This window comes from Psittacula echo, assembly GCF_963264785.1.
Source record: "Psittacula echo genome assembly, chromosome: 15".
Classification (NCBI taxonomy): domain Eukaryota; kingdom Metazoa; phylum Chordata; class Aves; order Psittaciformes; family Psittacidae; genus Psittacula; species Psittacula echo.
Window position 1 is genome coordinate 4,876,042 of NC_137751.1, and position 60,948 is coordinate 4,936,989.

General features: G+C 52.5%; 3 protein-coding genes across 4 annotated transcripts in view; all 3 read right to left on the minus strand.

Moving 5' to 3' along the window:
- The window catches only part of LOC308227583 (coiled-coil domain-containing protein 183-like), a gene marked incomplete at both ends in the record, with an annotated part of 13,595 nt that extends 10,642 nt beyond the window's left edge, over positions 1–2,953 (minus strand). Inside the window, one exon of the mRNA XM_080630267.1 lies at positions 2,613–2,953. Within this exon, the coding sequence (XP_080486393.1) occupies positions 2,613–2,953 (341 nt within the window). The remainder of the gene's footprint in view (positions 1–2,612) is intronic.
- Positions 2,954–20,848: 17,895 nt separating this feature from the next.
- CUEDC1 (CUE domain containing 1) lies at positions 20,849–41,065 on the minus strand. The gene is made up of 11 exons (XM_080629761.1): positions 40,615–41,065; positions 27,362–27,804; positions 26,667–26,794; positions 25,921–26,047; positions 24,610–24,793; positions 23,894–23,977; positions 23,147–23,236; positions 22,296–22,389; positions 22,059–22,117; positions 21,623–21,693; positions 20,849–21,455 (listed from the first exon to the last, which is right to left on the minus strand). The coding sequence occupies exons 2-10, from the start codon at positions 27,650–27,652 to the stop codon at positions 21,626–21,628; spliced, it is 1,125 nt and encodes a 374-aa protein (XP_080485887.1). The 5' UTR covers positions 27,653–27,804; positions 40,615–41,065; the 3' UTR covers positions 20,849–21,455; positions 21,623–21,625.
- A 5,699-nt stretch (positions 41,066–46,764) lies between these two features.
- VEZF1 (vascular endothelial zinc finger 1) lies at positions 46,765–59,912 on the minus strand. 2 transcript variants are annotated; one of them, XM_080629759.1, is made up of 7 exons: positions 59,635–59,912; positions 53,651–54,348; positions 52,866–52,929; positions 51,805–51,988; positions 50,134–50,352; positions 47,907–47,951; positions 46,765–47,532 (listed from the first exon to the last, which is right to left on the minus strand). In XM_080629759.1, the coding sequence occupies exons 1-7, from the start codon at positions 59,665–59,667 to the stop codon at positions 47,105–47,107; spliced, it is 1,671 nt and encodes a 556-aa protein (XP_080485885.1). In that variant the 5' UTR covers positions 59,668–59,912; the 3' UTR covers positions 46,765–47,104. The 2 variants fall into 2 exon arrangements, with proteins under 2 accessions (XP_080485885.1, XP_080485886.1); XM_080629760.1 differs by lacking the exon at positions 47,907–47,951 and having other exon boundaries at positions 59,635–59,911.
- Positions 59,913–60,948: the final 1,036 nt, after the last annotated feature.

Consider the following 60,948-nt stretch of genomic DNA (forward strand, 5'->3'; position numbering starts at 1 on the left):
AACCCAGGACAGTATCCACCCCTTATTCCATACCATTCACATCATGCTCAGATCTCACTTTTTTCAATATACCATCACTCTTATCTCATATATATACACATACATACACACACACAAAGAGAGAGAGAGATCATTCCTTACTGCATGGACCAATCCCTATAAAGCTACTGAGTCCATTCGGTCCATGATGGCAGGCTCCCATCTCCTGTAACTGTCTTTCAGAGAAGGAGAGGCTGTGTGCGGTGTTGGATTGCTGCTTGCTGATGATACTGCAGCACTTGTCAGGTTTCATCAAAGTTCATTCTTTGTTGGGATGATGATCGGAGGGAAGTCAGGGCCAATCACTGGTGACCTGAAGACATCTAATTGGTGGGCTATAAAAGTATTACATAGCAGGCAACAGCATACAATTGAGTTCATCGGCTGTTTTCCTCTAAAATCAAATCCCTTTGAGGCTTCTCCATTTTCCCGCATTACCCACCAGGTATATCCGGATCCCTGAGCAAAAGCAATCCCACGAGTGGGTTTGCCTTTACCTAAAGCAGGAATAACCCAGACTGTCTTCCCCAGCAGATTCTTCATGTGCACTACAGGAACTTTGTCTCCCTCTACAATATGTAAATGGTCTGGGCCAGCCCTGTTGGCAGATCCTCTGGTGTTGACCAACCAGATGGCCTTTGGCAAGTGTGTATCCCAGTGCTTAAAATTTTCCCCACCCATTGCTCTCAGTGTAGTTTTTAACAGCCCATTGTACCGTTTGATTTTCCCAGAGGCTGGTGCATGGTAAGGGATGCGATATACCCACTCAATGCCATGCTCTTTGGCCCAAGTGTCTATAAGGTTATTCTGGAAATGAGTCCCATTGTCTGATTCAATTCTCTCTGGGGTGCCATGTCGCCACAAAATCTGGTTCTCAAGGCCCAGGATAGTGTTCCGGGCAGTGGCATGGGGCACAGCGTATGTTCCCAGCCATCCGGTGGTTGCTTCCACCACGGTAAGCTCATGGCGCTTGCCGTGGCGGGTTGGTGGGAGTGTGATATAATCAATCTGCCAGGCCTCCCCATATTTATACTTCAGCCATCGTCCTCCATACCAAAGAGGCTTTAACCGTTGGGCTTGTTTAATTGCAGCACATGTTTCACACTCATGAATAACCTGGGCAATAGTGTCCATTGTTAAGTCCACCCCTCGATCACGGGCCCATCTGTATGTTGCATCTCTGCCCTGATGACCTGAAGTGTTATGGGCCCATCGGGCCAAAAATAATTCACCTTTATGTTGCCAATCTAAGTCCATCTGAGCCACTTCAATCTTAGCAGCTTCATCCACTTGTTGGTTGTTCTGGTGTTCCTCAGTGGCCCGACTCTTGGCTACATGGGCGTCTACATGGCGTACCTTCACCACCAGGTTCTGCACCCGGGCAGCGATATCTTGCCACAGTGCAGCAGCCCAGATGGGTTTACCTCTGCGTTGCCAGTTGCTCTGCTTCCATTGCTGCAACCACCCCCACAGGGCATTTGTCACCATCCGTGAGTCAGTATAGAGAGAAAGTACTGGCCACTTTTCTCGTTCAGCAATGCCCAGGGCCAGCTGGATGGCTTTCACCTCGGCAAACTGACTCGATTCACCTTCTCCTGCAGCAGTTTCTGCAACTTGTCGTTGAGGACTCCACACAGCTGCCTTCCATCTCCGATGCTTTCCCACAATACGGCAGGTCCCATCAGTAAACAAGGCATACTGCTTTTCACTTTCTGACAGTTTATTATATGGTGGGGCCTCTTCAGCACGCATCACCTCCTCCTCTGGTGACATTCCAAAATCTTTGCCCTCTGGCCAGTCCATGATGACTTCCAGAATGCCTGGACGACTGGGATTTCCTATTCGAGCTCGTTGTGTAATTAGTGCAGCCCATTTACTCCATGTAGCATCAGTTGCATGATGTGCAGAGGAGACCCTGCCTTTGAACATCCAGCCCAGCACGGGCAACCTGGGTGCCAGGAGGAGCTGTGCTTCAGTGCCAATCACCTCCGAAGCAGCTCGAACCCCTTCATAGGCTGCCAGTATCTCTTTTTCAGTTGGGGTATAGCTGGCCTCAGATCCTTTGTATCCCCGACTCCAAAAGCCAAGGGGTCGACCTCGAGTCTCCACTGGAGCTTTCTGCCAGAGGCTCCAGGTAGGACCATTCTGTCCAGCTGCGGTGTACAGTACATTTTTTATATCTGGCCCAGTTTGGACTGGTTCAAGGGCTACTGCATGAACTATCTCACGTTTAATTTGCTCAAAGGCTTGTTGTTGCTCAGGGCCCCATTTAAAATCGTTCTTCTTCCAGGTCACATGATAGAGAGGGCTAAAGGGCTTACAATCAAACTGTAATTTGGGATGTGCATTCTCCAGAACCTCTCTAATTGTCATCACATTGGTGACTTACATCTTGTTGACAGGGATTAGTCTTTATCACGGGAGCTGAAGTAAAATCAGCTCTTCCATTCCATCTGGGAACCTGCTCACCAGAGACTGAAGCCGCAGCTTTCATGGGATGATCATCCTTGACTCTTGTTCTCTTCAATTCATGCACCCATTCCTCCAAAGCTGAGGTAAGTTTTCTATCCCACCTCGTCATGTCTTCTCCGTGATCCCGCAGGTAAAACCATAGAGTGGCCCACGGTGTATACCTTCCATATCTTCTCTCTTGAGCAGTAGGACACCTTTTGTTAATATCTGAGACGTGTATAAGTGGGGAGCTGGATAAATCAGATAGATCGTCTCTCAATTGTCTGAGGTCCTGGGACAGTTTTTCCAAAGCTGAAATGATGTAAGGAGTGAGATTGTCTTCAAACTCTCGGAGTTCACGAATCATTTCATCCACTCTTGCTGGTTCTATGTCATTCCAGGTTACTGTTGCCAATGAGTGGGCATACGATGACGGTGCATTCTGTGTAAATTTCTGCCACATGGGTCGTGTACATTCAACTTCATCTGGATCTATGGGTACATCCCCATTATTTGGCTTGATGTGATAGATCGTCTCTACAATGGCTGATTCCCTCTGAGACTGAATGCCTTTCTCTAGAGTAGTCCATTTGGCCGAACGACTCATAACATCGTCCTTGCACGGAAACCTTTCTTTCTTTCACAGCTGCCAAGAGCTGCCTTCAAAGGCTGGGGCACTGTTTCTCTTTTGCAATTGCTTTGTCAGTTCTGCCTTCACTAGCAAGTGATCCTAGTTGCTTGGCTTCTGTACCTTCTAATTCGTGACCATCGGCCCCATTGTCCCAGCATCGGAGCTGGTGTAGCTGCTGTATTTGGAGCTATTTGTATTTGTATTTGGAGTAGCTGCGCTGCCATCAGATCCAGGGACATTATTTTCCCTTTGAAGCTGCTGGATAGTGTTGAACAGGGCTCTGTAAGCATAGGCCAAGCCCCAGCACATTGCCATGATTTGTCCCTCTCTGGTATGACCAGAATGACAACACACCTCATTTAAGTATTTTACTAATTTTTCTGGATTTTGCACTTGTTCAGTGGTGAAGTTCCAAAGCACTGGAGGGGTGCACTGGCCTAGGTACTTGCCCGTACTATCCTACACTCCCCGCCACTCGTGATTGCTCAGCCTCGGGGAAAAACTCTTGGTCCTCCTATATCATTGTCTAACCCCAGGCAAGGCCCAAACCCGACTCTGCTTACCTCTCGAGACCAGACAAAATGGTCATGGGTAAAACACACTCTGTATGCATGCCAACATGCTGATCCCCATCACAATCAGCAGGCAGGTCTCAAGGTTACCTAAAGACAATTCAAAACCTTTGTAACTCTCAAATGCTGCTGTAAACAGTCTGGTGGGGTGGCTGGGAAGGTAAAGGTATGTCTCCTTCACAGGTTGACCACCTGAGGAGGAAAAACAGATGTGTAATTGCTAAACACTTCTATCATATATTATATATCATACAAAGCATAGAGGTGGTGACAACATTGGGAACATAAGCCAGATCAGTTTCATGATCAATGGTTCTATTGTATTACAAGTCATTATCATAAAGTACAATGAAACAAGAACCTTAGGCCAAGGGCCCCAACCGATAAACACTAATGCAGCAAACACCAGCTGTAAGTAAGGTGTGACATGGTGAAACTCTGAGATCAAGAGCAACAACTTAGCCAATAAATCAGCATTGTGATGAGTGACTATTAATCCGAAACAATAAATGCTTATCACAAGTACGATTAGACACACTCTGGTAAGACCTGTTGTTATCTCAGCCCTTCGTGCCCCACGTTGGGCATCAAAAAGAACTGACGTGGTTTAAGCCCAGCCGTAAATCAGACCATGCAGTCTCTGTCTCATTCCCCCGCTTACCTCCCCCGGCTCCCGAAGGGAGGGGGAGGAGAATCCATCATCCTTATCTGCCAATTTACATTCCTTCGACAGATAAAGGTGCAGTGGTCACAGACTGCAAACGTCCAGCTAATGCCTATAGAGCTGAGAACCAACAGCAGAAACCTTCTACACTGCCTGAACAGTAACGAGGGAGCTCGGCAGCAGTGTCTTTAGCATGTCAGTGCACACCACCTTTCCTGCGTAAAGGGTAGAAGCAGGTATCTCAACGTGAGAACACACAGCTACTGCTTCTCCAGAGCAGGAGCAAGAGCAGAAAGAGGCTTCGGCATTCAGACGACAGCTCCATCCACTGCTCACACCGTGGAGGTGCAAGGGCAGAAAGCTGCTGCTGGGATTCACCTGCCCAGAGTGAGCTGTGCTCCAGTGTCAGCAACATGGCAATGGGCACTGCCTTTTCAAGTTCAATCTATCTTCCTACCCTGACTACTTAAGTTCCCTCGCCAGATCCTGGCGCAGTTCTCACAGACCGCAAACATCCAGATAATGCCTATAGAGCAGAGAAGCCACAACAGAAGCCTTCTGCTTGGCCTAAAGAGAAACCAGGGAGCTCTGCAGCAGAGTCACGGCATGTCAGTGCACACCAGCTTTCCTGCGTAAAAGGGCATAAGCACATAACTCAAAATGCGAACACACAGCTTCTGCTTCTCCAGAGCAGGAGCCAGGAGCAGAAAGCTGCTTTGGGCATTCAGCTGACAGTCCATCCACTGCTCCCACTTTGCAGGTGCGAGGGCAGAAAGTTGGTGCTGGGAATCATCTGCACAAAGTGCACAGTGCTCCACTGTCAGCAAGATGGCAATGTTCACTAACTTTTAAAGTTAAGTCCATTTTCTTACACTGCCTATTTACGTTCCCTCGCTAGATCCAGGCGCAATGCTCACAGACTGCAAACTTCCAGCTAAAGCGTATAGAGCACAGAAGCAAGAACAGAAGCCTTGTACTCGGCCTAAACAGCAACCCGGGTGCTCTGCAGCAGTGTCTTCATCATGTCAGTGCACACAAGCTTTCCTGCGTAAAAGGGTATAAGAAAGTATCTCAAAATGCGAGCACTCAGCTTCTGCTTCTCCAGAGCAGGAGCCAGAGAAGAAAGCTGCTACGGGCATTCAGCTGACAGCTCCATCCACTGCTCCCGCCGTGGAAGTGTGAAGGCAGAAAGCGGGTGCTGGGAATCACCTGCGCAGTGTGAGCTGTGCTCCAGTGTCAGCAACATGGCAATGTGCACTACCTTTTAATGTTAAGTCCATCTTCCTACAATGCCTATTTGATGTTCCCTCGCTAGATCCAGGCACAGTGTTCACAGACTGCAAATGTGTAGCTAATGCGTATAGAGCAGAGAACCAGAGGCAGAAAACTTCTACACTGCCTAAACAGGAACCAGGGAGCTCTGCAGCCGTGTCTTCAGCATGTCAGTGCACCCCAGCTTTCCTGCCTAAAGCAACAGAAGAAAGTATCTCAAAGTGTAAACATGGCTTCTGCTTCTCCAGAGCAGGAGCCAGAGCAGAAAGCTGCTTTGGGCATTCAGCTGAGAGCTTCACCCACTGCTCCAACCGTGGAGGTGCGAGGGCAGAAAACTGCTGCTGGGAATCACCTGCCCAGAGTGAGCTGTGCTCCAGTGTCAGCAACATGGCAATGTGCTCTACCTTTTTAATGTTTAGTCCACCTTCCATCCATTCCTCTTTGATGTTCCCTCTCCAGGCGCAGTGCTCACAGACTGCAAAAATTCAGCTAATGCGCATGGAGCAGAGATGCCGTAACAGAAGCTGTTGATCAGTGTCAGGGATGTGACTGGAGGATTAAAGGATTGGTTACAGAATTAAATACTTCCAGTGCAGACATGTTTCCTGGCCCTTGAGGATCAGTTTCTTAGATCTGGAGTATATCTTTGTGTATTGTAAAATGTTATTGTATGCAAATGCAATTAGTCATTCTTTAATTGTGTGACAATGGTAATGACTATGGAAATGATGAAAAGTCATGCTTGGCACGTATTTGATAAGTATATTCTTAATGCATACAGAAGATGTGGTAAGATTAAGCAACAGCTCTCTTGCTTTAGCCAGGTGCAGGACATCCTGTATCTCTTCAGATGGCTTCAATGAAACAAGAGACTGGCTCCAATGTGCCATTAGGGTGGAGAGGATTTCCTGGGACTTCCTCCTACCATGTAGTATTGATGTGTGATGCTTAAGCTGTTTCCCTGGAACAGATAAGACCCAGACTTGAGCAAGGAAGGTCAAAGTGAAATGAAAGCAACAGTGCTCATCTCAAGCTTTGTTCACAGTTCTGCAACAGGAGCATAAGTTGGAATTGGGACGGTTGTTAGGACCTTGCTCCTTTCCCATCTGAAAATCATGCCATGAGGAATAACATACCCCTACAGAATCCCAGAGAATGCCCGCAGCACCTCCAGAGCACCCCATGGACCAAGTCAGAGCTCATGCATCACAATGACCTTGAGGACATGGGGAACTCAGGGGTGGCTGATTCTGGAACTCCCCGTGTTCAGGTGTGTGAGGCCACAGAACCCTACGGAACCCTTCAGCGGAGGCACCGGGAGACGACAGCTGCCCCACGGAACACAAGCTACTGGTGGAGGAGGCAAAAGCAGCTCCTCTGCTGGTTCCCATCTTGGTGTCTTGGTGCCGGTGACGCCTGTGGACACAGGAGCGTGGAACGAGGTGGGTGGCAATGGCGATCTTGGGGTGCTTTAGGAGTTGCCAAGAACACGTCAAGTGACTTCCCCAGAGTGGTTGCTTTGGACTCAGTGTGCAGGCTGTGCTGGCTGCGGTCTGCGGCTGCTGAGGGAACATCCTGGGATCTGCCCTTATTTCTTGTGGGGAGGACAAGGGCCTGTGGGGATGGGACAAGGGGGAACAGCTTTAACCTGACAGAGAAGGGAGACTGAGATGAGATCTTCGAAGTTGTTCCCTGCGAGGGTGGTGGGAGACTGGCACAGATTGCCCAGAGTAGTTGTGGCTGCCCCATGGCTGGCCTTGTTCAAAATACAGTTGAAAATTACCTGCCTGTTTCCTTGGTACATGGTTGAGTTGCTTTGGAGATAAATCTGATTCTACAAATCTAACACCAAAAGGAATTGTTCACCTTCATGTGCAGTAGCCACACAGATCTCTTGCTGTGTCATCTGCACTTATCAGTTGTTGATGAAAGTATCCATGGGCTGGGAAAGAAAAGAGCACAGAAGGGAATTTTTAGTTAATTGTTCTTCCTGGTAAAACCTGTTGGGCTTTAGCATCTTACTGCATATTTTCCATGGTAATTGGAATGTATTTTTGCTATTAAAGGTAATATTTCATTCCCTCCTCCCCTGTGTTCTAGGAGAAACAGCAACAACGGTCTCCTTCAATTCATCCTTCTCACAGGGTGGTGTGGTCACCTCTTGTCTCTGTGCCTCCAAACAGAGTAGTGCTGAATTCAAGTTATAAACTGAGGGAAATGTATGGTTGGTTTACTCTGTTGTTACGAGTTTGTTAAATGTGTTTAAGTCCCATTATCTATATGAGGAGGTTTCTGCAATAACGTAACTTGTCCAGCTGATTTCCATGTTCTAATTTAGAGCAGAATGTTTAACAAGAAACAGAAAAGAATAGAAATGAGTGAAATTATGGTAGGATGTTTTTAAAGCTCCAGAATCATTTTTAAGGACACACAATGGTTCCAAGTGGAAATAGGATTTCATTTCATTTATTTCATTTAATTTTGTTTCATATTAGGAAAATATTCCTCACATTGAGGGTAGTGAGACACTGGCAGGCTCTTGCCCAGAGAAGCTGTGGCTGCCCCATCCCTGGCAGTGTTCAAGGCCAGGTTGGACACAGGGGCTTGGAGCAAGCTGCTCTAGTGGAAGGTGTCCCTGCCCGTGGCAGGGGTTGGAACTGGATGAGCTTTAAGGTCCCTTCCAACCCCAACTCAGTCTGGGATTCCATGATTCTCTGCTGTGCAAATATTGATCACTCTCCACTTCTTGTAGGTGGCCTTGACGCCCTGTTCCATTGCCCAGGTTGAGCTGTGACCCCTCGCATGCTCCACCTTCGGACCAAAGGCACTGAGGAAGAGCAGCCCGTGAGGGACCTCCCCAAGCCGGCTGGGCAGAGGCTGGACCCCCGCGGCGACTTCTGGAGCACCCCTGGGTTCCCAGTGGCCATGGGCAAGATGCTGCCACCAGCACAAAGCTGTGGTGGTCGCTGTGGAGAAGCCCATAGTGACGGGGCCCCCACGGTGAGCGTGGGCTATTTAAGGAGCCAGAGCCCTGCAGGAACCAGTGCAGAGGAGACCCCTCCCTCGGGAGGCTGCATCTCCCGTGGCTGCCCTGCGCATCCAGGTACGTGTTCCTTGACTTTGCAATCCTGTTTTAGTGTTGCCTTGAAACACATGGTGGGTGCGTGCTCTAAAGGGAGGAGAAGCTGTCAGGAGATGTGCTGGTGCCATCCCAGCTGTAGGAGCAGGGGATGGGTGAGGAGGAGGCGCTGGGCTTGTTCCTGTGCTTGGAGCTGAGCTCTGCCTGCAGAGGTGCTGGGGGTGAAGCAGGAGCTTTCTGTGTGCAGGAGCTGCTGGTGTCAGAGGTGCTGAGAGGGTGTCAGGGCAGGAGAACTTCTCCCTCCCTGTCAGAGCCCATGAGAGTGCGAGGGTCACCCCAGCTGCCATGACCTTCCTCTTATTTTCATTCCCCCCTGGGCAGAAGATTGAGCTCATCCCCAGCATCCTCACAGGCAAGATTTAGGGGGATGCCCCCAGCTGCACCCCCAAAACCTGGCAGGGTCCCCCCATATCTCCAGTTCCTGCCTCCCCAATGATCTGTGGGATGGTCTTTGGTGGCTGTAGCCCCTATTTGAGGGCTCCATTGGTCCCCGAAATTACTGTGCCCCCTGCAGAGCTTGGAGACATTCCCATGAACCTCCAAATCCTCCCAAACCTCCAGTTCCCTTCTGAACCCCAAATCCCCCCCTTTTACTGCCATGGGCCAGCAGAGGCACTGAATGTCAGGGTACCCTGGGACACATGTAACCCCTAGTTTTGGGACAGTGTTGGTTCCTCAAATCCCTGCACCACCTCGGAGAGTTTTGGGAATCTCCCCCCAACGCTCAAATCCCCTTTGAACCTCCAAACTCTTCCCCTCAACACCCTAGGGGAACGTTGCTCATGCAAGAGTGACTCAGGGTGCCCTGGGACCCAGGTCCCCCCCGTTTTCAGCACATGGGAGCTCCCCCAATATAATGTGCCTCCTACAGTGAGTTTTGGGGAACCCCCTCTGAACCTCAAAATGTTCCTTGAACCCCCAAATCCCCCTGAACACCCAAATTCCTCCCATTTATGGCCATGGGGCTCCTTAGGGCATCCAATGAGATTCAGCTGCTCTGGTATTGATGGACCCCCATTTTCGGGAGACAGGGAGTCCCCCAATCAACTGAGCCACCCCGAGGAGTGTTTGGGACCAGCCTGAATCCCCAAAATCCTCCCAGGAACCCCCAAAACCCCCCATACCCAAAGCCCACAGCTCCGAGGCCACCCCGGCTCAGCACAGTGACACAGACCTGATAAAAAAGGGGTGTCCCAAAAAGTCGGGTCGCCCCAGAGTCTCCCAAGATGCTCTGGGACCCCAAATCCACTGGCGGGACCCCAACATTGCTTTGGGTTTAGTAGTGAATTCAGGGGGCCAGAGAGTTCTGGACCCCCAAAAGGGGCTCCCAAATAAAGGGACACTCCAAAATCATGCTGCCCCCCTAAGGGCCCTGGAGGCACCCAAAGCAATCTTAGTACATCCCAAAATCCTGGGGTACCCCAAATCTCCCTGAAGCAGCACAAGAGCAGGCAGGATCCCCAAGTGGGGGGCCTGGGGAAGCCCAAAAGTCACTCACACCCTTCATTCACCCTGGGCCCCCACAGATGAACCCAAGGACCCAAAGTCCAGGAGAGGCCCCACCAAACACCCCGCCCCCAACTGGGGGTACCCCAAAAAAGCTGCTTCCCCCCTCCAATGCCACCCAGCCCCAAATTTTTCTTTGTTGCCCCCAAACCACACCCCATGGGGCACCCCAACTCTCCCCCTCTCTGGTATCAGGGAGTTGGGGGGGGGAAGCCCCAGAGTGGGGGTTGTCTAATTTGGGATGTCCCACCAAAAGACCAAGGAGGTCTGGTGGGGGATGAGCAGAAGCACCTGTGGCAGCGACTAGGAGCACTGGGAGGGACTGGGAAGGACTGAGAGGGACTGGTAGCACCTGCAGCAGGTAATGGGAGCACTGGGGGGAATCGGGAGTCGAGCACAGCTGCAAGCGGGACGACCTGCAGCAGGGACCGGGAGCACTGGGATATTGAAACCCCAGCAGTATCTGGGGCCATAGTGGCCTATATTGGTCTGTACTGGTGCAAACTGGTCCGTACTGCTCCATACTGGGATGTGTGAATTTGCAGATGACACCAAATCGGGTGGGAGCATTGATGTGCTGGAGGGTAGGAAGCTCTGCAGAGGGATCTGGACAGGCTGGATCCATAGGGAGTGGCCAATGGGATGAGGATCAGGAAGGAAAAGTGCTGGGTCCTGCACTTGGGCAGCAACAAACCCCTGCATCGCTCCAGGCCTGGGGAGGAGCAGCTGGAAACTGCTCATGGGAAAGGAGCTGATGGATCTGAACATGAGCAGCTTGTGCCCAGGCAGCCAGGAAGCCCCCAGCATCCTGGCCTGTATCAGAACCGGTGCGGCAGCAGGGCCAGGGCAGTGGTTGTGCCCCTGCGCTGGGCACTGGTGAGGCTGCACCTCGAATCCTGTGTTCAGTGCTGGGCCCCTCACTACAAGAGAGACATTGAGGGGCTGGAGCAGGGCCAGAGAAGGGCACCGGAGCTGGTGCAGGGCCTGGAGCACAGTGTGATGGGGAAGGGCTGAGGGACCTGGGGGGTTCAGTCTGGAGAAGAGAAGGCTCAGGGGGGACCTGATGGCTCCCTACAAGTGCCTGAGAGGAGGATGGAGCCAGGAGGGGCTGGGCTCTGCTCCCAAGGAACAAGGGATGGGACAAGAGGAACCGGCCTCAAGCTGCACCAGGGCAGGTTTAGATGGAGCTGAGGAACAATTCCTGCCCCAAAGGGTGCTCAGGCATTGGAACAGGCTGCCCAGGGCAGGGCTGCAGGCACCGTCCCTGCAAGGGTTCACAGCCCAGGGAGACGAGGCCTCAGTGCCATGGGTTAGTGGTGGCCTTGGCAGTGCTGGGGTAAGGGTTGGACTGGAAGATCTTAAAGGTCTTTTCCAACCTGGTTGATTCTATGATTCTTTGATCCTTTCTGCTGAGGCACTGGTGAACCAGGTATTTTCTGTTGGTGCTCCCTCGGTGAGGGGAGGTGCTTCTAAACCTGGTGAGGGTTTGAAAGGTTCTTGTAACACTGATGGCTCTGCATTTACAGGCATCTGCAGTAGTCTGGAAACTTCAGTCTGTCCTTCAGGTAATTTCAGTTCCTCTGCAACCCCTGGCAGGTAGGCATGCCATTTTCTGCCAGTGGGTTTGTGCAACTCCATCCTGAGGAGCAGCTCCCTCTGGGATACTGTCAAGTCAATCGAATGGATTGAATGAATGGATTGTACTGGTTGCTCTTGATCAATGTTCTCAGTTTGTTTTACTGCTGGGACTAAAGGCAAGAGTCCCTCTTCCCAATCAGAATATCTCAGTTCAGTGTCTTTTAAAGAGGCGACTTGAACATTAGAGTTCTTTTTGGTTCATCAGGGCCAGTTTGAATAGGTCACAGGAAGAGCCATGACCAGCAAAACCCCATTCTACTATGAGAGGGTGGTGGGGGTGTACAGGCCCAATTGACTGGTATAGTTTTAATTCCTGTATTAGGTATCTCCTGTTTCCTCATGCTCTGGATTCCATTCCCATGGTTTTCCCTTTCATAACAGTGAGTACAGTGGGTGAACAATGATAGAGAATCCAGATCTATGTTTCCTCCAGTATCCTGGAGGACCCATAAGCTGTTGTAATTCCTTCCTAGACTGGGGCATTTGCCCTTGTTCTGTTTTTCTGCAGGTGTCTGCAGGAACTACTGCACTATGCTATCCACCAAGTATCCCTGATTTGACTGGTTTCTGCTTGGTTTCTGACATTCTAGCCTGTCCTGGCCCGCCTATCCTGTCTAATGATGGGACAAGAGACAGGCTGCCCGCAGAAGTGGTTGTATCACCATCCCTGGAGGTATATAAAAGACATGTCCTAAGGGACATGGTTAATGTGTTGACTTGCCAGTGTTTGGTTAATGGTCGACTCAATATTCTTAAGGGTCTTTTCCAAACTAAATGGTTCCATGATTCTACAAAATCTTGTTGTTCAGACCAAACTCTGTCTCTCATCAGAGCAATGACACTGCAGGCAGGCAGTGTGTCTGCCAGCTGAGGGAGGGAACACCAGTGCTTGCTTCAGGCTGTTTCCCATGGGGTTCCCCTGGAGCCCCAGGGAGCCCTGGAGGGTGCCCAGCAGGGCAGAGGCAGAGCCACCTTGGGCTGGGCCTCTCCTGATGAGCTGGGCCGGGCTCCTGGGACGCAGACAGATGCTGGCAAGCGGGCAGTGCTGCAGAGAGACAGCTCTGGCCAGGAGCAGGGCTGGGGCACTGCCTGCAGGCACCAAGGGGAGACCTGTGAGCCTCAGAGAGCTTAAAGGCACTTGGCAGTGGAGGATGCTGAGAGCTCCCTGCAGGAGAAACCTTCCCAGCCCTGTGCATGGTAAGGCTCTGGGTGCAGGGCAATGCAGCCGCAGTTCCTGGAGGGATCTGCTCAAGCTGCTGCCTCGCACAGTCCATGGGATCTGTCAGGAGGACTCTCTTGGTTTCTCTGTGTAGATAAGGAGCAGGATGTGCTGCAGAGCAGGGCTTCTCTCTGCACCATGCGAGGGACAGGACAAGGCAGCTCCCTTGTCCCAGGGCTGGCTGCAGGCTGTGAATGTGGGTGTGCAGGCAGGGGTGCCCAGCGCTGTCCTTGCGAGCAGAGTCCCTGTGGCCCAGGGGCTGTGTGCAGGGGCATGGGCTCTGCCACCTGCCAGGGTCAGCACTCAGCCTGCCCGAGAGCTCCCCACGGTGCTAAAGGAGAAGCTGTGGGGGAAGGAAGTGTGAGGATGGAAGGCACAGATCCAGAGGTAGAGTACAAGCTGGATCATTTATTACAAGGGTTACACGATATTTATATGCTTCCAAGAAATTAGCCAAGCACATCTGTGTCTGCCTTGCGGTTACATTTATGACTGCAGGCAAAAGGTCTATCTGATTTTTCTCATCAACATCCTCTGTCCAGTTCCGACATCCTTATTCCTTGCCAGTTCCAACATCTCCCAAGTACCAGGCAGGGACGGGTCACTCTTAATTGCCTGCCGTAGTTCCTCCTTCCCATGGTCTCTGACAGTTTTGATGCATTCCAACCCCCACAGTTCCCCCTTCTTGTTTTATCAATGCAGTGTAGACATGACTTTCAAAAGCTTGGGATAACATTCGCTGCATACATTGTAACAAACAAGGTACAACACATATGATGGCAAAGAGAGCAAGCAAGTAGATCAATCGTCCTTTAACCAAAGTCAATAGCCACCCAGTTATACCTCCTGTATCATCTTCCCTTAACTTCATCATGCTGTCTTTCAACTTGCAGATACTTTCATGTATGGATTCTGAATGGTCTGATAAATTCATGCAACACATTCCTTCCAAAATTTCACACCCATGTCCATGCACTAAAAGGAGAAAATCGATTGCTGCCCTATTTTGCACAGTCGCATTTCTAATAGAGTCGACATCGGTGAGCAAAGCAGAGAGAGCAGATGCTGTAGCATTAGTTTGTTCAGCAAGCCAACATCCTAATTTATTCAATGTTGCTAAAGCTTGAACTCTAGCTACTTTGGGAGATAAAAATGAAGCAGCTATTATTTCACCCAGGTTCCAAAAATTTACTTTGTCATCACAGCTCAAATGAAAAGCATGCATTGACCTTCAAGAACACAATCCTCTTTTGTATATTATCATAGTGTTATTAGGGATAAACATGCCTAAGATACCTACTGCACATGGGCAGTTATATGGGACGGCACCCCCTGCCAGGCCCGATCCTGTGGCAACTAAGGCACAGACTCCGTTTCTGGCTACAAACAAAATCCCTTATTGAGTGAGCTTACAGGCTTTTATAGTATTCTGCCTAGCGGTTAGTAGGGGTTAGTTCCTTTGGTACTTTTCCATCACAAAACAATCTTATTGATCATGCACTCTTTCAGCCAATCACATTACTGTCCACGCGTTTTTGCTTGAGTAATTATTTCTAAACATAGTTCTTTGCCATCACTACTCATGACATCATCACTTCCACTTCCCCTTGACTATACATTCTTTATCTTGTCTTAAGCATCCTCCTGTTTCCAAATTTACAGTCCTCAGAAATTATCTTGATGCTCTTTCTTAGGTTCCACCCGATGTTCTTTCTCCGGTTCTTCCCGACTTGTCCTGTTCACTTCTTCCAAGGTTTGTGGCTGATAAGATTCCAGATGTCTGGGCTCTCATCCTGATCTACTGGTGTAGCTTCTTGTGCAGCATTCCCCACATCTCCCCCTTCTTTATGAACTAACAAAACATTGTTAATAGACTTAGCGATCAAATGATTTATACAAGCAATTAAACAAGGAACTGTGATTAAAATATATAAAAAGATTTTCACAGACGCTACTGCGATTTTAATAACATCTTCCAACCGTGCACTGATGCCCCATCCTGACAGCACACTTTCTAGCCAATTCCAGCTACTTTCCACTCGCAACTTCTGAACTTCCTCTTTTAGGTTTTGAATTGCATCATGGACAGACTCAGAGTGATCAGAGAGGTTCATGCAACACATCTCATCAAAGTCTTTACAACAATGTCCTTGAGCTAATAGCAAAAAAATCCATGGCAGCTCTATTTCGAAGGGTAGCATGTTTGACTGAATCGTTATCTGCTAACAGACCATTGCTGTGGGTGAAAAACCTTCGGGACAGAGGCTGGGTTTCTTCCCGCCTCTCACCGGGAGGAGTGGACCCCCCACCGCCCCGCAGCGCGCATCTTGGCGGTCGCAGCGCTGACCCGTGCCTGCCAGAGCACACAAAGGTGAGGGGCGGGTGAGTATCACAGCCCTCTGCCTGCGGGCAGACAATGCGGGGAGCTTGCCGGAGCCTACTGCTGCTGCCGCCGCGCAAGTGAGTGAGGTCGCAGCAGCAGGGAGGTGGAGGCAGCGCGCCCGTGTTCTGCAGCTCCTTATCCCACCGCTGCCACCAGGTGCAGCACCTTGGTCGGAGGGGAGCCGCCGCCGCAGCCTCTGCCTGGCTCCCGCGGAAGCGCTATTTTCCTCCCTGCCGTCCCGCCCGTGTTTCGCCTCATAACGGACGGGATGTGGAGCATTCAGTTTTTGGGGCAGGTTTACATCACCTTGAGTTTTCGCTTCTTTTTTAATGTTTTCCACATATCATGGGAGTCAGAGAGGTAGAGGTCGGGTTCTCTGTCAGGGTTGACTGGTCCAGGATCAAAAGGGTCATCTTTGCCTGGCTCATTTGCTGTCACAGACTGCCGGCAGATATCTTCCCACTGATCGATACATGCGGGAGGGTGCGTGAGCAGCGGTAAAGCTTGCGTCTCAGGACAGCCAATGCCAGGATCAGGCGGGAATAGATCTGGCTCAGTTTCTGGATCTACTGGCCCTGAATCGAGAGGATCCGGAGTGTTGTTTGTTGGGACAGGCTGATGGTGCCAATGCTTCCTGTGCTGCCCTATCAAGTGCCTCATAGACTGAGCACCATACGGCCAGCAATTTGGGTGCTGCCGTGTCATCCCTTGTGGCTGCATCCCAGAGGCAGCCCCCAGTCTTGTCCCATATTGCCTTCTGATAAATATTAGCTGATGTCACCTCAGGAGCATGGGTCAAGGCCCATATTAACAAATCTTTCAGTCTATCTTCATTCAGAGTAACCTCCTTCTTCTCTGGGAATTTTACTAGCACTCTGTACACCGACTTGTGCTCGGGGAATACTGAGTTTCCCATGTTCCTGTTCCCAGCTGCTTACCTCAGTCAGAGGTATCAGTTAATTGCTGCAGGAGGTCCTCCTGCTCCCCTCCATCTGCTGCACCACGGTTTGTACAAGCCCTATCTGAGGAGTTCATGGCCTGATCCTGCCCTGATCATGGCGCAGGAGGTGGCCAGCACAGAGCCCATCCTGTGTTCTTCACCTTGGTTTGTAAACCCAGCAGCTCCATCCCGGCTCCGTGCTCCCTGTGAGCCGCTTTCCCCCATCCCGACGGGAGGATGCGCGGCAGCGAGCGGTGCCTGGTCACTAGGTGCAGCCCTTTCCTTAGGAATGAGCTGAGCAGGGGAAACAGCGCATCCCTGCTCCCATCTCCCGGCCTCGGGAAGGGAAGAGAAGGAAGGGGGCAGTACATTCCCACCGCAGCTCCTCGGTGCCAGCGCGAAAACCTCCAGCGTTCACCCTCATCCCACCTCGGGGCTTCAGCCCTGGGCTTCTTAATACACGGGTTGGAAAGAGCCTTTCCCATAGAGCATCATTCAAAAGGCACTGCTGGGACCGCTCCAGGGCTGCATCCGAGCGGCTCAAAGGCCTCGGTCCTTCCAGCTCTTTGGAAAAGCCCTGGCAGGACGGCAGCAGCATCCAGGGCTCCTCCAGCATCCCGATGCTTTGGCATTTAAGGCAGGAATGCCTTGACTTTTCCCAGCATCTTCCTCCGCAGGGAATGTTTCCAAGCCACACGTGAGGATGGGGAGCTCTAGGCTGCTCCTGGACTGCTTGTGCAGGGAAAGAGACTCCGGCCTCATCCCTGCGAGTGAGGGGGATGCTCCACACGCACCCCAGCCCTGTCAGTGCCATCCGGAGCTGTCCATGAAGCGCCATGGTGGAGAAATAACCCACTCCTGCGAGCCATGGGCTGCACATGGCAGGGGGAGATGGAAGAGTGGAGCGGTTCCCATGGTTCTTGCCCCTCTGCGAAGATGCTGCCTTGCTAAGGGCAGGGAATGTGAAAGGAAGGAGAAGCCCAGCCCAGCATGGAGCAGGCAATTCCCCATGGGAGTGATGCTGGGACCAGCCCCTCCAGGAGCAATTCCATCCCATTGCAGAACTAATTCATTATAACAACGTGTTTCGTCCCATCAGGAGGCACTGAAGGAGCTGGGCTGCCCCTCGGCTTGTGCAAGAGCTGATGACACAGCTTATAGCAAACTCCCACGGCTCTGAGGGGCTCAATGCATTCAGAATGGAGCCACAGTGGTTTTCCCTTTCCGCTCTTCCCATGTGCATTGCTGGCCATGGGCAAGCTGAGAGCTTCCACAGGGACTTGCAGGTGTCAGGATGGATTCCTCATTCCAGCCTCTGACCCCAGCAAAGCCCTTGGCATCAGATCCCGGCTGAAACTCCAGCATGGGGACGGTGGAGGTGATACAGGAAGGAAAGGGATGCCCAGAGCATCCTCAGTTGTGCCAGGGCTTTACCTGAATCCTGGGCTCTCCATGAGCTCCCGGTGCTCTTCTTGCTCTCTCCCACTACAGGACCTGCTCCTGAATCAGGTGGAAGCCGGAACTGCTCCTGGATGGAGACAGGAGCTCACCAGTGATGGGTATCCCACAGCACTCCCTCCAGATAATCACTGGATGCGAACTCAGCACTGCCAGAAGCAGAAGGACACGAGCCAGGGCACCTGCAGCCATGAGAGGCAGAGCCAGAGCTGGGCTAGGGCTGGCATCTCCCTCCCCATCCCAACTCCTTTCTTTTCCCCCTGTAAAGAAACAGGAGCAGAAAAGCAAAACACACCCGAGCGTTTCAGAGTACAACGGGGCTTTATTTGTATGAATGACTATGAAACATCTGTAAGAAAAAGATCACGTATGGAAATCAACTCTAAAACAGCGACACTCACAAATTTCTCACCCATTTCTCTCTTTTGCTTAACCCATTTTGTATACAAATGATACAAACGTCACTGAGGATTGACCATCTTCATGCCAGAAACGCATTTTGGCTTCCAAGCCAGTTTTAGTGGCCTTTCTACTCGTTAGACCTGATTATTTCCTGTGTGAAGGACATAAAACCAATCACTCTTCACCCTCCATTCAAATGATGCTTTGTGCCTCCCCGATGCTTTGCAATGGCTACAAATGGAGTGACATCATTCAGAGAGGCTTTGCCTTGGGGACCGAAGGGTGGGTGAGTTGTTAGAGGGTGTTAGCAAAGACATCCCGGAGCCCCTGTGAGGCGCATGGGTTGGTGCTGGCACAGGACCCTTTGTGGTCAGACCCACTCAACACAAGGCTGGGGCTGGATGAGGCTTGGAGCAACCTGCTCTAGTGGAAGGTGCCTCTGCCCATGGCAGGGAATTAGGATGAGCTTTAAGGTCCCTTCCAACCCAAACCTATGGATCTACAGACACAAAACCTTTGGTGGCAGGGTAGATGGAGCTCAACCACGGGGCTTGCACCCACCACGTGCATGGCACCCATCCCATCCCCATGCTCCAGCTCCCTCTCCCTTCCTCTCCCTGTTCCCTCCCTAGGCTCCAGGTCCCAGGTACCACCGCAGGGAGCAGAGGATGGACACTGGGGATGTGCTCAGCCCCAAGCAAGAGCAGAGGCAGCCTCGGGGCTCCTCTCCATCACCAAACTCCAGCGGGGTTACAAAGCTGCAACGCATCCACTGACCCGGGACCCAGGAGAGGATTCACCACCAGGTTACAGCCAGGGCTTGGTCCCAGCAGCACTGACCTGTGACGTGATGTGAAACGTGGCTCTGCCCAGCGCCAGAGCTCACCGCGATCCTCCGCAGCCACAGCACCCATCCTGCACCAAGGATGGGGAGCACAGCAAACCCCATGGGCTCGGCAGCGCTGGAATCACCCAGGGATGCTGGAATTATTGGGATACAGGTGCTTTCCTCCCCACACAACAACCGCCACGTCTGGGAGAAGAGGAATTCCCTTCCCAGCAGAGCCTGGGCTCCTGCCCGACTGCCTGTTGGTGCTTCCTGCCTTCATGGAAAGTGCACTGGGAGTTAAGCCCTCGGTGGCTGAGAGGCGCTGCAACACGGACAAACGGAGCCGGTTCCAAGTTTGATTTTCTTCCAAATATGCAGAAAAGCTGCTTTGGATCAGGAGGGAGCAACAGCAGCCTCCTCTAGACCTCAGAGCCGGCGGAGGGGAGGGCAGGAGCCCCCCCTCTCCATCCACCAGTGTCAGGCTGGGAATAAAGTCCCATCCAGGGGCTAAAGAACCTTCTGTTCCCAGCTTCACACTCAGCCCCTGGCAGACAGAGCCAGGCAGGGACATGCCCCTCCAGACACCCATCTTTTGCCCTGCATGGTGCAGCTCCAGCACTGGGCAAGCTGGGAGCCTGCACATGTCAAGGCAAGGCCAGCGTGGCTTGGGATGGCTCTAACCTGCTGGCCAGGCTGCTGTGACTCAAGGGATGCTCCTCAATCCTTCCTGCCAAAGAAAAGGAGCAGGCTCCAACACTGGGATCGGCTCAGCGGGGTGCAACTTGAGCTGCTTTGCTTTTAGCAGCCCAAAGCTCACGGGCATCCTGTGGTGCTTCAGCCCAGCACATCCTGCTCTCACCCTCAGCACCCTGGGCTTGGGTCCAGGGACCAGGGAGAGGGTGAAGCACCCGCATCCCCACTGATCCCAGTGCATCGGCTGCACTGCTCACAGGGAATGGAATCTTGGCGTCCACTTCAAAGGCGTGCGGGCTGGGGGGGTTTAAAAGGAGCCTGTTGAGAGCCAGCGCCTGCAATGTGGACTTTTGTTACCAAACCCCACGGAGAGGCAGGGAAAACAGTTTCATGTGTGTTGGAGGGCCGGGTGCCTGCGTCTGCCGCCTTCGCAGCTCCCATCTCACAACAGTTGTGCTGCTTTGCAGGAGCCAGAAAGCAAAACAGGCACGTCTAGAGCCACCTCCTGCCTTCAGCAGTCAACAGATTCTGCCGATAAAGGAGAAGAAAATGTGCTGGCGGGAGCAATTCCTGCCTTTACGCTCGTCACTCATGACTTACACAGGGAAGGAATTTGTTTACATCATTATTTTTAGCCTGACAGCATCCCCGAAAGCTGCAATGATTCAGGCACCGCCTGCCAGCCCCACAGTGAAATCAGCCTGGGATGGGCTCAGGGAAGGATGCTCCTGCCACTGGGCCAGCCCCAGCCCCGCACCAAACCCAGCGGCACTCACAAGCCCTTGTGCAAACCCTCTGTGCCCAAACCACCACCGGCCTCAGCTTGGGCTCTGCGTCTTACCTACGGCAGGGGCATCCCTGGGGCCATGGGGTGCCCTGCCCGGCAGCCGGGATCACCACCAGCAGGATGCTCCCGAAGGGATGTGTCCAGCTTCGGCAGCAAGGGTGATACTGGTGCAAAGTCCAGCCCTTGGTGCTGCCCCACTGGCACAAAGCGTCTGTAACTTCAAGGCAGTTTTAGCAATGCCGAAGGCAAAGGTTTAATTCCAAGTAAAACACCTAGGAAAAGAAGGCCTTTCCTTTTAGAAGCAATTTATGTATCATCTGACTATCACCTGATCCGAATCTCTGCTTATGACTCCTAGCAAGAATAGACAACGGCTGTAGGTTCTCCCTCTCACATGTTCTGTGTTGGTTTCTTCCTGCGCACGCAATGTAAAGTCACACCAGATCACTACAGAGATATGGTCAGGAGCGCTCCGGCCAAGCAGATCCCACACTGAACGCATCCTCCTTAGTACAACTGATCCCATTCCTCCTGCGCCGCCGCTCGCACTGCTCCTCCCAAGGCTGAGCTCCGCTGGCTCCTCACAGCAGCTCCCAACCTGCTTGGATCCTCATTTTGATTCCTTTTTGGCTGATTTGCTACATAGAAGTTGCTTTCAAACCCAGGTCAGAAAACTGAGCCTCAGCGCTTGTACTTCCGAGGAGAACAGCAGCAGAGGGGGAGCAGCCAAAACTCTGCGTGATTTGTTGGGTGTCTTTTGTTCCTTTTCCAGCCATCTTCTCCTGAAGCTTTGGGCACGTTCTGTGCCAGCACTAAACCCCAGCGCTGGGATCTGCAGGGGAGGAGAAGGGCAGAGATGGAGAGATGCTCAGCCTTAGCTGCATGGGGCTGTCACCAGCCGCTTGTCCCCGTGTGGACACACTCTGGTCCCAACCCAGAGCAGCCAGGACAGATGGATGGATGGGACCATCCACATGCTCATCCCCAGGTGCCTCTCACCATTTACTGCCCTTCCTTCAGCGTCTCCTCCTCCTCCCGGAGCTGCTGCCTCCGCACTTGGAAGTCTTCATCTGAAAGGAAGAATGAGGATGGGGCTGTTGCCGTGCCAGGACACCACTCACTGCACTACCGTCCCAGCTCCGGCAATGAGGGACCTGGACTTCCTCACCCAGACAATTCCCAAGGGCTGGGACATTGGGACTGCCAGAACATGCCTGGAAACACTGAGAGGAGGCTTTAGCCCACAGGGGCAGATTTGCCAGGACTGTAACTCGACCCCAGGCTACACATCACACAGGAGAGCCACATGGGACCAGGGATGAGCCCGTAACACCGGCGGCCATGCTCCTGATGGGAATCTCCAGCAGAGCGATGACATGGGGCAGGAGCCAGCACAGCACACACAGCTCCGTGTGCCGCATCTGCCATTTCTTACCACATGAATGTCCCTCAACATCGTCGAGAAGATTTGCTGTGGAAGCCGCTGTCCCCATCCTGTGCCCTCTGCTAAGGAAAACCAGGACATGGCCGGGGTACCACAACTGCCCTTCCCAGCCCATGGCCCCGCCATGGGTAGACCACAGCCATAGGGAGTCCCCATGAACACCCAAGTGGGGGCACTCCAACAGCCCCACACACACACACCCCCAGCTCCCATTCCCTTGCAGGATACACTTGGTGCTTCAACAAGTGTTTTCTCTTCGACTTCCTCATCTTTGTCTTCTCGGAGAAGGCTCTGGCGAGTTCAAAGAGCTTCTTGCGCGTGGCTGGGGGGAAGCAGACATGTGAGGGTCTCACCAAAAACCCTGCCCAAAGCTGCCACTGGTGATGGGCAGGAGACAGCCAGGGCCAGTGGAGTGAGAGCAGCCTGCACCCCTACCCCCTATGGTGATGCTCTGGGTTCTCCCAGGTACTGCCAGGCTTGGAGAGCTGGGTCCTGTGCCCAACAGGGACACACTGGTCCTTGGGGGGGGGTGATGTTTTCACCCTTTCACTGGGATTTTCATGACCTTCCCTACCCACAACTGACCCGCAAACCCCAGTGTCTCAGCGGGCTCACACAAGCTGCCCGAAGACCTCGGTCTGTTTTGTGATGGGAGAAGGGGGCTGTGACTTGCTAAGAGGAAAGGATTGGAAAAGGAAGAGTTAAGCAACCCCTTGGCTTGCTTTTATAACATCCACACAAACCCCGCCCAGCAATTCCTCCTGCATCCTCAACTCATGCCATAAACCACACCAGGGGCAGATGGAAAGGGGAGAACTGGGGCATCAAGACCCAGGTCTCCCTCTCCCATCTGTGCAGCACGGGAACTCCCTGCCACTGGTGAGGGCCAGGAGGGGAGCACCACACGATGGGGATGCACCAGCCCAGGGCTGTAAAATGCAGTCGCAGATGGGGGACACACAGAGCAGGGAGCTCGGGTGATCACCCCTCAATGCTGCCGGCTCTTCTCCTGCTGCCCCATTCCCACCTCCCCTCCATCCCCGGCAGGATCCCGGGGCCAGCCCCCAAAACCCACTCACATTTCCCCATGTGTTTCAGCTTGTCTCTGAATAAGGCATCGTCAGACACGGCACCGCCGGCCTCGCTGGGCGCAGAGGGGGCTGCGTCACCTGGAAGGCAACCATCTGGTCACTGCAGTGTGTGTGCAGCGAGGGGGATCCGCAGGGATCACCGCTGTGACCCAATTCCAGCCTTGCCACGAGCGGAGCCGAGCGAGAGCAGGCAGGGTGAGGGCACTGGCACACCAGGGATGGCTCTGGAAGGGGACCCTTGGTGGATGTAACCCAAGACCACAGGTCCAGGTGCCTTCAAAGCACCATGTGCCTGGCCGGAGCAATGCCACACTGCACAGGGCCATCGATGGACACCAGCTCTGACGGTGACTCTGGATGGCTGCTCCACTCACTGAGGTTAATCAGGATTACCCAGGAACACTCATTACACCTCCCAGGCACAATCCCCCACTCCAGCCATGACCAGAGAGGGCTTTGACACCCCTGGGAACTGGATCCCAGCTCCCACCACAGGAATGGAGAGAGGCAGGATGCAGGAATGGACAGAGGCAGGATGCAGGAGCACCTCCACATAGGGAGGGCAGAATCAGCCACCACCCATCAGCTCCTCTCCCATGCAGGGGGATGACAGAAGGGAAGGATCAGCCATTTTCCCTCCCCACAGCCACTTCAGAGGGCAGAGGGCTGGGAACACCGGAGCTACGGGGCATCCCGCTGCTGAGAGGTGATGCTCAAATCCAACTTGGAGGTTACCTGGTAACACAGAGGAGCAGCTGAAGTCGTTGCTGACAGCAGCACCGGATGACTTGGACTTTTTTGACTCGTATTTCAATCGATCTGGAAAACAGAAAGCCCAGGGCCTGCTTGGTCAGAGCCCTAAGGCAGCGCACGCAGCTTGGATCTCCGCTCCCTTCTCCTCCATGGCTGTGGAGTGCCAGGCTGGTGGCGGTGCCAGGGAGGGGAAGGGCAGCTCTTTGCTCAGCAGCAGATGAGGAGGGCACAACAGCCAGGCTGGGCTTGGAGGGCATTTCCGAAGCTCCTTGCTATGGATCTTTACACACAGGGATACAAGGGGGAATGGCTTTAACCTGCCAGAGACTGAGATGAGCTCTTAGGCAGAAGCTCTTCCCTGTGAGGGTGCTGAGGCGCTGGCACAGGGTGCTCAGAGAAGCTGTGGCTGCCCCATCCCTGGCAGTGTTCAAGGCCAGGTTGGACACAGGCGCTTGGAGCAAGCTGCTCCAGTGGAAGGTGTCCCTGCCCGTGGCAGGGGTTGGAGCTGGATGAGCTTTAAGGTCCCTTCAACCCAAACCATTCCATGGTTCTATGATTTTACTGGGCTCTGCCAGAGAAGTGGGCAGAGGGAGGAGAGGGCAGTGGGCAGCTGAGCACCAGGAGCAGGCCACCAAGCCCCATCCTGCACTGGCTCTGCTTTGGCAGTAGCCACAATGGCGCATCAATGCCCTTCCCACCTCTCTCCAAGGCGAGGAGGAAATCCCGGTTTCTCTGGAGCTCCTTCATGAACTCTTCGTTCTGCAGGAAGAGCGCGATCCGCTCGTCCTCCAGGTACTGCTTCCAGCGCCGCTCCTGCTCCAGCGAGCCCTGGCCCCGTGGGGTGAGCTCCCGGGGCAGGGGCTGCCGGCAGCCGGGGGAGCCCTGCAGAGGCAAACAGGGCACAGGTTGGTCAATGGTGTTGGTCCCTGCAGCGCCTCTGGCTCGGCTTGGCCTTTTGCACTCTCCTATACCCAGCATCTCAGGGCATCATCCCCCCTGGCTGGGCTGCACTCAGGATGGTGCTGCTGCAAAGGGGACAAAGAGGGAGAGAGCCGGACATCCCACATGGGAACAGGGACCTCTCACTCTGAGACCAGCATGGAACTGGTGCCACCATTGCAGAGCACAGACCTGCAAAGATTTAGGACTAAACCCATAGGGTTAAGCCAAGACCGAATCTGGTGTGGAGGTGAGCAAGAAGGGTCTCAGCCACTACCTCTGCTTCTATTTCCCCCTATCTAAAAAGCAGAGACTGCAATTTCCCCCTGACAAACATCCCTGTGTGAAGCACCTCGTGCTCTTCCGCAGCTCCCAGGGCAGTCACACCTTGGGAGCAGCAGAGCTGCACTCCCCAGCTGCAACCTCATCCTCACCTACACTATTGATCTGATTTGTAGCTGCTCTCAGAGAGCCATAAAAAGCAAAGGCACACAATTACTGGAGAAAGAAAAGGGCAGCTGCTGCTCTCCTCCCCCTGAGCCCAAGTGAACCGGCATGTTCCTATTCCCAGAAAGGTAATATAGCCCATGAAGCCCAACTTGCAGGGCAATCATTTATGGAAACGTGGCAGGCTGCCTTTGGAGCCAAAAAGAGAGGGAGGAGCTGATGCATGGGGTAGGCAGGAGGCCTGCAGCCCCCCCAGCCTCTTGCTATGCCAGGAGGGTCCTGACCCCACTTGCAAAGGGGCCAAGGGACACCCTGGGGACGTGATGTGCCTGGAGCGGAGCTGGGTGCTGCCCGATGTGGGCAGAAAGGCACCCACAGCCCCAAGCCTCGTGGCTCTAAAACCACCACAAAGCACATGGGGATTCTGACTTCCCAAGGGCAACTCCTCTGCTTTGCACCTTGCTCACTTCAGTCTCTCCTTGAACAAGAAGATGTGCTCCAAGACTTCCAGTTTAATCCATACCCAGTACCCAGAGGGTTTCAGAGTGCTGAAGCTGCAGCTCAGCGTGGCTGGGGATGGTGCTCCATGCACACCATGGGCTGGAAGGGGCAGCAAACCTCACCTGGGTGCCAGCAGTCTGCTGGGGCAGGATGCGCAGGAAATCCTCAGGGAGGTTGCCCAGGAGCGGCGGGTTCCAATTCCTGTAGTGCCCAGACACTGGGGTGCTGCCAGGCCCTGGCACATCCGTCCTGTGGGACAAGCACAGACAGTGCCTTTGGCAAGGGAAAACCCTCAGCAGAGGGCACAGGGCACACAGCAGCTCCCTGCCCAGCTCCACCAGTGGTTCTGGGAACCAAGAGACCACAGCTCCCGTCCCAAACCAACAGCATCAGCTCTGGAGAGCAAAAGGCTTTTCTAGCGAGTCTGGAATCTTTGGGAGCTGCTCTTCCAGCCTCACCCCATCACTTCCCAGGCTGGATTCCCTTCTCCTGCCCAGAAACCATCCCTGTGGAGCCCCAGCACCGCACCAAGGTCTCTGGTGCCAAGAGCGTGACGTGCAGGGCCCCGGCTGCCGGCAGCTGGTGTTTCTGAGCCAGGCCAAGCACTCCCCACCCCAGTAGCTGATTTTTGCCATTCCACACGCTGCTGGAGCAGCTTCCAGGCCTCTCAGCTGTTCACTTCTTAGGGCCTCATGGGGATCCTTTAGCCAGCTGTGAGCTTCATTCATCTCCTTTGTCTCACCCGACCCTAACAGCCTCCTGCCACATTCCCCTTGCTGGGGGAGCTAACCCACAGCAAGTGCCCCCCCAGCACCAACACAGGGAGCAGAAGGCTGGGTGCAGCTGTGGTGTGGGACTGGGGGCTCACCTGGGTGGTGGGGTGGGAGGTGCACGGGGGTAGCGGCTGCCCAGCGCCTGGCTCTCATAGGCAGGGGGGGAGTAGACAGGAGGGGGCTCCTCATCCGAGCTGTCCGGCTCCAGGGTCCGCTCCAAGATCTGCAGGGAGAGGATGGGGTGAGGGTGAGCAGGGGAAATGCTCCCTGTTGGGTTGGACTCAATGCATGGCAGCAAAGCCACTGCAGAGAGGAAGGGGCAACCTCCTGGCACTGGACCCCCTGCATCAGGGGGGTTTTGGTGGTGTTTGGAGGTGCTGGTCTCAAGGGATGAGGCACCACATTTTGGGTGGGTTGGAACAAGATGATCTTAAGGTCCTTTCCAACCTTAACTATTCTGTGATTCTATTGAGCCTGTACCTGGGTTCACAACAACAGCCCCTTGACTGCAGCAGAAGGGTCTCTGTTGGGTTTTGGGGTGGGAGGGAGGGAGGACAGCAGTTTGGCTTGAGCCTCAAGCACCATCCAAGACAAAACCACCCAGGCTGCACACTCCAGACCAGCTGAATTGGGCACCCAAATCTCTGCCTGCCTGTGCCAGCTGAGCAGCACCATGTCCAGGCAGAAACGAGGCAGGATGAGACTGAGCTGCCTGCTCATGATGGAGCCAGCCATGGCAGCCAGGACCCCCACCCATAGCCACGTGTTGAGGACCACCGGCATGGGTTACCTCGGGGGGGATGCTGTCCTCCGAGTCCGAGCTGTCATCGCACCCGCTGCTGTCCAGGTTCATCTGCAGGAGCTGGTCGATGGTGGCATCCACAGCGCCGTTGTTGGCCCTCAGGACGCACTCGATGATGTCGTAGTCCATGCTGGGGAACATGGTCTTGAAGTCCTCCATGGCCTGGTTGAACTCCAGGCGCCGGACCTGCCTGGCGGGGCGGCTGTTGTTGAGCTCCTGCGCGGAGGAGCTGCCGCGGGCGCTGCCGTTGCTGCTGCTGCGGCGGAAGAGGCTCGTCATGGCGGGGCGCAGAGCAGGGGGCACGGAGCGCGGGGTGCCACGGGTCACGGGGCACGGCCCCGGCAGCCGGCGGGGACCATGGGGTGGGCAGCGGGGTCCCGAGGCCGGCAGCTCCGTGCGTCAGCCCCCAGCGCGCTGCAGCATCCTCCCACCTGCAAGGGACAGAGGAGAGGGTCACCCATGGCGTGCAGCACACACGGGATCCCCCGTGTTCATAGGGGACGTCTGATTCAGTTCCATTGCCCAGAGAAGCTGTGGCTGCCCCATCCCTGGCAGTGTTCAAGGCCAGGTTGGACACAGGGGCTTGGAGCAAGCTGCTCTAGTGGAAGGTGTCCCTGCCCGTGGTAGGGATTGGAGCTGGATGAGCTTTAAGGTCCCTCCCAACCCAAACCAGGCTGGGATTCTATGACCCATCCAACCACATCCTCATGGGACCATCCCATCCCTGCAGCAGGACCAGCACACCGGCGCTTGGATACTGCACAAACACTGTGCATGGTGCTGTGCAAACGAATTGCGAGGTATGAAACATGGTATTACTGCCCCAGGTAGAACATTTCCAGGTGCTGACATGTATTTAGAAATGCACTAAAATCTCTCTTTCAAACAAAAGGAGTGAGCTCAAAAGGGTTTCAGAGCAGGGGCTAAACCATTCTGCAGCAAACCGACCCTTGGGAAAAGCCATCAAATCCAAGATTAACATTCACTTTAAAACCATAAACAGATTATACAGCTACTGCTTCTCGTTTGGAAGTGCGGGGCCAAACTCAGCTCTGGATTAACTCCACTGTTGAAACAGGAACACTTCTGATCCATAATATCATTTCCAAAGGCTTTTTCCTAAGCGGCAGGCAGGGAGTTCAAGATAACTGTCCCTAAAATGGAATTTCATCCAGAAGAAGGTGTCAAGCACATTTCTTAGTGAAATAATCACATTCAAAGCCATTCATGGAGCAGTCACCTCTGAAGGGCACCCGGGCTTTCCCCTGCCTCTGGCCATATGCAACAGCCATAACCCCAGTGCTCACTCAGCCTCAGCAGTCCCAGCCTGCTCCAAAGGGATTCCAGAGGCTGCAGAGAGCAAAACGCACTTGAAAACCATGGGAAACTTGGGATAAGGTTCACTTGCGTGGTGCTGGTTCATCCCCGTTCCCATCCCCAGGGACAGCTCTGCCCTGGCTCAGCACCCAGAGGAATCGCGGTGCCCCAGAGGCTGGGGGATGATTCCTGCTGCAGGGGCACGCTCCGCTCTCCCTCCCTGGAGTTGTGTAGTCCTGGATGCATCTTCATAGAATCATAGAATAGAATAGAATAGTTAGGGTTGGAAAGCACCTTAAGATCATCCAGTTCCAACCCCCCTGCCATGGGCAGGGGCACCTCACACTAAACCATGGCACCCAAGGCTCTGTCCAACCTGGCCCTGAACACCACCAAGAATGGAGCATTCACAACCTCCCTGGGCAACCCATTCCAGTGCCTCAGCACCCTCTCAGTAAAGAATTTCTTCCTTAGATCCAATCTAAACTTCCCCTGTTTAAGTTTGAACCCGTTACCCCTTGTCCTATCACTACAGTCCCTGATGAATAGTCCATCCCCAGCATCCTTGTAGGCCCCCTTCAGATACTGGAAGGCTGCTATGAGGTCTCCACGCAGCCTTCTCTTCTCCAGGCTGAACAGCCCCACCTTTCTCAGCCTGTCTCCATACGGGAGGTGCTCCAGCCCCTGATCATCCTCGTGGCCTCCTCTGGACTTGTTCCAACACTTCCATGTCCTTTTTATGTTGAGGACACCAGAACTGCACACAATGCTCCAAGTGAGGTCTCATGAGAGCAGAGTAGAGGGGCAGGATCACCTCCCTCGACCTGCTGGTCACGCTCCTCTTAATGCAGCCCAGGATACGGTTGCTTTCTGGGCTGTGAGCGCACACTGCAGCCGGCTCATGTTCATTTTCTCATCGACCAACACCCCCAAGTCCTTCTCTGCAGGGCTGCTCTGAATCTCTTCTCTGCCTAACCTGTAGCTGTGCCTGGGGTTTCTCTGACCCAGTTGTAGGACCTTGCACTTGGCATGGTTAAACTTCATCAGGTTGGCATCAGCCCACCTCACAAGCGTGTCGAGGTCTCTCTGGATGGCATCCCTTCCCTCCGGCGTATCAACCGAACCACACAGCTTGGTGTCATTGGCAAACTTGCTGAGGGCGCACTCAATCCCACTGTCCATGTCACCAGCAAAGATGTTGAACAAGACCAGTTCCAACACTGATCCCAGAGGGACACCACTCGTTACCAGTCTCCAGCTGAACATCGAGCCATTGACCACAACTCTTTGCGTGTGGCCATCCAGCCAGTTCTTTATCCACCGAGTGGTCCACCCATCAAATTGATGTCTCTCCAATTTAGAGACAAGGATGTCATGTGAGACAGTGTCAAACGCTTTGCACAAGTCCAGGTAGATGACATCAACTGCTCTGCCCCTGTCCATCAGTTCCATAGCCACAGCATAGAAGGCCACCAAATTGGTCAGGCAGGATTTCCCCTTAGTGAAGCCATGCTGGCTGTCACCAACCACCTCTGTGAGGGGCCTGAACAGCAGCCCCATTCAAACAGCAGCACCAGCCCAGACCCTGCCCCTCAGCCAAGTATGATGCCAGTGCCACTTCCCTGTGGCATTCGCTCATCCCACAGGACAGGATGCATGGAAGAACTGGGAAAACCATTGCTCTGCATGAGGGGACGTTTCCAAACAGCACCAGAAGCCCCCAGCTCGCTCCCTGCTCTCTAACAAAATGCATTTAACAGATCACTCTGCTGGGGATTGCCTCCATCCCGGCAGATCCCAGGATCCACTCCTGCTTTTGGGAGCCAGGCTCGGAGCAGCGCTGTTGTGAGTGGAGCAGGAACAATCCCGACAGCCCTGCCCGGCTCCATTCACCGAGGACAAATAAATCTGCTGGAGTCCATTAATAAAACACAGCCTCTCCTCTGTGTTCCTCCTCTGCCACCATGAGTCATTGCCAGCAAAGAGCCCGCATTGTTCACACCTCTGGTGCTATCCTTTAATTGCAATATTGCATGGCTGCTTTAGTCACATCTTCAACTGAGTTATAACACATTCACCGGGTACACACGCTCCTTACCACATTTGATTACTCCAAAGCGATGGGGAAAGAGCCAGGGCATCCAGGGGAAAACAGCTTATACAGGATACACTGCGAACACATGCGTGATCCAAGTATGAGAGCTCCTGTAGAGAAGCATTAGCTCAGCAATGCCACGGTAGCCCAGAGAGTAAAAGCAGCCCCAAAATCAGGAAATGAGCTTGCAAAACCCCGGATCTATATCAAAATCCTAAGATCTATAAAGTAATGTGGTTGGGAGGGTCTTTGGCTTCCAGCATTTGACCTTTGAGTCCAACAGTTAAGTATATTAGCTATAAGTAAGGGTATTTAAGGTCTTCCCTGTAACCAGGATGAAGGCCACTGCCATGCCAGGCACTGGCAACCCCCTGCAGCCCCCTGCCCCGCTGGAGAGGGACCAGCTCCTCCTGATGCAGACACTGACAGCGAGCATGGGACCACTCACTGAAATCACAGCCCGTGCCCGACAGCGTGACTGAGCATCACACCCACGGACTGAAAGCTTCTGGCCAGAGGATGAACTAAATTAGGGACAGGACAACAGCCTCATGTGCCAAACAAGCTCTGCTGAACATCTGCCTTCGAACAACCCCGAGGGATCACGCTGCTGGGACCCTCCCAGCCCTGAGATACATCCAGAGCCTGCTGTGAAGGGCTTGTTGGGCAAAACCGAAGTGCAGACCAGGGTGGCTCCACATGCCCCATGGGCAAACGCTGCTGCAGGCAGAGGTGACAGCAATGAAACGCTCCAAATTCAGGCTTTCGAGCCCATTTTTTAAAGTGCAACTGCTAATCCAGAGAAATGCAAACCATTACAATGGCATGAGCTAAAATCCAGAGAAATCAAGCCCCTCCATCAGCAGGAATTAGTTTAAAAGATAACCCATCAGTTGCACGTGCAGGATCTTCCCCAATTCCTGCTTGTCTGCATCAGCATCTCCAGGTGAGCAGCGGGGAGGAAAACGGGACCCCAGCCACCAGCATGGGGAAGGGGCTCGGCACGTTTCTGGCCCTTATTTCTGTGAAGGGTTGGGAAGACGCCAGCAAAAGCAAAATCCTTTGGATTTCCCAAAAAGGAAAGCACAAAGCTGGTGTGTGCCTGCCCCCGTTTGCAGAATCAGACTGAGATGCCTCCTTTAGCTGGTTCCTAATCAACTTAAAATAGTCCTTGCTCTGCTGTCATGCAGAGAGGACCCTGAATGCTGCTATTCATTCACCCAGATCCGGACACATGCGTAATCCTTCACCCTTCTGCTGTGCCCATCACAGGAGGAGCTTAAAGGCTTTGCAAGCTCCGAGTGCGTGTGTCCCCATCCCGAGGGTCATGGGGAGCAGCGAGGTGGCAGCAGGGACATTGATGGGGCTGGTGCTGCCCCTGTGCTCTCTATGAGCCCTGGGTAAGACCTTGTAGGGTGAGGGCACTGCTTGGCCCTGGGGACACGGTGACAGCTCTGGATGAGCCACCTCCACCTGCAGTGGCCGCGGCTGTCAAGGTGCTGACCTGTGCCACGGTGACATCCCAGCACCAGGCTGCAGCCAGGCACAGAGCCATGGTGCTGCTGCAGCATCCAGCCTGCAGGAAGGCTCCCACGTCCACACTGGCTTTTATCCAAGCAGAAAAAGCCCACGTAGGTTTTGCCACCACCACGGAACCAGGATGGCACAAGATGCTCTTGTGCACGCATCCAGGGTTGCTTTCTCACTGTACCATGTGCGCAGGCACCAGCACACCTGTGGTTCCAGCTCCTGCCTTCAGCTCACCGCTTAGAAAACATTAAATGGGACCAAACAAGAGCTGTTCTTCAGGAGGCTCGCCCCTGCCAGCCCATGGGTGCACCACGACTCTGCTCTGCTAAGGACTTGCACAATCCCAATCTACCCTCGCCTGAGCCAGAGCCAAGAACAAGACCTCAGTGGCTGAGAAACCCTTCATGAGGCTCATCAGGGAGCTGATAAGATGTGCACAGCCTGGGGGAGCATGTCCTGCATCCCGCCTTCCTCCCATCCCTGGGAGCGGGGCGTTTGGTACCTCACAGAGATGGACTTTCCACATCAAGGGATGGCCTGAAAGGCTTGAGGTCAGTTCCAGCTGGGAGCAAGCACGGAGGAGGCTGCCTGAGCTCGGCATCAGCCATTCAGGAATGGCGCAGAGGAGCAGCTGGATAATCCCAGGGCTTGGTCGGACTGGTCATGTCATGCTGGGAACAGCAGTTGCTCAGCTCTGGGAGGAGCGCAGCCCGATGGGAGCAGCCAGCAGCTGTAAAAGCACCAGATCGCCAGGGAAGAGCCTTGGCACCAAGTGCAGACCAGAATATTCCTTTCCCCAGCGTCTGCTGCAGCTCCAGCACCAGATGGGATTGCTCAAACGCTGCTGAACAGGCCCCTTCTCCCCTCCTATTGCCATGCGGTGTCTGTAGATCATCCCTGCAAACACGCTGGAGCTGGGCCCCCCTGCTTGCAGCCAGGATTGGGGGGAGACTCCATGGAATGCTTGCTCCCCACAGCCCAGTACTCACCCATTGCTTGGCAGCTGCAAGCCCAGGCCTGTAGCGACTCGCTGGGGGATGCTATGGAAGCACAGGAGGAATTTCCATGCACAGGGATATCTGGAGACAAGGTCTGCCAGGGGAGGGAAGACTCAACACTAGGGACAGCTTTGGACAGAGCAGATCTGCCGAGCTCTGCCTGCAGCCAGGGATGGCTCAATCCAGGAATGGGAATGCTGGGCGGCTGCAGGTGTGCCTATAATTGGATTGAAACTGTGATGGCAAGTAAATAATGGGAACAGAAATCACAACAGCGTCCACCAGCAAAGTGAAAGGCGGAGCACACACTGAGGATGTGCAGGATGGGGCCTTGCAGGGTCCCCACATCCCCCTTTCTGCCCGCCCCACATCGGGATGTGTGTGCTCACCTCCTGGGAAAACTGCTTGCAAGCAAATCCTTTTTTCACGGAAACAAATCAGCACCTGAGGATCCCTTTAATGCCAGCTCCATCACGCATTAAAACGGCTGGGTTTAAGCCCTTTACAAAGTAAAAAGCAATCAAGGGGCAGAGCAGAAGCCAGCCCTGCTTGAGAGCCTGTGCAGCACGGACCTCTGCAGGATGAAATCCCCCTCTTGGCTCCCAGAGCAGCGTTTAGGACCAGAGGACAAGGGAGAGCCATGGAGCACTCCTGGTCCAAGCACTGATGGCTTCAGTGGGGAGCCTGCAGCCAGCCCTGCACTGTGAAACGCACAACAACCATGTTAAAGAGAAGTGGTGCTGCTGCTGCCTGGGGCACCCTCTGCTCGCCCAGCCACAGCCATCGATGCCATCATCCCCCTGGAGAGATCTATGAGGGCCCTTTGTGTGCTGACCAGATGTCAGCCCCCACAACACCCAGCGGGCTCCTAAACCAACACCATCCAGCTAGAACACACTCAGCCAGACCGGGAACCCCTTCTTCCCCTGGAGCAGCACCCAGCTCAGTGACAGGATGCAGCCCCTTGTGCCAAGCGAGGGCAGAGCCACCCCCTGCCCTATGGCGTTGTGTTTCGCTAATCCCTGGCTTTCACACCATTTTCCATGCTGGAATTACAGCCCCCACCCCAAACGGAGCCTGGATTAATGAGGGAGCACTGGATCTTAATCCAAACGTCGCCTGCCTTGCGAGGCTGCCTTGTGCTGGTTCCATTGAAGGTAATTTGATCTTGGTAGGACGACATTCCTAAAATAGTTGAGGGAATTCAAACATGAAATAAGGTTTCCAGGAAGGGATTAAGAAAAAAATAGGTCAAGCAAGTGTGAGTGATTAAAGTCACCCAGCATCCCTTTGTATGCTTTAACTGCATCCCTCTTCCACTCGATCTTGTACCAACGTGTCAGGCATTAGATGCAGGAGGCTGCCGAAAGCAGAGAGGCTGATAGGAGATTATTCCACGAGCTGGTTGAACATCAGCGACCTTTCCTCCTCGGGCTTTCAGTGCTGACATCAAAACACACACGTCCCAGCTGAAAAAGCAGGTCAGAGCTTGTTTGGAATGATGAGGAGCAAGCGCTGCCTGGTGTGAAGAGGTGACAGCAGCGCGGTCCGGGTACCAGCACTGCCTCCATCCCATAGGGATGACCTGCGCCCATCATCCCCCTGCCTCAGTTTACCCACTCTCTGAAGCCTGGCACACTCACATCCCCACAGCCATCATGCAAAGCCCTCGCACCATATGTCACACAAACCCATCTCGAACCGCTTATCCCTTCTTCTCCCTTTGTGCTCCAGCTCGGCACAAAAGCTCCGGGAAGCAGCAGAGAATGGAAGCAAACACAGTCTCCTGCAGGGTCAAAGGTGTGCGGCTCTCCCCAGGCTGGAACCACGGCAGGAGGAGTCACCCCCAGGCAATTTGGGGTTGGATTTGGTCAGTGAGCACCTAAAAGGGAGTGAGCGAAAGCGAACCCAGGCCCTTGGTAATGGGAGCAGCTGATTCACAAATGCTCATTTGCCATTTTAGGTTAAGGGTCAAAGAAATTAAAGGATGGGAGGGGAAAAACAGGGAAAGAGCCTGAGCAGAGGCAGCCCCTTCCCCTCCAGCTCCACTGGGAATGGAGTGGAATGGACTGGGATTAGACCCGGTGGTGCAGAGCATCGCTGCAGGATCTGGCCCTGTGCATCCTGCAGGAACAGGCAGCACAAACCAAGAACAAGGCAGGCACCGAGTGCCACCCAACCACCAGCATCTCCTGTCGTTGGGGTTAAGGGACATCGCTTAATGTGTGAAGGCAAAAAACCCTATATTGATTCACCCAAGGCTCCATGGACCACATGGGTTCCTATGGAAACAAAATTAGCCATAAAACTCTGGCTGACAATGAATTATTCACCAGGACAGGCCCCTGGCCATTAGCAGCTGGTGAAGAGATCTAAGGGTGAGCATTGCTGGCTTCCCTCAGGGCACTAAACCACAGCCAAGGAGGAAGAGGAGGAGGAGGGTTCCGTGCCATGTGCATGGTGAAACCACCACGGACACTGGGGGACCCGCACAGGAAGGTCCTGCACCTCCATCACCACATCTGCAGCTCCTGGCGTCCCCAGGGAGAGGATGAGGGCAGCACAGGGGGGAAATGAGGTTGATGCAGCGATGGGGAGGTTGCGATGAGCAGGCAGGAGTGTGGAAGAGCTGCAAGGGTCTGAAGCTGCCCATTTCCAGCCTGCTCTCCCAAGCAGGACCACTCGCTTCTCCCTCCTCCCCAGCCCCTTGCTCCGTGGCACAGCAGTGATGCAGGGCATAAAGGCAGTGAAAAGGTGAAAAGGCTCCTGCCTGATGCCCACTTGACACACACCCACCCCACACAGTCACCCTTCCCTCAGCATCCAGGATGCTGCTGCCGTACCAAAGGCAGGAGCTGCAGCCCCGCGCATCCCACAGTGCCTCAGCACCTCACTTACAAGTCAGGATCGCTGCAAACCAAGACCAAGAACCAAGGAAGAAAGGAAGAAAGGGATTCATTAAGTTGGGAATGGAGGAGCTCTTTTTCCTCTGAGTCACTAAGCCAATGGCTGACGCAAGCCACACACCAAGGAGCCGCACTGAGGATGGGATGCTGCCATCCCCTCGCTGTCCTGGGACACAGCATCACACTGTAATTGTGCTGGTCTTTTGTCCTCCCTCGCACCAGGTGATGTTGCTCAGCAGAGGAGAACCTGTTTGAAGCACTACACCCCTCCAGGGACAGGTATTCAGTTAACAACAATACATCAGGCCGCTCCATAAGAACAGGCTCCTCCATCTTCAGCTTACAGGGGAGAAGCAAGCCCTCGAAAGCTGAAACACCGAGTTTGCTCCGTTCCTTCTGCTTCATCGCAGCTCAGCACACTTCACACAGTAATGACACAGGATGCTAACCTGGATTTGGAGCCAGACAGTGCCCGGATAAGCTCTCAGTCTCCTTTCAAGCTCAACAGCAGTCTGGTCCTGCACCAGAACAGCCTTCAACAGGAGGGAAAGCCAGAGCTCTGCTCACTGCCCCTTCACCCGCTGGACACAGCAAGTGGGGCACATTCTTCTTCAACATCCCACCTCACTTCTGTTCCCACCTCACCTCTGTGTTGTTATTTAATAATTACTAATTAATAACTAACCCTGGTACAACCCCATTTCCATCCTTTCCCAGTTGCTTTGCACTGGCCTGACCGTGGCCATTGCCAGGGCGCTTTGAGGATTCTATAAGCAGCACTTTAGGCTCCATCACCAGCGTGCCTGTGTGCCCAGCTGTGTGTGCCTTCCCTGGGGAAGCCAGCAAGGGCAGGGATCAACGAGCTGCCAGGCACAAGGAAGAAACAGCACTTCCAGGAGTCAGGGATCACTTCCCAGGGATAAAAGCAGGCTGGGGCTGGGGGAGAGCACCGCCAAGGGGGATGCACATCCTGCATCACTTCAGCCGCTGATAGGAAGTGATCCAAGGGCTGCAGCTTGAGCCATCAGCAAACACTCGGTGTTAAGTATAGCCCTAGATTGGGCTCAGATTGGTGTGTAAAGGATCTGCCCTTCCCTACATGGATTATTGCTACGGATGATGCCCTCCACATGCCAGCCTCTTATCCCGGCTCCTGGCTACGGCTCCTCCAGCAGACAGGAAAGAAAACTTTACTGCTTCCTCCCAGGGCAGGGAATTGCTCTGATCAGCATCCTCCCTTCCGCTCCATCCCCTTCAGCCCCATTATCCCCACACACACTCCTCTGGGAACCCAAGGAAGGGCCAGAGTATCCACGGCTGAGAAATGCCATCTGGAAACGAAGACCTGAAGCGTTTGCGCTTCTCCGAGTTGTCTGTGGGTAGATTTTATCTCCCTTCCCATCACGGTGTGCTTCGGCAAGGAGGATCCTCACCAGTGAGCTGGCAGCCTGCCTTCCCCCTGCTCACTATCGCTCCAAAACAAACCACATAGAGGCAGCAGCACCAGCGCTGGGGCCATGCCAGAGCCCTGACACGCACAACCGTGGCAGGAGGGGACAGTTCCTGCAGGGCTCCGAGCTGGGCTTTTAAGACACTTGTTTGTTTCGTTGTCACCGGGCAACGGAGAGGATGGAAAGAACTATCAATGGCACACTGTCACCTCTGAGTCACCACTGCTCCTCCCGCTGCCAAGACCCTGAGGCACCCCAAAAGCAGCTCTTGATGCCCCCCCGCGATGACACCTTTCCCATCCCACAGCTGGGAACACCGGTGGCACAAGGACAACTTCCCAAGCGCTGGGATTTGCATTTCCTCCGGTTTCCATGGCAGGTTCAGTGCGCACCCTGAGAACCGAGGGGCCACAATGGCCCTGCCACTCACACACATCAAAGGCGGGTGGATGGGGCACTGCAGCCTGTGTCATCCCCCCCACAGCACCATGGTGGGCACGGGGGGACCCCAGTGCAGAGGCACTGGCGGGACAGCAGGGTTTCGGCACTGCTGGAGCAGTGGTGGGGATACAATGGGGCTGCTTGATGGATCTGAGCTGCCTTCACCCGGAGGTGGGAACCACCCCATGCCCATTGGAAGTGGTGCGAGAGCCGGACCCAGATGTTCCCCCTGTTCTCATTTCCTGTGTTTCCATCCAGCTGGGGAGGGTTTCTTTCCCCTTCCATCCTCTCCGTGCCTGCCGTGCCAGCCAGGCTGCCTGCCCTGGCTCAGCTCACACACTGCTGAGCCCATCCAGCTCCTGCGCTGACCACAGGGAACCACAGACCACACAAAGCAGGGACCAAGGAGGGGAAACCCTGGCCCCAGCGCCATCAATCAGAGGTGAGGCTCCAGCCAGCATCTCTCCACACCCTGGCCACGGTGACGGAGACGCTGCCACGCCAGCCACACCATAGGAGAAGAACCCATTACTGCCTCACACAGCCCCAAAGGGCTCCGTGCTTCAAGCGCTTTCCTTACTTTATAGCTTACAATTATCACCATCATCGTCCACTCACGCTGCCCCAAAGCTTCCCGGCTCTGACCACAAGCACCCTGTGATGCTATGGCAGCAACCTCCTCCCTGCAGATCCTACTCTGGGATTTCACCCTCATGGCACAGCCACTGGACACGAATGACCTCCAGCTCCTCTGCCCGCAGTTCCCAAGTCCATAGCAAGCAGCATCCCTGTTATCTGCTCCCTCACAGAGGGTGTTTGTGGAGGCAGATAAGAACCAAGCACTCGCTATCATGCTGGGAAGCCCGGCTTGCTCTCATCAGCCTGGGGTGAAGGGGAACCACAGCATTGCCATGGGCAAAGCCGGCTCAGCTATGCCACGGATCCGGTCAGGGACAAGGCTGGGTGCTGGTGCATGGATCAGACACTGTTTTGTTCCATTTTGTCTTTAAAAAAAGCTGGTTTTTAATAAAAAAGCCAAAACTTCCCTGGGAATTTCGGGCTGGGAAGAGGACGGGCGCCTTTAATGTGTGTTTGAAGTGCTTTTGGCAATCAGCTGTTCCAGCACCAGGAAGGGGCTGTGGACACCCATGGATCGGTGTGTACGGCTCGGCTGGCATCAGGCACATCCTCACTGCAGCAGTGGTCAAACGTGGCAGGGAAGGCAAGGCCACAGGAGCGGGGTGCGTGGTAACAGAGAGCAATGGGAAAGGCCCAGCGAGCTGGTGATGGGCTGGGTCCCCTCTGCCATGAGCACCACCAACAGCTTTCCTCTACCCCTCCACCAGCACCAGCAATCTCCCTTCCCAGAGGGGCAGGGCTCCCCTGGGGTCTCGCCGCTCCCCCCGGGCGCTTCCACACTTCCCACATGCAGGAAAACCCTCATGAAATCACGGCAGAGCAGAGGCAGCAGCTGTCGGTAGAGATGAAGGAGGAGGAGGAGGCGCGGAGAGCCACAGCTTCCCCTCCAGCAAAGCCCTCGCAGGTCATTGCGGGATGGCGGCATTCCCACACGGATATCCGTCCCCCACGCTCGCTGTCAGAGGCAGCAGCAGGAGGAGGCGTGAGGAGGAGGTGAGACTCCGCTGCTGTTTAAAAAGTAATAGAAAGGAGCCTTCCCAACCCGCCCGGGGAGACTGCATGAGAGCACTGCCTTGAGCAGGGGCTTCCATAGGCGCTGCCTTGAGCAGGGGCTCGCACAGGCTCTCAGACCCTTCTCCATCGGCACAATCAGTGTCAGTTCCAGCGCTGGCTCGGAGCAGCCTGCTGGGACAGTGCCCTCCATCCTTATGGAGTCCACAGCGAACCCCGAGCCCGGGAGGTGACACCGAAGCCATGGTCCCTGCACTAAGCTGTGCCCCAGCCCGGCCGGGGTGCCCGGGGTGAGCAGCTCATCGTGAAGCATCACCGCGGACCGGGGCAGAGGAAGGGGACGCCATCCTGCAGCGGTAAACCACCAAACCCCGGCCCTGCCCGCACACCCCGCGCTCCGGAGGGGTTACACCGGTGCTGCCCCACGGCTGGCGGCCACATCCCGCTCCCGGCCCCATGCAGGGACGGGGACCCCGCACCCTGCTCAGGGCTCCAGCCGCACCCGCACCCCCCTCCGGGCTCCCATCCTGCCGGTGCCCGCGGGCAGCGGAGCCTCACGCCGGGCCGAGGGGCTGCTCCGGGAGCCGCGGCGGGGCCAGGCCGCGGGGCTGCAGCCGCAACAGGCGCCGCGCCGGGCCGCGGGCTCCGGTGAAGGCCGGTCCGGCCGCACCCCTCGCTCTCCCCGCCAGGACTCGCAGCCCCGCGCTCGGCCGCGCTCAGCCCCGGGGCCGGGGCTCAGCCCAGCGAGGCTCCGGGCCGCGGCCCGCACAGGCCGCCCGCCCGCCCAAGCGCTGCCCGACCCGGCCCGGCTCAGCCCCGGCGCACAAAGGGCCCCGTCCCGCCCCCCTCTTACCGGCGGTGGGCGCCGCGCTGCGGGGGTGTCGGCGGCGGGAGGCACCGGTCACGCCGGGAACCATGGAAAGGAGCCGGGACGAGACGTGCGTGGCTGCGGGCGGGAGGGGGCGGCCGTGCCCGGCAGCTGGGGGCGGCGCGGCGGGGCCGGGGCCGGGGCCGGGGCCGGGCCGGGCAGGCCCGGGGGGGGGCGCTGGGAGCGGGGCCTAGCGGCGGCCGGGCCGAAATGCAACAGGGACAGGCGGGGGGCGCTCGGGGCCCGGCTCGGGGCCTGGGTGACCGCCCCCGGGCTGGGGTTTACCCCCATGTCCGCACGCTTCGGTGTTGAGGGGCCGGGACCGCCCGGTCCCCTCAGCCCCCGCGGGGCTGCTCGGTCCCTGGGGGGGGCCCAGCAATCCCCGTGCTGATCCCGGGCTTCCCAACATCCCATGGAGTGAAGCACCCCCGGCCTCCCGAGGGGAGCTGCTCAGTTCTCAGCCTCCTTTACTCTTCCAGGCTCCCGGATCTTGGACCCCCATCCCGGTGCACACACGGGGTGAGGAGGAGGATGCACCACTCCTGCCCCAAGGGCTGAACATGGGAGGCGGATTCTAACAGAGCATCACTTCGACCACAGACAGAAAGCAGCCGTCTCCGGTCTCCAGCGCCTGACAGCTTGCAGCCATCCCGCAGCACAGCCCAGGCCGGGAAGTGATCTCCTCTTACAAATCACAGGAGCCGATTTACACAGGGCAAACGCTTCCCGTTCTGCGGGGACCGCACACGGCAGCGGGTCAGGGCCTCCGCTTCCCTCCCCGCTTCCAGACCCTTCGGGACACGCCGCAGGAGGGACAGCGCAGCTCCGGGTACGCAGCTCAGAAGGACGGCCCCGAGCACGCGTTTGGGATGGTCCAGAGCCCCCGCAGGACAGGCTCCATGCCGAGGTTTATCCCCACTTCATCCATGTCTGGCAGCTAAGCGATCCTGAGCCTGGCTGGCAATCTGTAAGGCTTTGACAAGGAACACAGACATCAGTAACAGTGAGAACATTAGAGGCAAACCTTCGTTTTTCAGTGTGTTCATTTGCTTTCCCAAAGTTAAGGCGGATGAGCATCTCTCCTGTCACAGCGCCTTGCAGTGAGCTCTGTTGACTGCAACGATCTCTCCTCCTAATCCAGGCTTGATTCGGGGGGGAAACGGGTGATGTGGTCAACTTTCTTTACTGTCCTTTGATATGGGTCTTAGCTGCTAATGGCGCTAGGAAGTAAAGAAAAAACGGGAATAGAAATACACAACTATAAGGAATTACAATAGTGACTTTAATTCAACCAGTTCCAATGGAATCAGTCCTTCCCTGAGAAACAAACCTTGCACAGAGAACACAGAACACAAATGGGTTTGTCTTGACAGCTGGGGAGCACAAGCCAAAAGGTGAACGGAATCTCTCTGCCTTCTCTGGAAAACAAAAGGTTCCACACGCTCCCTTGTTTTCTTACTACATGGGTCGGGTTTGGAGGTAGCCACTGGAAATGCTCTGTGAGGAAAGCCAAGGTCTGGGCTCTGCCACAAGCAGTAACTCCAGATGCCCACGTTGAAATGCTTTACAAGTATCTTATTGTCAAAAAGCATTTTATGTTTCCTTAAGGAAAACCCCAGGACTTTGACAAAAATAATTCAAATTAACCCCAAAACCTGAAGAACCCCCCAAAAAAACCCTATTACTTTTGTAAACCATAATCCCACCTTTCCCAGCAGTCTTTACTTGGGCTTCAGGGAGACACAAGGCACGAGGAAGTGATCCGCTGCTGAGGCTCCCAGCCTGGGATGAGGGCCTGAGCTCCTGGCTCGGCTTCTCCCAGCACTGGAATACCTTTTCCAAAGCAATACCAAAAAAGGGTTGTTTCTAGGTCAAGACCTCAGTGCTCGGTTTTAAGCAGGGGCTGACAGTCAAATGTGAACACAGCTGTAAAATGGATTCGCAATGGGAGCTCAGGCATTCTTTTTCTGATTAGGAAGCAGTCCCCGAGCCTTGTGCGCTTAAAGGTGAAAGCTATTTTTGACATAAAAATGAGCACGTAGTTCCTCTGTCATCCTTCGGTGGCTGCTCTGGAAGCTGTGAGTGAATGATCCAAAGATAAGCAAGGAGTACAAACATGCGGAATTACACGAACAGGTAGAAGGAGATGGGGTTTTATTCTGCCTGACAATTAGGAGAGGAAGAGATTTCTTTCTACACTCCCTACTTAGCCTGAAAAGCACTGCTAAAAAAGGGCCACTTAAGCACTGAGACAGACCTCAATGGCATTTAAAAACTGGAAGTGCTTTTAATAGCTGCCTTTTGAAAATAATGTTGTCTATTTTTGAGAGGGAGAAACTGAGCCACCAATAGAGCAAGGCAGGATCCAGCACTGAAGAACTGCAGTCTGCTTCCCAACCCGTACAGGGACTCAAAGATAAGAAAACAGCAGTGGACTGGATGCTTGCAAGTGTTCTTTAAACCCAAATTCTCCTTCCTTCATTCTTTGGTCCTGAGCCTTCAAAATTAACCCGAAGCAGCCTGAGAACACAGCTCAGAGGGACTGCTGCTAAATAAAAGTGAGCGAAGAACAAGCAGAACTCGGAGGGCTTATCGCCACCCATAATGCCCCCAGCTAATCCCCGGCCCCTTTATGTAACCTGGGATTGCTGCAGCTCAAACAGCTTACTGGGGTTTGCTGCTTTTCTTTAAAGCTCTCGCAGACAAATGCAAACCCATTAAATACTTGGTTTTCTTCTGCCACTCGCAAGAAAAAGTTATTGTAAAGGGGGGGGGGAAACACCAATCTTTTATTTGTGAACAATGGCAAATAGAATGTGACTCACACACTGAGAAGAACACGTCTGTCTTAGCCGTGATCTTGACAGAAATCTCCCCTCTTTGCAACACCCGGGGTAACTCCCCACTGGTAAAGACACAAAAGGTCGAATCCCACATTCCTCTTCCCCCTAAACACCCTCTGGAAGCAGGGGGGTGTTACAAACCAAGACCACACCGTGCCCGAGCTACACCTCTGGCGCAGCTCCCGCAGCACGGGTGGCTGCGCTCTCATACTTACTTCCCTGTGCCCACTTGCCCGCAGTGCTGAGCCAGCACCGAGCCGGGCACCGGCGGCTCCCTTTGCCCGCAGGACGAGCTCTCGTGCCACTGATTTGCTCTGACTTTCCACTGCACCAATGCTTCCAAGGCAAAATGCAACTTCCAAACTTCCCGTCGGTGCTAAGCCTAATGCTGGATGCTTATGGAAACTTAAGGATAAAAAAAAGAAACCCCTTATTGAGCTCCTTGCAATCGGAGACCTGAGCGGACTGGATCTAAACGCCGCTCACATCAACAGCAGCAGTAGGCTTCCCTGGATGTTGGACTAGATCCAGCTTAAAAGTTTCCATGAAATAAACTAGGCTAAGCGCATCAGCTGCATTGCAACTAACTCGGTGTAACAGGAGCATCTGTTCTTCACATCCACCATTTGCTTACAGCCTCAACTCCCCAAGCTGCCATGCGGATGGCTCATCACTATCATGACACGAGACGTCGTCTCCCGACAGCAGCTGCCTCGTTAGACTGTGGATGAACCAGTGATTAGAAGGTAGCATGCATGCTGTATAAACTACTTGACCAGGTAGCTTTTGGGTGTCAAAAAACAGCGTAATGTATTTCGTATGATGGCATTACAACGTGAAATTCATGTCCGCGTCGAGACAGCCGAGGAGCACGCCTCGGAACCATTTATACACAGTACAAAGCAAATGTTTACCCAAGTACAAATGAAACAGGTTGACAATTAGCTAATGTAGCTTTGTGGACATAAACCAGGTACATTCGAGCAGAACCAACATAAAAATAAAAGAGGAAACAGCCCTTTTCCTACACCCTGCTAAGAGCACCGTGGTTTAATGGTTTGGGAAGCCTCTGTCATGTTGAAAAGTCTCCTTGCCGGTGTTTAATGTGTTTATTCTACTGCTATGCTGCTGGGATATAAATAACAGCAGCGGGGCTGCACGGACCCACTGTCAATGCTACAGGAATTGACAACATACAATTAAGTCTCACACCTGTTTATTGTCAGTAATTCATAGATAACCACTTCTCGTACACATTTTCATCTTGGCTTTTAATGCTTCTTGGGGGTTGTTTTAAGCTCAGGGACACCCAAACTTCATCTAAGGGTCATCTCTGCAGCGTCCCCAGATGCAGAACGCTACACACCTACTGTGTAAAACTGGTGCAAGCTGGTGTCATTGCCACGGGTAGCAGAGATGCTTTAGAAACTACACGTCCCAACATGCACGGCCCCACCAGCACGGGCTGCTCTACGCTACGGGAGGAGGGAGTTTTCCTGGGGTGCATTCCCTTCACATGCCTCGTTCCAGCCGGATCAGCCTAAGTCATGCAGCTGTCTGCACGCAATGCTCTACACAGTGCAAAAACGAAGACTTCTACACATCTGGAGTAAGAACAGTGGTAACAAAGTCATAGCTACATATTCTTCTCTACATTTTTGTTTATTGAGACAAACTAATTAAAAGGCACAAACATAGGGCATATGTTTACATGGACATTATAACAAACATATACATTAAAAGTGTAGGAATGTGTTTCCTTTCTGCTAAACAGAAAGTTCCTAAGCTTTTATATATACAAAAGTTGTACAATTTGATGTCCTAAAGTACAAAAGATCATTTATAAAATTATTTTACACTAAGCTCTATTTTTTTTTGTGGTTTTTTTTTGTTGTTTTACTATGTAGTCCAAGCCCCTAGAACAGTTTCACGTAATGATACAGATACCTGTCACCTGAGCCAGCAGCCTGGCAATCACTGCTTGTTACTGACACGGCAGGGTAGGAACGGAAGCAGCCAGTCCATTTTGACTAGTCAGTCCTGCTAGCACTCTGTGAAAATGCACACACTCTAATCTCTGTAGCTTTCAACTTCATTAGGATATAAACATCTCAACTGTAATCTTTATTTTATTTGTCTTTTTAATGTAGAGTCTTGGGTTTAGGGTGGTTCTTTTTTAAACAAAGGTTTAAAAACGTGAATATGTGACATGATAGTCGAAAAAGTATAGCTGTTTCCCTAGATCTTGCTTTCTACTTTATGTACAGATAAACAGGTTAAGAAATAAAAAGCACATGTAGCTTAAACATGTGTGACCGTTTGTGGAGAAGTTCTGGGCTGGACAGTTGAAACCATCACCCCAGAAAGTCCCACAAACTGATAGAAATGTGTTAACACAATAGAAGAGTAACGTAAAAATGATGATGTTTGCAAATATTTACAAAGTTGAACAGATTTGCACAACACTTGATTAAGAAATAGGGGAGAAATTAAAAGACACTCTCTGCTTGTCCTGGAGGGGCATCCTACCTAGTTAGTGGTTAGAATAAAAACTGTATACAATTTAATATAAGACAAAACTTCTAGTGAACAACTAACACGTCTGTCCCCTGCTGCAACACCAGCAGGCTCTGATTGAGAGGCAGAGGGCATAAAAATCATACCCAGTGCCTCCAGAATCTTCCAGCTTAAAGCAATATTTCTTAAGTTTCAAAGCACTCCTTTTGCTCCTAGATAAGAGTCCCATAGGGGTCTGACTGTTCAGAGACCATGTTTACATACATCTCGACTCCTCTTCTGTCAGCCACGGCTGTTTCTCACCAAACCATAAGCTTTCTTAAACAAAATGTTGACTACAATGCTCTATTCCCTTAGGGTAATATGTTGGGTAATATTTACATCTCCAAATATCAGGTCACAATCCCTATTATACGTTGAAGTTAGAATGATAAGTTATCATATGCTTTGCATATCAGAGCTGGTATCACCTTTCCCATAGGGAATGCTGCCTGAAATTACCATATTCCCAAAGGTAAAATGCATATTTTTTTCTCCAAAATGCATTTTTCTTTTGTTTTAAATGACAACATTGTAATGCATTTACTCCTTAAAAGAAAAAACATCAACACAGACAAGGATTCTACACTAGCTCAGAAACTTAAACAACTGCCAAGTTAAGATTAGCCATCCGCCCTGTTAAACACACAGAGGGGTCTTTGCTAGTGCTTACATTAAAGTAATTCTCTAAGTTAGAATTTGGGGGATAAAACATAAAAGTGGTGGGTTTTTTTAGTTGTTTTTTTTTTTTTTAAAAACTCTGGCAATAAGTATCTGCTCTAATTCAGCATCAGTCAGCTAAGAGGGAAAACTTGCGTTAACTCAAGTGCTCCAGTGAAACTCAAGGTTGAACCATACGAGCCAAATCAACAGGGGAAGATGCTACTATGGTCTCTGATGGTGCGTGTTGCCCCAGTGTCTTAGTCTGAATTTATTATTAACTAAACCAAAATGAAACAAAACAAAAGAAACAAACCCCAGCAACAGAAATAATAATAAACCCAAACAAAAACCCAGAAAAGAACTGCTGGTAAGGATTCCATTTTAATCCTTTTTAATACTGTTTAGAAACTCTTTTACCAGGGAGGAGACGTGGGCAAGGCCTGGGGCAGGAAAGGCATGCTCTCTACCGGTCTCATGGCTATATTTAAGGGACCAGCTAACGTCATGGGCGTGGGGAGGTTCATGGGAGATGTTATAGTGACTGGATGTGCTATATTCACTGGAGCGGTTACTGGGGTAGGTAAATTGACTGGTGTGGTGAGCGTTAATGGAGATGTCATGGATAATGGACTTGTTATAGTTACAGGATGCCCTAGGTTCATCGGACTGGATATATTAACTGCACTTGATACATTTACTGGACTTCTCATGCTCATTGCAGCTGCCACTGTGACTGGGTTTGTGATAGTCCCAGAAGCCACAGAGGACGTTATATTGAATGGAGTAGTAAGAGTCACAGGCGTAGTAGCAGCAGTGGAGGTTTGGCACAAGTTAGCAGCTTCTAAAAATGAGACATAAAAAGACAAAAAGGTTTTAACACATAAAAAAAAAACCATGGACAAGATTTTAAAAAAATAAAAAGGCAAAAACCAAAAAAAAAAAAGAACAAAAACAAAACCCAAACAAGAACAAGTACAAATTCTGGCATCATTTTCTTTAGGAATTATTAGTAAGTTAAAACTGTTAACATTCTACAGCCTACAAGAAATACAAACTCTCATGCACTTCATTTCAATTCAATATCTTTTTTTTTTCCTGAGAAGTCAAGCGAGGTTGTCTTATAAAGAGGGTTTCCATGTGCATAACAACAGTATTGTACAGTTAAAGAAATCCTCCCAAGAGGAACATTATAAATAGAGGAGAGAGTGTACATACCGAATGGTACGTACTCTATAGCCTTCTCAAAGGTGAACTGACATTCTGTGAAGGTTTTAAAAAGTCATTATTAGGGACTGATTAAGCAAAGCTCGTTTCAATATTTACCTGCTTATTTCAGTCTGAATTATTGCTACTAAATACTGCTCCACTGATCACACTTAGCAATTTTCAAGGCTACCCAGTCCACCGTCCAACCCCCAGCATCTCCTCAGCTTTCACATAAGCTACAGCTCCACACCAGCTTGGTTTGCTCTGTGGGGTTTTGGGTTGGTTGGGTGGTTTGGGTGTTGCAGCAAGCAGGAATTAAGTGCCGAACAAAGCAGCCGAGGAGCAGATCAGTGCCCGGCCCTGCTGCCAGGGGGGGGCTGTGGCAGGGCTGGGCACTGGGGAGCGGGCAGAAGCAGTCCAGGACATGGAGGGATCACTACACATCCATCAGCACCACCTGCCGGCTACCCACACTAGAAGGCTCCAAAAACAGAAGCGGGTTGGTGGACGCGGGTAAAGGGAAGGGATGAGTGCTAGAGAAACCGACAAAAATACATCCTACATCAGCGTTACAGCACTTCTAAGCCGTGTCTTGTTCCACATTTGTAGGGTAGGACACCAAGCTCAGTCTACACCCACGTTTCAGGAGGTAAGCCAGGAGCAAAGAGTCCACTCTTGCCACTTGGGCAATACAAATGTACCAAGACAGAGTTAACTTTGAAAGCAACATTAGCCCCATTCAAGGGTTACTGTTGGTTCTTCAAAGTCCATATCTAGGAGGGGTGGAAAGGAAGGGAAAGAGTAAAAAAATAATAGTAATAAATTGTGAAAATAAATTGTATTAGACTAAAAAAAGTATCCCATGATGTGTTGTAAAGCCAATGCAACAGGGGGCTCAAGCACAGGAGAACCAGCATGGAAAGAGTAGCACGTAGGCATGGCGCTGTCTGGTCTAGCTTCACCTTCCAAGCACAGTAATACGCGAAGACACATCCCACCCGTGCCCAGTTCAGTTAAGCTCGTATCAACTGACAACACCTCTACCCACCCGCCTCCCTCACCCACCAGTCTGCCCCAACCCACTCTTCATGTTAGAGCATATTCAATCATCTGAACAGGAAAGGCAGAGGGAACAAGGCATAGGAAGGAACAAGCAGAAACCCAACATTCTCAGAGATTTTCTAACTCTGACACCTTTCTGCTTTATCTAGTGGCCTGATGGTATTTAACGTTTCTGTTATCACTGCATTTGAATGTGATGAAGCTGTTTCTACACTGTCTGATCACAGAATTCAACTGGAATAACAACAAAGGCGAAAGGAGCTAAGCAGCCTAATACACAAACAAGACCTAGAAAAGAAAAAAGACTGAAGATACTGAAAGTAAGCTTAGGAGAAAAGAAAAAACAAGGTGAGTCAATAACATTTATTACTAGAACAGCTAGCAAAAGCAGCAAGTGGTCGCTAGGAATTCCTTCTAAAAGGAGAGTCACAGATAGGCATTAGAAATCAAACTGTTGTGAAAGAGTAAGAAAGCAGTAACTGAAGGCTTTAAGCTACTAAACTCCTACACTAAACTGAAGCAATTCTTTGACACAAACGGAGACATCGACCAACAATGGGAAGCCACTGAACTGCAATGGCAGCAGCACACATACATGTAAGCTATGAGCTAGCGATAATGACAAATGGGATCACTTATGAGTTAGTTCTGTAATTAAAATAAGTGAAAATACCCCAAACAAACAAACAATGTGTTCTAGAAAACCTGCAAAGCCAGTCACATGATTCTAAAGCCCATGGAATAAATAGGGGGAGAAATGACGAAAGGGACACAGAAAGCACCCACATGCAAACTGATGATGATGCAATGACCAAGTGTTATGTGTGTATATACATATAAATATATATGCACACAAGTTAACAACTGGTAAATATGCATAAACACAGCTGAAAACCACATGCAAGGATAAAAAACACACTCTTGCCTTGGAGCAGACACAAGCATCCCTTTATAACGATGACTGCTATGCACACAGACCAAAGGGAAGCGGGTAATAAGGAGTTCATTCACAACAGGGTAATTTTGGCCATGTTATCCTCCTGCTTAGGTTCTAGCTATTACTAAGAATGAAACGTTCATGTAAGACATCCTTTTCTGACATCTTAAACTCCCTATAGAACTATCAACTCCAATATCTTACAAAGCCAAGACTGTAAGTATCGGTTTGTTTTACCTTTCTTCCTTGCTTTGACGGCCTCTTCCCATAATCTCAGGGTCTCTACCTGCTTTCCAGGCCAACTTGTTACATGCTGCTGCTGCTGCTGCTGTTGCTGCTGCTGCTGTTGTTGTTGCTGTTGTTGTTGTTGTTGCTGCTGCTGCTGCTGCTGTTGTTGCTGCTGTTGCTGCTGCTGCTGTTGCTGCTTCTGATTGCTGGTCTCTTCACTCATGCATGCTACGCCAATTAAGTAAGAACACAAATTCACCTTGAAAAGTTACTCTGTTTTCTGCTGACATCACAAAGGCTTCTTCCATAAAGAGCGTGCAGAATCTCACAGGATTCCAAGAGCACAAATCAAAGGTGCTTAAAACCACATAATTAATTCTGTGCTTTAGAAAACTACTTTTCCAAGAGCTAAAACACAAAGTGCAAGTCGGGACCATCTGCTTTGACTTCCTTTCTGATTATTTTGGTTGCATTTTAGGACGAATGGAAGAAAAGTCTCCAGGCTCTAGACTTCGAGCTGCTGAGCCAACTGCACTGGTTCTAAATCTCAGCTTTTGAAAGCAAAAAGCCTTTTTACTTGTTATTCCAAGTATGACCTCAAACTTTCAGTTTACCTTTACATCACAGAACAGTGCGTTACTACTCTCTGGCCACACAACAGCTCATCATTTCCACCTCTAACGACTGCTGTAAATGCCTCATGTGAACTGGCCAAGCAGCCCCAAACTGGCTCGGGAAGCCAGAGCTGTAACTCTATACCTTGAAAAATACTTCACACCCAAATTTTGTGTTAAGCTCAACCATCAGGCATTTCAGACATTCCCAGGACCTTCCAATTAGCCAGGAATAACAGGCACTGAAAAGATGTTGTCAATTAATACCGTTTAAAAGGCTTTAAGGACAAAGTTTCCAAAGACAATCCTTACTTCTCCCCTTAGATTCCTCTGAAAACCCATTCTGTACCATTAACCGTGTGGGTTAACTCAAGTTACAGGTATTTTAACAGAGGAGATGTGAAAATCAAGCCTTTCCTTGCTTACTAGGCACTCCCAGGTTCAGGCTTCAGCACTTCCACAGACTTTAAAGACTAGAAGGAACTATTACAAGCATCTCATCTGAACTTCTGCACACCACCAGTCAAATGCCATTAATGCTCAGAACATTTCAGGGCTGGATTTAAATGCTTCTCCTGTAGGTTAATGCCAGAGAGAGGAATCATCGAACCCAAAGGGTCAAAGCTCAGAGAAAGCACAGAAATCTTCCTCCTGTTTTTGAGGAGCTTTAGGGGAGGCTTCACACCTGAAACTTGCCAGATCTTAGCAGCTCTGAAATATCCCAAGCTCTCCAGAATTATCTGCTGGACTTTTAGGCCTGTACGGTTCAGCAAGCACTTAGAAACTGAGAAAACCTGGGAACTCTTGTTCAAAGAGATGGGTTACCATCACAAGTTGCAGGGATAAGAGCACATTCTAGCAGCAAACCAATTCCACACAAGCCAATTCTTGAGCAGAAGATTCTGTTATCAAACATCTATTTTTAATAGGTGTGAATAGAGCATTCACACCTATTAAAACGCACCCCCAAGGACTGAGGGGTGCGTTTTGGCATTTTAACGTCACCAAAGGCAATTCCCTTTGCAAACACACTGTTATTAGAAATGTTTTTAAAACGTTCACCTACTTTTATTGATGCCTTGTTTACAGGTATTACAGTTGATACTTTGGCTCTGCCCGTGTGTCTTTAAGTGGCTGGTGATATATGCTGCACTCAGAAGTTTACCACAGATATTACACGATACCTTTCCTTCATGGCGCACCATGTGTGTCCGCAGTCTGTCTTTGGTGGCAAAGGCAGCAGTGCACGTCTATATAGAGGACAACAGTTACACTTGAAGTGCAGACAGCATCATTACAGTATGAATTACATGCCCACCATAAGGCTGGTTTACCTTGTACGTGCAAAAATCACACTCTATGCTACTTGAACTGTCTTTAAATAGTGGTTGCTTTACCTACCATAACAAGAGGTATCTTATACACAAAGCCTAGAACAGGCAAAGCTGGGTTTTGATACAATTTAACTGTACAAATATGAATCTGATACCCTCAATTGCTCAATTACGCTTGTTCCTATCCAAATCAGAACAAGGAAATGAAACCTTCTACTAGCGCTATTCCTTTTACACAAGGCTTTTATTTAATGCGATGAGTCACTAAAACACAGGTTGGAACAAGCATGGCTATTCCAAGCAAAACAGTTAATTGTTCCAGGGCAGTCAAGGTTTTTTCTCTTAGACTCAGTCATCAACTTGCTTTCACCTCCCAGCAAAGTAACGGACCCAGAACCAACTATTCCAACCCATTTTACATGGATGTAGTGAGGAACACATGTAACTGAAACATGCTGAGAAACACACTACACACATGACTCCAGCAATCAGCACTGACCTGAGGATGCTGCTACAACCCTACTGCTAAGTTAAGTGTGTCTTCAAACAGAGCACCTATGTTGTTCTCCAAGAAAGCAAAAAGCCTCTAATCTTCCACAGCATCCTTTTAAACTGCATCTAGACTTCCATTAGAACTACAGTGCTGCTGGTAGGTAAGGCAGATGTAACTTTGTTCCTAAACTTCCTTGTCAACTAACAGTCCAGGAGCAAATACAGTTCTGGAAAGATTATTCACCTGAGATGCTAACGTTACAATAAGGCATTGTTCTTAACAAATCACTTTAGCCCTTACTTGGCATTTGAAGGGTCTCTCTGTTGAGTGAACATGTTTAACGTGACAGCTTAAATGATCAGGCCTGCAAACAAGAGAGGAACAGAGAAGAGAATGCACACTGTTACAAATACATAGTAAGGACACGGTGGCTAGCGGTGCTGAACACTGCTGGTGACCCCTTGCAGCCCACCCTCTCTGCACAGCACCAATAAACACATCCCCTCACCTACGCAGTGGCTTTCAGCGACAGTAATACACGGTTACGCTGAGACCCAACCTGCTGTTTAAAACTTAACCATGTTCTTCTTAACACACCTGAAAATGGTACGTTTGGTTGTACCCTGTGTAAAGGTGACAGAGCAACAGCTCTAAAGGCTGATGTTTTCCCTCTGTCACACGCACGGGTGTAAATACAGCCAGCAGCAATGCAAGCTCCCCCACACTGCTCTGTCGGTACCCCTCAACCCTGCTACCAGACAAGGAGGCGGTTTGCCTGCTGTGCCCCATCCAGCCAGTGGCCTTTGCAAAGGCTGGTCAAGGGGCTCTGTGACGCCCATCAGTGACATGGACACGCGTCCTATGGACCTGCATGAGGTCCCAAGATCATTTTAAAACACTCCCACAAAAGAACGAGCGCTTCTGGCTCAGAGCAAGACCCACACCCTAGAGGTAAACAAGGCTCTTTATCCCCTCACCAATCTTCTAAGATGTCTGGTTCTCCTAGCCCCTCGCTATGATAGCTTAACCCTTCTTGGTTATGAAAAGCCAATACTTGAGCTCGCCTGGGATTTTCTACATGGTACCTCGAGAAGCCTTTTCCACAAACACCACAGGTGTAGGGTTTCGTGATGCCACCTTCGTGGGACCTCACGTGGTAGGTCATGCGATCCTTCCTCTTGAAGCGCTGATTGCAAATGGGACATTCAAAGGGTTTTTCATCCGAGTGGGACAGCTTGTGCCGGTTGAGGTGGTAGACATCCCTGAAGGCCTTTCCACACATCTCACAAGCGTGGTTCTTCTTAACGGGCTTGCTGGGCTTCTTGGCTGTCTGAGTCACTGCCATGGCCGTCGCGCCGGCGCTACTGCTGGGGTTGGTGGCAGAGGAAGACGTAGTGACTGTGGACAGGATGCCTGCGATAGTCGACACCAGTGAACTTCGGCTGTTGTCACCAGCGATGGTGGAGATAAGGGGCACCATTGTGGTGGGAGTTTTCTTTGGCCGTGACACTAACTTTATCCCTGTGTGGCAGGACTCGTGACGCCTCAAATGGTAGCTGTCCCTGAATGCTTTGCTGCAGTAAGTGCACACAAAGGAGGTTTTAGGTTTTTCCTTTTTAATCCCAACAATAGCATCCTTTAATGTTTCTGGTGCAGGCTGAGGTTTCTGCGTTATTGGTAAGGGCAGAATCGGCTTCTGATCGGGTGGCTCAACAGCAGAGCTCAGGAGAGGCAACAAACTGTTCTGTGCTGCCTGCTGTTGGTGATGTGAGGCTTCGTGTGCCTAAAACCAAACATTCACACTTAAATTCTATTGACAGGTGCTCGCTCTGACACGGTGAGAACATTCACAACCCACAGGAAAGCACATTCTACACCAAAAGCCATTGAAGTCACAACTGGAAAAGGGAACAGAACTCTGAGTTTGGACAAGAATAAACCCGTTCACGCTGTACATGCATTGGCTGTGCAGATTCTGTGGCAAGCGGAGGGATGGCACACATCATAACAAGCAAATAATTAATAAGTTTCCGGAGGGCAACACTTCTTATGGAAAACAAGGAGGCGCTTGTCAGATCTCTTCCTAACACAGCATTTGATCTTTACATAACAGATAACTTGTTTTGCTAGCGATCGTATCACAATGCCACCTTGGGACTATCTTTGGAGCTTATGAATGTACTGACAGGAGTTGCAAAATAATGCCCCACCTTTAAGCCGAGCTTAGTGCACACTGAGAATCAAACTGCAGCCACAGGGAGCCAGGATGCGGGAAGGTGCCTTATTTAAACAGTGGGCTCATACTGGTGTGTTAGCACTGAACCAAAGCAGCTTGAATCCAGGGCTGTCTAAAGCTATATTGCTATATTTAGAAGGTTCCCATCGCATTTATACACTGAACACCATGCTCTTTGCATCTGGAAACGAATAGTGACATGTCCTTTTTCTCTTCGTTAGCAGCTACTCTGTGATAGGAAGAGGAGCTAATCAATGAGCACTGTAGATATCTAGAGATGCTGGAGAACACAGGTGGGGGCGTTGGGGGAAAAAAGCCCTGAGAACTGTTTCAAAACAGCCAGCATCAACTGACTGTGAACTACAGAATCAGTGGGAGAAGCTAAAGGGAAGAGACAGAAGGGGATCCCCCGCTCAGCTGAGCTGCAGCCTGTGCTGCTACAGGCTGTCCTACACCCCGCTTGTATTCTGAGGCTGTTTATTCTAAGGCAGAAAACACTGTGATTAAAACTCCTCCGGTCAGACTAGGACAAAACCCTAGCAGATACAATTTTAAAGTGGTTTAGAAACCACACAAACCAATTCAGCCTAATGGAGCATTAAAATAAATCACTCTAGCACCCTAAGCCAGTTTAAGCGCATCTGCATTCAAGATGTGCCTCGGTCTCATCAGACCAGTTTTTAAATCAGTCTCGTTATTAACGCAGCGTGCCAGGGCTGAAGCTGAGTTTGGGGAAACTTGCATTCCCATTGGATCAGTGCTGCAGCCTTCCAGGACTTCTTCCCTATGGTTTCCTTCCCAAAATAACATGACTCGAGGCTGTCAGAGCTGCATAAAACGCTGCGCTGGCTCGTGCCCCCCAACCTGTCTCCTTTCACAGCAGTTCAGGACGCGCTCAGGCTAATACTCTTCCTACGGGAATCCATTTCATCACGTCCTCTGGAGAAGTCAGTACCTCCAGGAGCTCACTTGGGGACTTTATTCTCAGTTGCATCCAAGCTCTGGCTGCTTTGCCTCTCCTGATTGCAGCAGCAACTACAGCAGCTCAGTGCGGCTTCCCCCTGGCTGCAGGGGGGGTCCCACCTCCTCCTGCCACCGCTTGGGCCCCGCAGCATCCGAGACGCTCACTTTTCAGGAGCACGATGCCGGTGATCTTTGGATAGAAGCCACCGGTGGACACAAACACTGACCCACGTGGGTGTGAATACGTGCTCCCTAACACTCCAAGCCTATCTGACAGGAAAACGGCTCACGGGAGAAAGCCTGGATTTGGTGTGACAACGTGCAGGACTCGGCAGGAGCCAGGCCAGCCTGTCCGCTTGGATCCCATCCGTGCCGGAGCTCGGGATGCAACAGGTAGGCCTGAGAATTACCAGGCTGGGCCTGGCCACAGCAGCCACCTCAAACAACAGCCTCAGGGGCTGGTTTGTGATTGCTGAGGAGCCAAATGCAGAGCTCTCCTGGAGCTGCTCAACCAGCGCAGTCCAAACTCCAGCATCTCCACTAAACTCCTGCCTGACTTCAGTGGCAAACGTGGAGTTCCAACCGTTTCTTCTCCATGTTTTTGCAAAGCCATTGAGACATCTACGTTGCATAAAACCAGTATGCATGACATACATTGAAAGCACAATATTAAGCAAGTTGTGTACTTAAAAAGACAATTTTAATTTAAAAACTAGAAAATCTGAGATGTTTTACAGCCGACTGGAAGTAAGCGTTAGACAATGTTGTTAAACTGCATCAGAAGACACTTAAGAGCACCTAAGGATAGCTCCAGAGATACAGTTTCAAAGGCAGAGCTAGCAGATCGGATAATAGAGAGCCCAAATCCTTTGGACAAGGTTCAAACTTACGCAGTTTATGGATATTTTTAAGCCTTACAGAATCGTCAGCACTTGATGGTAACGATGCACTTACTGCTACGGAACCGATCCGGACGGGAGCCATAAAACAATGTATATTCATAAGGCCACAGGCTACGGAGCCGCTGCTTATATAAGTCTGCTTATCTTGGTTCCCAGATAGCCAGCGCTATTAGCAGGGCTGTCTTCCTAACAACCCCTGTTTGCAACAAGCAGTATTCCTCCCTTCCCGAGGACTGCAGCATCAAAGCCTTTTAGCAAAGGATCAGGCAGTATTTGTTTCACTCCCTGCTCCAGAAGGGAGCCGGCACCTGCTGCACGCCCCTGGCAAGTCATTCCTATTCAGGCACAGACCCGGCTTTGCTTGACCCAGCATTCACGTCAAGTCAACAGTTCTGTGTTACTTGGATCGCCCGGGCCAAACCCCCTTGGTCCTAGCACTGATTTGTGCTTTCCTTGGGGGGCAGTAAACACCAGAGAGCTGTAATTCCTGACCCGCAGTGCTAGGATGTGGCACTGTGAACTTCCAATGCCAGAGGCGAACATTTTTTCGCGCTCCAGCCTTAATGTGCGAGCAACAAATTAGCATGAGTCATATCTCGAGCGCTCTGTTTGATGGATGAGTCCTCCTCACATTAACAGATACAACTTTCACTTTCCCAGCAGATACTTAAAGTGGGTTTCAAAATGAGCATTTCAGGCACTATTAAGATCCCAAGGAGAAGTGCTCCAAACAAGAACCGCTTACTCAGTAGCAGTCTTTCAAGAGAGAGCTACAAGTCATCAAAACGGCACCTAAACACAATCAGACAACTTTATTTGGAAGGAGCAATTTACAGTCGCACATCCCATTGCTGCCAAGGCTCAAATTAAGGCATCGAAGCCTCCTCCAAACACATTTAGCTCAGAATTACAACTCTACACACAGTGCCTTGAGCTGTCCCTGAGAAATCCTGTCACAGCTGGAACGTGCTAAAAGCCCCCTAGAAGAATGAGGGGTTTATTCAGTCCCTTGCATTTGGTATTTAACCAGTACTGAGGAGGGGCTGAGAAGGGCTTTTAAATCCACTTTTTCCTGCTAGTTTTAATTAATCCCAGTTGGATCTCGGCTGACATGCTGCTGGTGAGCAAGGAGAACTAAACTCACATCAGGAGTTGTCTGAACAGTGCTTTCTGCCCGGTGCATTAGGATGCTCGCACCCTACATCATTAGTTTGAACAAAATGACTCAAGAAACGATATCCAACATTTATTCCGAGGTCTGAGCGCTTTATTCTCTGGGGCAAAAATAAAGGAGTCAAGGGAAAACTTCCATGCCACGGCTTTACAAAGATGCTTCCAAGTCGCGCAGAGCTGAGCACGTTAGGAAAGCGAGCTGCTGACTCCTTAATTAGAAGCAGCAAATCCTACTCCTAAATCCAAGTGTGGCACCGCTATTGCAAAAGGCAGAGCCCTCCTCCAGCATCAGGAGGAGCAGCAAGAAGCTGGACCCGTACTTAAATGCATTACTCGGCATTTCTTAACGGAGGCTCCTGCAACACCACGCTGCCAGCCTGGAAAACGCTCAGCTGGGAGGCAGCAAGGCGATAAAAGCAGCCCCAACTCGGAGGGAGATGGCCCTAAACTAAGGAGATTAACTTCTTAGCGTGAAGTTTCCTACGTGCGAATCACAACTGCCCACTAGAGTGAGGAATAATTCGCCAGCCCTCAGCCAAACTCGATGGCATCACCCATGGCGAAAAGGCGGAAAACCCAGCTCCCGGTACCGGCTCCCGGGGAACATTCCCGGCGTGTTTTTGGAGGCAAGAGCACCCGAGCGAGGTGACTCATCCCTCGGTACTTGCAAGGGAATGATTTTTCCTCTCTCTGAAGGAATGGTGCTCGCTCTCGGCGGATTTATTCATTCAACTCAGGCTTTCGAACTCGTGTCACGGGGCGGGTTTGGGATTAATCCCGAGGAGGACAGGGAGCGGGTGCCCGCCGCCGGGAACGTGCAAAGGGGATTATTTTACCTTGACAAAGGTGATGTGCGGGGCTGCTTATTTTCGTCCCCTCTCCCTCCTATTTCAATCACACGTTTCCAAGCTCCGAAAGAGCAGGAGGCACCAGAAAATGATCCGGCGTGAAAGGGCTCGGCTCACAAAAGCCAAGGGAGGATCGTGCTTTCTTTTTTCCTCCTCCTTTTTTCATCGCTACCCTGCATTTTCCTTGGAATTACATAAACAGCGGTGTTTCTAAGTCAGTCTTTCGCAGACAGAAAGGGGGAAAATAGTGACTCAGTTGGCAAAGGGAGGGGTTGCCCGCTCCACCGTCCCTATTCCTGCCCGTTACCGTTAGCATTTCGCCAGTTTTTACACGAATCCGGCCCGCTCACGTCCTATTTTAAACGAAAACAAGCTCCCCCGCCAGCGGCCCTGAGTCAGGCCGGTTAAAGAGGGATTAATGTATTCTCCCAGACACGGTGTTTGTTCCATCGGGGTTTTGTTAGAGCCCGGTGGAAGGCTGGGCTGCTTTTTATTGTTGTTTTTCTTTTTGGCGGCGGGGGAGACAGAAAGAAAAGCAACAACAACAAAAAAAGGTTATTTAGGGGAAAAAGAGCGAAAATGAAAGGTATTAAATGATATCGGCTTTCTTTGGAAATAAATAAATAAGAAAACAGCATCGCGGGCGGCGGCGGAGCGCGGCCAAGCCGGGAGGCGGGCGGGGAGACACAGGCAAGGAGGGAAAAGCGCTGCCGGCGGCGCGGGGCCGGGGCAGCCGCTGCCCCAGGCGGGCCGCTCCGCACCGCTCCGGGCCGAGCCCCGCCGCCGCCGCGGGCCCGGGCGGGGGGAGGCGGGCGAGAGGCCGGGCGGCGGCGCTGACTGACAGCCCCGGCCTAGCGGGGAGCCCGGCGGGCGGCCGCCCGCCCGCCCGCCCGCGGCCGCTGAGGGGAGGGGGGGCGCGGGCAGCGCCGGCCGCCGCGGGGCCTCACCTGAAAGAGGAACGCGGTCCAGTTGGCCTCCATGGCGGGGGCGTCCCGGCCCTCTGCGGGCGGCGGCGGCGGCTCCGGCGGCGCGGTCCCCCCCTCCCTCCCCCGGGCCTCAGCTACATGGAGCCGACAACAAAGCGGCGGCGGCGGCGGCGGCTCAACATGGCAGCGCCGAGCGGCCGCTTCCGCTAACCTCCGGGCTGCACCACTGCGGCCCAGAGGGGGGAGGCGGCGGCGCGGCGGCCCGGCGGGGCGGTGCGGGCCCGGGCCGCCGCGGCGCCGCCCCCGCCGCTCCCCTCACCTCGGGGCGGGCGGCGGACCCGGGCCGGCGCGGCGGGGTGTCGGGACGAGCGGCGGGGCCGGGGCGGCGCAGAGGGCCGGCCGCCCCCCCCGCGGGGCTGGCAATGGGCCGGTCCCGAGCTGGGGAAGCCGAGGCGAGCTGTGGCGAGAGAAGATGGAGGAGCGGCCGAGCTGTCCAGGGCTGCCGCCGCCGCCGCCTCGCAGCCGCCCCGGCCCGGCCCGGCCCGCGGGGGCCGCCTGCGCCGCCCGCCCTCCTCCTCCTCCCTCTCCCCTCCCTCCCCGCCCGCCGCCTCCGCCCGCCGCGCAGGGAGGGAGCCGCGGGGGCGGCGGGGGGCGGCTGCGCCCGCGGGTGCGGGACGGCGGCGGGGGGAGGCCCCGCAGGTGCCGCCCCGCCTGCTGCTGCCGGGGCCCGCATGGATGAGGCGGGGGGGGATCGCGGGGCCTACCCGGGGGTCCCCCGGGGCTGCGCTGACCCCGCTCCCCCCGCGGGGCCGCGGTTCGAGGCTCCCTGAGCACAAGGCACCCGGGATGCGCAGCCCCGCGGCCTCCAGCCTGCCCCCCCCCCGGGGCTGCTCGGCTTTACCCCCTCGCACACGTTCGGGTCCGAGCTGACCGGATTCCTCGCATCGAAGCATCTCCAGCGCAGCACTCGAATGCAAATCAAAGCCACAAGCAATTAAGTGTATACTTAACCGTTAATTACGTGTTTACACACATCAAGCACAGCCCTGACAGGCAAAGGACGGGGCCCTGGGCTCCCTGCAGCGGGAGGGCTCCTCGTGCTTCCTGGGTGCTCCCGGAGGCAGGGAAGGATGTGGGGACACCGCGGGGCACCTGTGTCCCCACCTGAGGATGAGGGATCTAAGGGATGGATGGCGGGGATAGGGAGAACACGAGCGTGGTGGTTGGATGCTGCAACAGGACAGGGTGTTCTGAACCCAAACCCTGCTCACACAAGGGCTGAACCCGCGAGGGGGGAGATGACAATAGCCTGACAGCACTTTATTATTCATCCCC

Coding starts and splice junctions, on each gene's coding strand:
- VEZF1 (XM_080629759.1), bottom strand. CDS start 59,667: ATGGAGGCCAACTGGACCGCGTTCCTCTTTCAG. Junction 50,353..51,804: donor TAAACAAGGCATCAATAAAA/GTAGGTGAACGT, acceptor TAATTGGCGTAG/CATGCATGAGTGAAGAGACC. Junction 47,533..47,906: donor TATAGAGTACGTACCATTCG/GTATGTACACTC, acceptor TCTCATTTTTAG/AAGCTGCTAACTTGTGCCAA.
- CUEDC1 (XM_080629761.1), bottom strand. CDS start 27,652: ATGACGAGCCTCTTCCGCCGCAGCAGCAGCAACGGCAGCGCCCGCGGC. Junction 26,048..26,666: donor CCTCCCACCCCACCACCCAG/GTGAGCCCCCAG, acceptor CTTGTCCCACAG/GACGGATGTGCCAGGGCCTG. Junction 22,390..23,146: donor GCTGAAACACATGGGGAAAT/GTGAGTGGGTTT, acceptor GCTTCCCCCCAG/CCACGCGCAAGAAGCTCTTT.